The sequence below is a fragment of the Pezoporus wallicus genome, unplaced genomic scaffold (assembly GCF_028554395.1).
Source record: "Pezoporus wallicus isolate ANWC-B61680 ecotype Strahan unplaced genomic scaffold, APGP_CSIRO_Pwel_v1 scaffold_3294, whole genome shotgun sequence".
NCBI classification, from domain to species: Eukaryota; Metazoa; Chordata; class Aves; order Psittaciformes; family Psittacidae; genus Pezoporus; species Pezoporus wallicus.
In genome coordinates this window covers 10,322,460-10,374,717 of record NW_026635478.1, presented here as the reverse complement: position 1 = coordinate 10,374,717, position 52,258 = coordinate 10,322,460, and the positions used below count along the sequence as shown (strand labels likewise).

The 52,258-nt window shown below is 40.1% G+C and overlaps 1 protein-coding gene across 2 annotated transcripts; it reads right to left on the bottom strand.

Moving 5' to 3' along the window:
* Positions 1-16,632: 16,632 nt before the first annotated feature.
* On the bottom strand, positions 16,633-51,935 carry ARFGAP3 (ADP ribosylation factor GTPase activating protein 3). 2 transcript variants are annotated; one of them, XM_057427463.1, is made up of 16 exons: positions 51,800-51,935; positions 45,398-45,516; positions 44,137-44,209; positions 40,385-40,516; positions 38,344-38,427; positions 36,027-36,108; positions 35,573-35,629; positions 34,335-34,381; positions 32,018-32,163; positions 28,414-28,539; positions 27,722-27,844; positions 24,586-24,723; positions 23,331-23,454; positions 22,234-22,324; positions 18,409-18,530; positions 16,633-17,732 (listed from the first exon to the last, which is right to left on the bottom strand). In XM_057427463.1, the coding sequence occupies exons 1-16, from the start codon at positions 51,866-51,868 to the stop codon at positions 17,715-17,717; spliced, it is 1,551 nt and encodes a 516-aa protein (XP_057283446.1). In that variant the 5' UTR covers positions 51,869-51,935; the 3' UTR covers positions 16,633-17,714. The 2 variants fall into 2 exon arrangements, with proteins under 2 accessions (XP_057283446.1, XP_057283452.1); XM_057427469.1 differs by lacking the exon at positions 51,800-51,935 and adding an exon at positions 51,408-51,530.
* Positions 51,936-52,258: the final 323 nt, after the last annotated feature.

Here is a 52,258-nt window from a genome sequence, read left to right as displayed (position 1 = left end):
AGCAGGCCAAGTGTGTCTCCAATTCAGCTTTCTAGCAGCCAAGCTCACTTGAGACAGGAACTGGTAAGGGTGACCCCCATGTATCTGCAGCTGGCAGCAGGGGAGCTGCAGGAGGATCTGAAAACATTGGAATACGCAGAAATCAAGGATGTTTTTCCCTCTCTATAGGAGCCTGAGATTGCAAAAGCTTTCCCTGGCCCAAGGCCAAAGTAAAGGAATACTGAATTAATAATCACCACCGAGCTGGGTTGGAATATATTTAAAATTTTTGTGCTGATTGTATTGATTCATTTTAATTTCTATTGTATTTAAAGAACTTGAAATTCAAATAATGTTTCAAAAGCAATAATTGCTTTAAGTTGGAAGAAAAACATTTGCTAAGAAAGTGCCCAATTTGGAAATCTTTTGTCCACCTTTATTTCCCCACACCATATTTTCTTTTAATCTTGATATTCACTGAAATTTACTCCTTCCTGCCAGAAGGCCATTTGGAAAATCCCAAACTGATTCACCAATTACAGCAATGATTTCTAGACAAATTTTGTAGCTAATAGTAAGGGCCCTAATCTATAAAGCAGTGGTCGGTAAGAGTTGCCAGTTCCCAGAAATCAAGTGATTCTGATTTGGGCACTGAGATTAAGTTACAAACAGACAGTGTCTGACTCTCCCCTCTCCCTGTGCTTACATATGTTTGTTAATCAATTATCAGACTAATACTACCATCCATGAGCATAACGTGGAGTTTTCCTAACGTAAGGAGAGCAATTGCAGCATCTCCCAGCTCCAGTGAAGCACGCAATGAAATACTGTTTTTTTACACCTTAATCTACTTTGGGGTGTGCTTGTAATTAAGAGAGTGAGGATAGTCCTAAAAATAACTGACCATTGTGTTCTTACACAAATAAAGGTCATCAATAAAATCCTCTGTTACTGCTTGTTCAATGAGGTCTTTAAGGATATTCGTTGAGTTAAATATTACATTTAAAATGGGGTTTTTACTCTGGGGCTATTTGGAAGTAAAATACATTTAAGACTAGAAACGTGGGTGGACCCAGAAGGTCCATTTTCAAAATACCTGCCTGGCTTGTTACTTGATCTGGGGCTGCTCTCTCAAGGTCCTAATGCACCTTCCAGAGTGAGGATGGTGTAGTCTGAGTGGGCATTTCCATTCAAGTAGATGTACCATTCATATGAAGTAGATGTAGCATTTTGGTGTGAAACTTTAAAAGCAGCATCTGAGTGTCTGAGATATCTGAGCCACTGAAACTAACTTGTGAAACAGGCAAAAAAAAACCCTCAAGTACAAGAATAGGTATGGATACATTCACGCTCATCAGCCAGCTCACAGAGATATTGTGTAATAGAGCACACTTTCCACTTCTTTGTGTGCTGAAAAGGGTTTGACATTTGTCTGGGCTAATTTGTCTGGTTTTCCTGTTGCTGGTATCTCTCCTTGGTCCCACCTTGGTCCCTGTTGGTCTGGCTGAGCAGAGCTCCAGACTCCTAAGCATGAGGCCAGAGCCAGAGTCCAAAGGATTAGCAGGTGCTTAAGCACTGACCTAGCCGTGTGCTACGCATGGCTGTGTAAGCCAAAAAGCTCACTACACCTACACAGAAATTACTGGCTCCCAGTGAAATCTATCCAGCTCCAGCATGGGGTGTGACAGCAGGGTTAACAGAACAACCGAAATGCCAGGGAAAACCACAGTCACGGAGGATTTTTCCCTCCCCCTGAAACAAGCAATGCCAACACACTTCACTTATCAGGCCTAAGTGTTTAACTAGTGAAATAGAGTCCTTTTGTTCGTACACAGAACTGCTGCTGTTTCTTGAGGGTTTCCGGATCTCCAGCAGGTTGTGGGTAGCTGATGTTGATTACATAAGGTTTTCTGCAACTCATCCTCTCCTTCAAATTTAATGGTCTTTCAACAACCTCAGTGTCCTTCCTGGGCATTGTGTCAGGCTCAATTTCATTTGGTTTTAACTTGAAAAGTGGAATTGGTAGCGCATGCGTAATGTTTGCCATTTCCTCTTATCATTCGTCCTAGCCACCTCTGGATTGATAAGGAAGGAGGAGTGGGCATAAAAACCAGAATGGCTTTCTGCAGTAGTCATGGAGTCAGTAAACACGTCAGGACCGCGTTATTCCTCCTCTTGATCGGTGCATAACTCGTATATTCACTCGTAACATCAGGCAGGTCTGCCTTAAGCCCTTGATACAACAACAGAGAGAGAAAGAGAGATTTTACTTGCAGTGGCAGGGGCAGACTAGGAGTTAATCACCCCTTCATGATTGCAGGACTCCCAGTCCTGGGAAGACAGGTTCTTCCTGTCTTGGGAAAATGTTTTCCAGGATTAAGAGCCTGGAGCAGGTGCAGCCTTAGGGTCAGTTTAGGAGACCCTTGCATGTTGGATGTCCCCCACACCAGGAGATTGGTGCAAACAGGAGGAGCTCACACTTTCCTCAAAGCTGCCATGCTCAGTGCTCGCCCACTACAGACAGCTTGCTTGGGGAGCTGCATCAGGCAGGGGAGCCTTGATAAGCAGTCCACATTTTTGCTTTCCCTGGCTTGGGAATGAAAACACCATCCAATCTGCAGCAGATTAACAGAAATAAAATGAACCTAAAATAAAGCAAAGCTAAAACCAGCAGAGCTGAGCGCAGTGGTACTAGCAGTGTGGGGATGGTCAGCTGGAGAGGCTGCACTTGTGTGTGTCATGAGGAGGTGAGGTTCAAAGGACTCAACGAGGGGGTCATACCTCCCCAGGTTTTCCTCAAGAACATCTAAGGCAGAAAATGCCAGCGTCACCATGAGGCACAGCTCTAGAGATCCCCCTGGAGCCAACATCTGCTGAGAGCATGGTCTCTGTGCCTGCCTCTTCCCAGCCCTTTTACTCCATGAGTAAAGGCACAGGCCCTAAAAAAGGCACCTTCAGCTCTTTCCAAAGTGGAACTCATTCCATGGCAATATGCCTGGTGCTGATGGCAAGCAGCTGCAGCCCAGCCAGGTCAGTCTCTCCTGCTCCATCCTTCTTATGCGCTCCCTAAGGACTTTCAGGGCTCCTCTTCACAGAAATGTCACAGGTACCAGGCAAAGCCTCTCTGTGTATTTTATGCCCCTTCTGCTCTGTTCAACTCCAGGACCAATGCTGTGGCCAGGCAGTTCTTGCTGCCCATGGTCAGTGCTCCAGCCTGGGGAATGGTCACCCAACAACATCCCTGTTCCTGCAGCTGGAAATGGCCCTGCCAACCTCCCTGTGACTGAGGAGCCATCCAAAACCCCTAGTGCTGCTGCACACAGATAGCAGTAAGAGAGCCAGGATAAGTAATAGCACAAAGACCAGCAGCAAAGCGAGGGGTTGCCAACTGCCAGTGCATGTGGTCTGAGTGCTCTCCTCCTGCAGACCCAGCCCTTGCATTCATGTCACCTGCTCCTGGCTCCTGCACTGAACAGGGATGTGGAGACCCTAGGAAGCAGCTCCCAAGGGAGCAATCTATTAAAGCAAACATGAGCTGACCCAGGGAAGCTTCTGAGGATGCCAAACTGTGAACCATGATGGCTCAAAAGGGGCTTCCCAATGTGCACGTCAGCTGTCGCTGAGGTAGCTGCCAGCAGGTCAGGTACAGGAGCCAGTGCTGTTAGTCATGGTCACTGAGGCCAGAGCTGCCTTCTTGTGCTCTTACATGTTCCACAAATATGTAAAAATAACAGCCAAGACCCCTTCTGGGGCTCTGAGGATACCTACATCGTTGCAGATGCACAGGCGTCTTTGGATCCTAGCTAGCAACTTCCTATCAGTAGATCATTACAGTAAAAAAATACATGTTTGGATTCACAGAAAATATTTAGTTATTCTGCCAGGCCACTGTGCTGCACTTAGTGCCCCGGGTTCCTGCAGTCAGCACAAACCTGCTGCACACCTGTATGATGCACCTTGCTAATTCTGCTTATCCCCTCTGCTCGAGATCCAGAGTCTCCTCACCTTTCCAATTGGCTGTCCCTTCTCAGTGGGGTAACATCTGTCCACTGACCTGATCTGTTTGCTCCAAGCTCTTTCCAGGCAGGCAGACATACCCACCGACCCCTGCAGTGCACCTCAGCAGCACTCCTGCATGCCCAATGCCATGTCCCAGGCACACTGTGCAGGGACAGGACACCCTGTTGCACACAGCTTGGTCCATCACCCCGTGAAGCACATGGTTCCTTGTGTGGATGATCCTGCTCAGCCCTTCCCGGGGCATCCCATTTTCCAGCTCTGCCTCTCACTCTGGCCCTGCAGCCAGCCCAGTCTGCAGGGATGATGCTGAGCTCCTGGGGAAGCCAGCCAGGAGCTTCACGGCACCCTTTGGTGATCCTGCTTGTTCAGCTGCAGGAGGCAGATCGCTTCCTCTGAACAACTTCATGGCAGCTAATGACAGCATGGTCCGCTGGCGCTGCCTGGTCAGGATGCTCCTTCCAAAGGCTTTGAAAATACACAGAGCATTTTGAACCTCTATGGTAGCTTGTAAATGCATGCCTTGAATAGCTCTTTAAGAAATTTAAAAAACCCAAAACTCATAATAAGTAACAGCAGCAGCCATGTTTTAAGTTTGTTAACCCTCAAATCCCCCTACACCTTTAAGGAAAAACATTTTTCTGAAGAAAAATGAAGGAAAGGGTAAGGGGAGGGGGGAAGGCAGAAGAAAGGCCACCCACTGCCATCTGCCTAACAGGGTTTTTTTCAGCATATGGGTTTTGAGTCTTGGGTCTCAGCCAGGGGATTGTGAGTTGTGTCAAAATGTGGGGAATGGGCTCTTCCTGCTCTGTCCTGAGAGCAGGGATGGACCTGAAATGATTTTTAAGTTGCTCAGGAAAAGGTGTGCGGGGTTTGCGAATCACATTCTTTTCCCTTTTCTAATGATGCCAGGGGATCACCTCACCCATGAACATGAGATCATCTGGGAAATGTCATCCAGCACGTTATTCCCTGTGCCAGCGGGATATTTATAGATAAAGTAAATCATGTTGTCATGATAGAAACAAATAAGGAAAGGTTGTAAGGGGGTGGAATGCCTCTGCCCCTGTCTCTGTGCGTGGCTTTGCCCAACAAGGGGCTGCCAATGGCTGGTGGCCCATCCATACCGATGGGGTACCATCACCCCCCAGAAGTTGAGTGTTCCCACCACTGGTGCAGGACCAGCCAGACACATGTGCCCAGCTGCAGTGCAGAGTGCAGGGTGCAAGATTGTGCACACTGAGGCACCCCTGTTGTGGGCAAGCCGTAGTCCAAAAGACAAGGGAGACATCGGCTCCCCCAGTGCATCTGTGGGTGGCCCAGCCTCTCACTCCCACCTGCATCCAGAATGGGCTGAAATACATAACCAGCTCATGTGCAGCCCCACCACCTGTCATGAGGGTGGCTACCAGTGGCTCCTTCACACCACCACCCCCACCACTGCCACTGCGTTTCCTTACCTTCAGTGATGTGTGTGCTGATAACAGAAACCCAATGACTTCACTCGGTCTTCACCCATCCTCCAAAACCCTGCTTTGATACAGCAAGCTGAGGAGCTGAAGGTTTTAATCTCCAGAGCTCATCAGTCTTGAAGAGCAGATGGGACCACTTGAAGTAGAATCACAGAATCATAGAACAGTTTGGGTTGGAAGGGACCTTCCAAGCTCATCTAGTGCAACCCCCTGAAATAAGCAGGGACATCTTCAACTAGATCAGGTTCCCAGAACCACATCCGGCCTGGCCTTGAATGTCTCCAGGGATGGTGCATCCATCACCCCTCTGGGTAACCTGTGCCAGTGTTTCACCACCCTCATTGTAAAGAATTTCTTCCTCATGGCCAGCCTGAATCTCCCCTCTTTCAGTTTAAAACCATCACCCCTTGTCCTATTGCAACAGGCCCTGCTAAAAAGTCTCTCCCCATCTTTCTTATAGGCCCCTTCAGCAGATGTGCCCTACTGTGAACAAGCTCCCCCTCAGCCCTTTAATCAAATTTGCTGCATTTCACCTCTCTCTGCATCAGCTGGGATGCCCATCAGTGCAACCACAAAATCCTGTACAGCTCAGAAGCATGTATCTTTTGACACAAAACAAGGTAATTTCAAAGGAGTTTCTCACAGGAAGTAAACCCCTTCCCCTCAGCTGAGCAGTTTGGTGCATTATTAACCATTTGAATGTAGCCCACTTAATAAAATCCTGCCTTTGCCTTCAGGAAAGTACAATCCATAAAGTTCAGGCCAGGTCTCATTACAAGCTTCCTAAATTTATCAATGGCACTTAAATACTCACTTTAGATAGGCAGATATTTGTACATGCACATCTCCAAAATGTTTCCAGGCTCTCTATTTGTAAAACTTACCGATAGCATCACTTTGCAGCGCTATCTAGAGCAGCTCCATGATGCAATGTTATAGTCATGGAAAAGACATGACAAGAGCATATGGCTGACCTACCACAGCTCAGGTCTGCCTTCCCAAATGTCTCTGCCTGGGGATCACCAAATGTCTCTTTTATCCTGTATTTCCTTCCCACCGAAGGTTTACCTCATTATTTCCAAGAGTGTAGGAAATCGTGTGGCAACACAGCCATTATTTCAACATAAAATGTGTTTGATGAGGAAAATACGGTCTTTGAGTCATGACACTCTGCGAATTACAGAGAAACAGTGATGAACCCCATGCTGGGCAAGGAGATGTTACCCATCCATTCAGCGCACAGCGATTTCCATCTGCCTGGCTGGGGAAGCTGCTGCTTTATCAAACTGCTGAATTTTGCTCTCCATGACCGTGTATCACACACGCTGTCTATGCAAAGTGTCAGCGGTTTCAGGTATCAGAAAGAGGAAACAGAGCACTGCAGCTGCAACACAAGTCTTTACAGAAATATTTTAAAACCTCAGACCCAAATGGGGAGCACAAGCCATTTTACACAGGGCATTGCAGCACTACTGTGCTCCTCCCAACAGACCTGCAGCTAACACAGGCAGCCCACAGAGCTTCCTAAGCATGCTCCCAAAATTCAAGCCCATGCAAAACCTGCCTGGGCAGACCTTGCCTGTCACTGACCACTGATTTCTGGAGCAGAGGAGGCCCCTGACCAACCCCAGCAGCCCGAAGCATGGCACTTACTCCCCAGAGACCCAGTGGTAGGTCCCTGTGTGGTCGTGGCTGGGGATGCGCGGCCACTCTAGCCCTGCCTGGCTCCATGGACCCTTCCCCTGCAGGCACCCAGGTTCAGGCACAGCTTCCTCATCCTGCACTGCTTTGGCCATGCCACTGCCTTTTGGCTGGAGGTGCTTTCCTGTGGAGGTGTCACCCACCTCACTGCTGAGGGCAAGAGGATCCTGTCAAAAATCACACCGGGCCCACTGATGGACCTCCATGACAGGACACCCTTTGGCTGTTCAGGTGAGCTATGGTGGCCATGTCCCTGTACTAGAGGCTGGAGGGTCAGAGCTGTTCATCCTCTTACCTGGAGATGCTCACACCAGGAAGGTGACGAAGAAGCTTAAAGTTGCCCTCCATCTGCCCACTCTGACGATGGAAAGAAAGACAAAAAAGGAAGAAACCCAACCGGGCATCTGCTGTGTCAGTGGCTGGTTGCCCCCTCTCACATCTCTTTTCCATCTGAGATCCCGTGGGGCATCCAGGCTCCCTGGTTACAGCCATTGCAAAAGGGGGAGCAACTCATCACCTGGACAGTGGGAAGAGCTGTGGGGAACTGGGACATTATCCTTGCTGCTGCACGTTTTGTAGATGCTCAGGCAGAAGTAAGACCCTACTCACAAAGATTTTGAGTCATTTCCCTAGCTATGAGTGCAAGGGTTGGGGTTTTTTAATTAATTTTTAGTGAAAACTTAGATTTTGCACAGTGTGAATACTCTCATGATAACAGGAATCCCCCTAAAGATGCTTTACTGGATGCTTCTGTTGTGTAGCTTCACCGTATTCCTCTAGCCTGAATTTCTTAAGCATTAGTTTTGTTGTCAAAAAGGATGCCTTGAAACAAAAAATGTAGGAGGTGAAGTCATCTTTATAACACACTCTTTCAAGTCAGGTTTGTATTACCCTCTACTCTCCAAATGCCCTGCTGAACGTTCTGGCAACTCAGACATAATACAGACAAAAAAAGCCTTAGGGCAGCGGTGGGCAATGCATGGAAAAGCTGCCGGTGCTGCATGAATAGCCTTTCAGGTCGGGGTGCGGCAAGCTCTTTATATCCACAGTAACACCAGCTCACCTGGGCACACTGTGGACACTGTTTGGCCTGAGCTGAAAGCAAACAGAAACTGCCAGCACTGTTGACCGGTGCAAATAAAGGCTGGCTTTAATGTGCCAGGGAATAGAGGTGTGTGCACACAGGCCAGCCGCACCTCAGCACAGGGATCTGATGCCATTGTTGTGGCTCCTGCCAAGGTCACCTCTGAGGCTGCGGACCTGCGCAGGCACTCGACCTCGTGCCAGCCTGGGTTGAGATGGAGAGATGGGATTTTCTTTATTTGCTTCTGAGGGAATGGCTAAATTGGTGCATGTCTGAGGCACCCCAGTTATTTCTTTTCTCTCTCACCCATCTCTGATGCTCTTTAATTAGGTAAAAGACTTTTTGGAGCAGTGTGTAGGCTCCCATCCTGACCCAAGCAGGCAGGAGCAGAGCATAGGAGCCCAGTCTGTATGTCGTTTAGGTATGCCTCTGTGTTTCTACATGGGGATACTGGGCTTTCCCCTTGGGGTTATGGATGCTGCTTCACTCCAGACATCCCCCGTGAGGAGATCTCTCCTCTCCTACACCAGTGGAGGAGGAAGACTGGAAGCAATTTGGGAAATCGGCTGTAACTTATCCCATGCATGTAGTAAGGGAGAGGCCAGGGAAAAATAACAAATTAACCAACCAACAACAAAAGCCAACCCCACCAAACCCAGAAGCAGCTTTTTCTAGCGTAAAGTACAGATTTGATGCCCACAAAACATTTGGTGGATTCCAGACTCTTTATGCCAAAAAAACAAATGGAGAAATACTAGGAAAGAGTCAGAGAAAAGAGAATTTCTTCCTAGCAGTTTTGATCACTCTTTTTGATTTTCATTTAAGTGATATGTCTTCCAACTGAAAGGTCTCTGACTTGAAAGAAAACATTGTCTTGCAAGCTGAACATCACATTTAGTGTAATACAAAACATATTTCTCTGCTTTGTTTTTTCTTCTTTCCTGATATTTTTTAATTGCTTTGAGTAAGAATGAAACTTTTCTTCTCTGTTTTTTCCCCCAAAACTAATGATAAAATGGAATTATTCACATAGCTGTATATGCACTGCTCTGCACGACGGACCCACTCGTCTCCACAAAAGTCTATACTCACTCATATTTATTAGCATTTCTATCACAGTTTTGATGCTTTCCCAAAGTGATACCCCCTTTTGCTTGAAATTCTGTGAGGTTGCAGAAAACTCCTCCCTTTGCCCAGTATTAAAGCTACCAAACGACAGGCTGCAGCTGGAGTAAGAACACCTGCATATGTGCCCTCATTGCAGATAGGCTTCTCGTACAGCCTGGGACCTCATTCTCTGCCTGCAGCGCAGTGGGGGCTGCAGCTTTCTCCCACACACTCATGGCATCCCATTGACTCTTTGAAATCAGTGAGGTGGCTTTTCCTCTCTCATGGATGAAGACAGGCAAGTGTGTCCTGGGGATGAGTCAGAGCAGACATCATTTTTTCACTGCCTGAGGTGTCTTGGACTTCATACCACCCATCTTCCTTCAGGGGAACATAATGTGCATTAATCCAGAGAGGTGCAGAGCCAAGGCTGCAACCCAGGCCTTACAAAGCTGAGCTGCTCTGCATTCTTGCACACTTGCTGCCTCCACTGCTGCTAAAATCCACCTCCCGGGCTGCAGAAACCCACTGCAACCCGGGGAGATGTGCACAGATCCAGCCTGCTGCTGGGTCCTGCAAAAGGTGAAGCATCACAGCTTTCACTGAGAGAAAGGGGAGATGAAAGTCTTGAACTGTATTTCCATGGATGTTTAGAAAGCTTAGGAAAAAGAGAAAGAAGCCAGAGGGCGATGCTTGAGATGAGGCAAAAAGCTAAATACCTGCTACTGATTGGCTGTGTCAGCTCTCCTCTATCAGCTACATTTGATCACAGCAGTTGTCACTCAGTTATGCATTTACACAAGTAATGCCTTCCTTTACATTTCTGCCCACTCCCTAGTGTCTCCAGCCTTGGGTGCATGCACTCCCGCCTTGCTGGCCCATCACATCTCATTTCAAGCAATACATTGTATTTGCATCTGAAGCCTGCAGACTGTGTTTGTAATAGCTTCCAGAAGCCACCATTGTTTTCCATCAAAGCCAAGGGAATGAGATCCTGAGGCTGAGTGGCTTCTTCTCTGCCCAGCTTGGCCAAGAAAGCTTTCACGCTTAATGCCATGGCTCCATTCCTGCACACTGCATCGGCTGTAAAACAAAGCTTACACGGTCTCAGACAGCAGCAAGCGCCAGTGTACATAGCGTAAAAGCAATTACCAGCGGGGTAGAAGTATGGGCAGGAAGGAGCCAGGAGCAGCAGAGGGATGCTCATTTTGGGAGATGGGATGCAGCAAGCAACAGCTTGGGGAGCTGCAGCATGTCCCAGCTGCACTCAGACACACACTTAGTCTCATCATGGCCAAAACCACGTCAGTGCCAGGCACCCCATTTATTAATTCCTTCTGGAAATATTTGCTGCTCAAAGCCGTGCAATTTAATGGCTGTGCAAGAAGAAATTAAGGCGTGTGGGGAGTGGGACTTGGGGCAGATGTGCCCAAGCTCCTTCTCCTGCCACAGGCATCCAGGCAACACCAACCAGAAGCTCACCAGATGCTCCCGTGGGCCCAACATTAGGGTCTCTGCCAGCTGTGAAGGGAGCTCAAACACGGACTTGAGGTGTCAATCTCAAACCAGATCCCAGCAGCAATGCCTGGTCCATGGTGCACATCAGCATGAATGATTCCTACAGCCACAGTCTCCAAGAGCCTCAGTTCTCCATCCACCCCCAGCAGGTGGAGGAGCTCGAACTGGTCATCTGGGAGCATAAATTTGAATTAGTTGGTGCTGCCAGCAGGACTAGCACTGTAACATCAAAATAACCAGCAAAGGGCATAGGAGAGGGACGAGCTGGTGTTCTGCATCAGGTCTCACCTACATCTGTGCCACCAGCGGAGGCACCAGCCTCAGCGGGATCTCACCCTACACCAGCCATGTGGGTGACTGAACACATCATATCTTTAGAACGGAGAGGAGGGGAGGGAAGTCACTATGACTAATACATGCTGGAGGCCTCCTCCTGCCGCCATGGAAACAGCCTTGAGGGTTGTGAAAACCCGTGGATGACAATTTTCGTGAGGCTATTTTGCACTCATCTATTAGGTCTAGGGGAATGAAGAGAAATTGAGCACAGAACCGAAACTGTGTAAGTGGTATTAATGTCATTAGAAATGGGAGAAAGCAAACCACCACTCTAAGTACAAACAGTGCCTTAAAGGGTTGGGTTCATGTTGTTAAAAATAGCTACAAGGCAAATCACTTGAGGGGAAGGAAACAAAGCAGAAAAGGATGAGTGATAGAAGTGCTGAGAACAAGAGGTCAGAGGCTACAAAAGCTAGTATTGCCTAACTGGAAAAAATGATTGCTGAGAGATGGGCGTAGGCAGATAGCTCTAGACAGAAAAAAGACGTGGGGGGAGAGGAGGAGGTGGTGATGTGGGTAAACATGACAGAGAAGGTAAAATTTCCGAGGGACACAGGACATAGTTAATACTGTCCCGCCAGGAAGGACTAAGAGCTTGTAAAGTAAAGATGATGAGCAAAGAAGCTTGTAGAAGTCATTTTTTGCTGTGATGCTGTTTCTGGACTTTCTGCTTCTGGAGATGAGGGTCTAGTTTGGGGGGCTGGTGCCTGTCCCTTATTTCTGCCCGTGTGTGCACCTCCCACATTTCTGCTCAGTCACCCTTTCAGCAGCTTCTGGCAGAGACTGGTTGAAGCCCAGAGGCTCTCAAGCCCCAGTCTGTGTTTCCCAGGCAAGGACGGTAAACTACTGGTCTTTCCCCGTCTTGCCACCCTGTCCTGGTTTCTAGCCACAGTCTCTGCTCTTGCTGTGACAGAAAGCCCAGGGCAGGGATGCAGGACAGAAGCCCTCAGTGGCTTCGTGAGAGCTGCCAGGGAGGCTGCAAATGACTGCCAGAGCACAAAGTCCTTCCCTCCAAGGTCCTCCCACCACCTGGCACCAAGCCAGAAGCTCCTCTGTGGAGCTCCCATGGCAGGCACCCCTGGCATCACTCCAGCCAGACACAGGGATGATGAGGCGCATCCTTCTCGTAGGGGTTTCTTCCCTCCAGCCCTGGCAGCCTAGAACAACCCGGCCACCTCAGCAGTGCAGGCCCCTCCCGCCAGGGCCATCACTTCCCAGCACTTGCATTTAGAAAACAAGCAGCTGTCAAGAACCCAACTAAAACCAGATAGGTTCCACAAACCTCCTCCCCTCCCAGGAAAGAACACGAGGAGGATACCGGTAACGCCACATGGTGACAGAGAAGTGTCTTGGGCAGGAAAAACATTGCACAATAGGATGAGGCTTTCACCAAGCAAAAGTGGGGTGCTAGAGCCCAGGCAAGTATCATGCATGCCTTTTCAACGCCTATCAAGTATTGTCTCATCTTGGGCAGGTGAACTGCTTGGCAGTTCAGTAGAAATGCCGGTAGGATGAATGACACAAATAAGGCGCGTCTTGTACAGAGAAAAAAAAGAATTAAAAATCAAACATTTGCTTTTATGTATTTTAAATCATTTCCCCCCAGTGTAATTGATAATGTCTCACAAATCATAAAGCATTAAAAAATGCCCTACTTATTTGCATGCTGCTGATATATTTTGTTTCCTTTATTTCTTCATCAGGGCAGACTGGTTTCATTTTGTGGTTTCCATGAATTTGCATAATGTTTTTAACAAATTTTTAACCTCAAATCCTACTCCAGCAAGGTGACAAAAGACTTAACCCATTTCCCAGGTTCAGCGCAAACACCGTTGTAAGGCTTTAATTCACACCGTCGATTTCAGAAAGTAACCACTGCATAACTTTGTGATTGAAAACTTCCTTTAATTTTTTAATGTGGTTGGATACATGTAGGTAATACTGCTGGGATTTAAATAATTATTTTTGGCAACTGACTTAGAGCTTCAAATGACCACAGCAGTTTGTACCACTAAGCTACAACACAGGCAAACACAGGCAAGATTATCTAAGTTGAAAGTTTCCTGAAAGCCTTTAAATAACCTTAGCTGTAAGAACAAAACCAGCCACCACACCACCACCTCCAATCTCTGAAGGCCATGCAGAGCAGAACCACCTGGTGCATGGTGACCCTTCCCTCCCCTAAACAAGCACTCCTGCCACCCCCAACCGTATGTGACACACAACTCTGGTTCCAGTCAGGAACTGCCAAGATGGGTCTGAAGGATTTAAGGCCTTCCACTCAACGAAAAGAAAAACTTAATCGTTTCAACTTTCTTCTATCTAGAAGTACCCAAACCCTCTTTTCTTCCCCCGCATTTTCTTTTCAGATATGCCTAACTTCACAGAAAAGCAGCATTTTCAGTATAAACTCAAGGGCAAACAACTTTTATTTTTTCCCCCAAAACAGGATGTTTGGGTTCATTTTATCACTGTTATTTGCCTTAATTCTGCCCCTTTCACATCCATAATCACAGGTTTTCTTCACATTTCACGGTTGGTGGAAAACATTTACGGGTTTGGGAATATTATGGTGTCCTGTGTAAGTTCTCCATCTGGCCTTCACAAAGCAGGTAATGGTGGTGGCACTTACCTTCAGCACTGGTCTTCAGGGATGAACTGGAGCTCTCAACATGTTTCAAGTGAGATTTCTCTCAGTGCAGAGAAATCCTGTTTTCAGTTGGATTTATAGAAGTAGGACAGCATTGTGCACATTTCCTTAGATCCACTGGACAACAGGATGCTGCTGCTTCTTCAGTACCCCCAATCTAATCAGGCCTAATAAAGAATAGACCCTTCAGGCTAGGGTATCTGAAAACTTCCCTCAGACACGATGGCAGCATTTTGTCCCCATGGCCCTAAGAGCTACCAGCCAGCTCCTCACAAATACAACACAGCCCCTTCACTTCCAATTGGTCAAGCTTCTTGTAAACTGCATGTCTCCAAAGCATCCTATTAATCCTGCTGGATATCCCAGCATTGCTCACATTTGCAATTGAATTAATCAATCATGAGATTGTATTGCTTTGTGTGGGAGACCACATTGACAGACTCCCTTTGAAGGTTTTACGTAGTAGACACCAAGAGCAAATTTAAACTGAAAGCACTGAAATGAGAAGTAACATACTCTGACAGTTACAGCAGATCCTGCAAGAAGACAGCAGCAGTGCTAGTGTTTGTTTTTCAACTTGTGAGCAGCAGAACAAAGGACAAGCGCAATTTTTCTGCTTTGTACCACCTCAGTGCTTTCCAGGTCTGTGTGACACCACTTTGACTGTTACTGATCAAAGAGAACCCAGTCTTACAGGCATGGATGTGCAATGAAGTGTAGAAGTCTCTCAAAACCAAGTCAAGCACACACCATTTTATGTGGTGTTCAGCTTCACCCTTGCTTTACAATGACAGCAACACTTCTTTGAGACTCAGGAGCAGGGCAAGAGCAGTGTTAAAATACACGTAGCTACAGCAACATTTACAGACTCCTATACTAAGGAGTCGCTCAGCCCACTCTTGCACTGCAAAATCCCTCTAAAACAAAAACCTTAAATGAGCACCAAAATGGCTCTGGAATTGCTTCTCCCAGCAGTGGAACAACCTGATGTGAAGCAGGGCAGAATGACAGCACTGAACACTTCCCACTTTTCAGAAAGCAAGAGAAGCAGATAGTTACAAGATTCCGTTCAGACTTTACTCAGGAAAGGAGTATACAGGTCTCTGCATCGAATTAATGCTGTTTCTGGTATTTTAACAACTAGCTACAAGAATTTTTCTAACCCTTTCAATTTAACCTACAAAATAAACTCTCAGAAATATAAAGTATTAAATAATCCTCTTTCTCCTCCCCTGATATGCAGTGTCCTTACTGGACTTCAACAGGAGGCAAGTTTAACTTGAATGGTTCACAGTTGCTGCTGTCATTCAGTTCCAGTTTTGAAAAAGGAAGATGTATAAGGGTAGTAAGAGAGGATTAAGGGAAGAACTGCAACAAAACACAGCTGGTGACCAATGCCAAGTTTCACTTGGAAACTTGTTCCAAAACCAGATCCAACACATGGTTTTATCGCACATTCTAAAATCTGTGATGCTTGCAGCAACATCAGCCATTTGCCCCTCTTACCAGAGACTGACAGATGTGTTAGAAGGCAAACGATACACAAGACAGCAGGAAGACAAACCTAATTTTGAGACATGTTCTCCCTTTGATGCAGTATCATCCTGCAGAATCAGAGGTGCCATGGTATGCTGAATTCCCAGGAAACTAGAGGAGTTAAAGCTGTCTCTTCCAGTGTACATGGAAAACCCTCCCTACTGTAATTTGATGAAAATCAGTGAAACCTCATGGATTTATTAAAGACACAAATAGGTGTATGGGGAGAGGGCATTCAAGACCTATTCATCCAGCTATACAGCTGTTAGACAGTTGAACACATTTTATGGCATTTAAGATAACCCCAGACTTGTTTTCTCTTACAATTTCTTCTTATTTTGTACTGAAAATCTCCTTTTTTTTTTTTGGTATTTTTCCATCTGTGAGTGGTTCACTCTATTGCAATGACACATAAAAAATGCACACAACTATTTCAGTGTAGGTGATCTCCCATTCACTTAACATATGAGAAAACATGGGATGGGACAGAACTACATTTTGTTATATTTAACTGCCTTAATTTAAGCAACTGCACCCATACACAAATGTCTCAATATGCAGCCCAGTGAATGGAGGAGCAGCTCTTCTGCAAGTCACTGGATGTTGTTGGTATATCACAAATCTGAAAATCAGACCACTTGTTGCTTGCAATAAATTGACTTCTTTGTGTACACTTAACTGAAAGAGCAGTCTGAGAATCATTACCTGTAATTAGAGAAAACCGAAACAAGCCCTGACCAGTACATCTGCATTTTATATTAGCAAAATCACCTTTTTAGGGTCAGAAAGGAGAAATCAAAGCAAGACTTTTACTGTAAAGCTCTACAGTTAAGCAAAATAAATTCTTGTTTTTAAGTGTAATACAAAACAAGCAAGATCATTTTTGGATTAATAAATCTAAGTGTAACATCCTTAAGAGAAAGTTACCAGAACTGAGAGGTAGATGTAAAAGGCAGCTAGAAATTAAAGCAGAAATACAGCTATATCGTTATACTGGAAAATGTATACTGCATTTAAACACAGTATTCATAGTATTTTAATACAGTAGCTTATTTTCTACCCCAGCCTTAGTGTTTTGATTTCTGAATCATTGTAGTAATTTAATAAGAAAGCTAATTTCACTAATTGAAATTAAAGGTTAATTCTACCAGACCATTGTATAGACAGAATACAGATGGCAGTATTTAGGAAGCTGGAGGCTCATGTCTGCACATAGAAATTTAATTTTAAAATGAGTTTATAGCTATTATTTTTATTAGATAGCAACGTTTACAAATTTGAATTAAGAAATACAGTTACAGAACGGAATTATCTTGTGCTCATTCTTGGTTGTGATGGGTTTTTTCTTTAAGGTCATAATCATTTTTATACAGAATGTCATCAACAAAAAAATCTAGACTGTCTAAAACACAGCCCCACTATTTCCTCATTCAATATTTCATAATTTATCAAAAATCTATGCTTGTTCTAAACATTTTAAACAAGTATTTAATTAACTACGCTACTGGGCCCTTAATATATTTAAATTTTTTAGTTCAATTTGTACACAATACAGATTTTTAAAAAGCACTTAAGGATTCTATATTGCAATTTTCTGTAACTTTCAAAACTAGGAATAAATAGCTTGTTCCCATAACAAGATGAAATCCACTATTCAATATACCACATCCTGTCTTCTCCATATGTCTCATCTAAGCATACAATTTTCTAGCAGGAATATTGTTTTAAAACACTTAATTCCCCATCATTTTAATGCACAGCCATTTATGACTGCAAGAGCCTCTACTTTCTGATAAGCGCAGGTTTAACTTAACTCTATATTTAGCAACAGCCTCCTAAATAACACCTCAGCGTGTACTTCATTTACATTTTCTTCCCCACAGCTCATGAGAGACGGAAGACAAGCTACGTCTGGTAAGGATGAAAGTGCACTGAGGTTTCTATTAGGAACCCTCATTTCCAGTGTATGCATTCATCCTTCTTTCTCATTCCTGCCTCACAGCCGAAACCAGTAATAAAATAAAGCTTCCAACATCTAACATTGAGGTTGCTAACAAATGCAAGACTGTAAAGGAGGGGAAATCAAAAAAATACATGCAATGTAACAAGTTGCTGCAAGGTTTCTGCTCTGTAAAGATTAAACAGGAGTAAGAAGAGGCTGAGCCAGAAAGCTGCATAAGGAAAAAATATGCTGGAACAAGTAAAAATATCAACAGTCTTAAGGCAACGTTTATTCCCATCAGCAGTGTGTTCACTTGTGTATCTGAAGAGAAATCCTTCTTTAGGGTACTTAATCATGTTGATACAAAAGATGTCACGAACCATATCGATCCTAGAAAAGTAAAAAAATCAGACAGACATGAGTATGTTTTCCATTGGACTAAATCAGTTTTAATTAATATTTGTACATAAAGCCTTGTTTAATTCTTAAAGACTTAAAGAAATTTGACCAATGCTTCCAAGAACTGCAGTTTATGGTTAAACTCCAGGATAATTAGCTTGATTTTCAAACACCCAAGAGCTCCCACTGACCTCATCTAGGAAATGCAAACTGAAGCATGAAGCATGCTTTACGCTATTGAAACAAGGATGTCTTAATTTTCTGCACAAACATGGATCAAAGGTATTTATGTCAAGTTAATTGAAGAGCCAATATAAGAGTTGGGCCAGATGATTGCTATAGATTCCTTCCAACTAAACTATTCTGTTCTGAGTTATGAACTATTATTACTTTAAAAATTAAGTGACAGCAAACAACTCTGTTATGGAAATTGTGTTTCAGTTGTAAGAAAAGAAATAAAGTATATAAGGAAAAGGCAAAAAAAGTTATTCTACAGCTACAGATTTATTTTTAGAAAGATCTATTTTCTACCACGAGAGGTCTACAAAGCTCAAAGTCAAATTCATTCTTTCCTCCCCTAAGATGATGCAATGGCAGCATCCATGATACTAAAGCCTATAAAAAGACTTTAACAGACGGTTAATATATTGTAAATATTTTTACTAACCTGTATAGATGTCATGACCCCATTAGCAAGTACAGAAAGTTTTCCAGCCACTGACTTTACTCCTTGTTTAAACTGAGCTATATCAGGAGCTGAAGGCAAGACATTTGTAATATTGTAGCTTCCTAAAAGAACATGCACACAAGAAGAAAAGAGATTTTTATATTAAAAGCAGCCTTTCCTCCCCTGGAAGTACAAGATACTACTAGGAGCACTAAATACCAATGTCTGGTTGACACTGTAAAAACCACTGAGCACGCATCTCAAATTTCTTAAATATGTCTCAATTTTTTTCAGTTGTTCAAAATTTCACCCAGAGTTGCATCTTCTACACTCTATATTCCCAGCTAAGCAATAAAAGTTTGGATAATATATAATTTATTCCACACTTTCAATCCACTGGATGTTTATTTGTCTGGTATCCTAAACAGTTTTATTACATCGCAATTAAAATATGAATGTACTTCTGTCGTTATGTGCATGCACAGGTATGCTTTGCATGCTGTATAAACACACATTTTGCATTACTACATCTGAGGCTTGGAGAGCTCTATAGAAATTATAGCAGATGTAATTAAGTTTTAAAACTCCAAGGCAAAGCTGGCAATGCAGCCTTCGTTAAAGCCAATATAGTGTAGCCACTGTTAGCTCTACTATTATGAAAAGTATAGGCCTGAAGATAGTTTTGAAACATCTCTGATTTCTATTAACTGCATGATAAATATTAACATGCTAACAACTACAATCACCCACTCATTTGCAAAAAGAATTACTGGCAGGCCTTAATATTAAATAACTGATACTGTAAAAAGCACAAATGTCAGTAAACCAGCATCACAGGCCATGATCTTGGGAATAAGTGGGGCTCCTGAGAAGAAGAATCCCAAAACATACCTGTATCAAAATGGAGACTGCAATCTGTAGCCTTCATATCAACAGATAGTCATGACCAGTCAGGACACAACTAGTAACTTGCAAGCAGTTACTGAACCTTGGACAAACTCGTCCAGCCTCAGACTCCCCAACCTGTACAACTGTTAACTGCTTTTGACAGGAGCTCCATAGTGCACATTGATACGCATGGGCTGCCCATTCTTCTCACTTTTTTTGTTTTGAGCAGGGGTGGAGGAGGGAATGGGAGTGAACCTGACGCACCTCTTTTCATGGGAAACTAAAGGCACCTGCCTCATTAGCAGGCTGATAAAAACATTACAGTAGATAATGTGATTTAGCTAAGAGAATTGGCTGGCTCATCATGGTAGATGCTTCCCACTCCATTCTTTACAGCCTGCTATTGTTTCTACAATGCATGGGCACACTTGTTTATAGATTATTTTCAAAAATTCCCTGTTACTGACAGAGCCCTATTTCTGAACTGTAATTTTGACAAACTGTTCCACTTAACAAAAATGCTGAGGCATTTGATATTAGAGTCAGAGTCATGGAAATAAAATTTGCAGATATAAATAACCTGGGAAAAGCTCTAACCACTTCTCAGCCACATTAATTTTCTCATGTTTTCCTGGTTATGTAGGGTTGTCTGAAAAACTTGTAAATAAGACAGGAAAGCAACTCCTTTTCTTGTGATTTCCTTCAAAATCAGCATCTACAAGTCAGCTATCCAACATGCCATCTTTCGTAAGCAACTGGTCTGAAATAATGCAAAGTAAAAGCGTTTACTTGTACCCCTTTTTGGTAAATGGCTCCTACAGCATTCTGTACAAACGAAAGCATCCCAAAACTGTTCTACCCTAAATCTCAGCAGAGCTCATAAAAACAACTTTAGATTCAAAGGACATTTTATTCTGGCAAGGACCCCAGAATTACAGCAGTGTTTTTGTTGCCAGGCTCTGGTCTCCTTATTACCTTTATTTTACGGAACTAATTGATGGCCTTGGCATTAATTCCACACCAGACAAGCTATCAGTAAAATTTCTCCAGATGGACCACTGTCAAAAGATAGTCTTTGGGGCAGGAGGTGTAACAGGAAAGGAAGATTTTGTAGATTGAATATAGTTGAATTTACAATATACAAAATAATTTCTGGTCTATCTTTAACTCACTATTATCTTAGAGCAGTTAACAACCCACAAAATGTAGCAGAAGTTTAGTCTCTGTAACATAAAACTTTAAATTTACTGTTGGGTTGCACACCAGTCACAAACAGTAACTAACCTCAAATCACAGGCAGGTATTTTCATCTCATTATTAGGAACCTCTGCATTCCTCCACAAGCCCCAGGAACCTTTCCAAGTGGCTAGTGATGAATAATAGTGTGTGCATAATTCATGTACAGCTACTAAACATTATATAATTGCCTGTATTACCCTTCTTCAGAACAGGGTGAGAATTTTACCACCTATATATGCATGTGCACATAAAAAGACACATTCATACATATATAAACACAGAGATATGTATTTCACATCAATTTGCCCCATCTTTAACTCGTATCTACCTTTTTCTAGCTTATTCTCTTATTAGTACTGTGTAAAAGCCCCACACCTATTACACAAATTAAAGGAAAAATTAATTCCATATAAAACATTTCATATGCAAGAAAATTAAAATTAAAGATGGAGTTCTAGTCAACAATAGATAAAAAATATTACCACAATCCCATGTACCATTGAAAACACAGTTTATAATTTCAGAAATACCATTTCTTTGCTTGTATTTCCCACATCTTTTTTAAGCACAAGTATGATATAATCTTGCAAATACCCTTTCAAGCGGGTAATTTACTGCAATTTCTGCTTTATGTCTCCTCCCCTACTTAATATCTTTTATACATTTCAAATTACTAAAATCCAGCTTAAGTAACAGGAGTAATTTCTCTACTAGCCACTGTATTCAAAACTTGCTTTCAGGGTATCAAAACTGAACAATCACTTTTGGTTTTTTAACTCCCAACTTTTCCGAAGTAAAATCAGATGCTGCATACTGTTTGGCTTTCCACCCTATTTATATAATTACTCACAGATTTCAAGTTCTTCAAGAATTCTTTTTTTCCCATTTCCTCACAAGTTAAGGAATGAAACCCAACTGATCAACTCAATAAAATTCTCCAGTATGTCCTACCTTTTCTATATTGCATTATTGCACTATCCAGAAAGGGTGTTAGAAAGAAAATGTGAGTCATTTTCAAAAGCCTAAGGAGCTACTTTTCAGTCAATCTAATCTACTACTTCCTTCCTTTCTCATTTGAACTATACTCTCCAATGTAAGGCATTCCAACAAATCCTTTACACAGACAAAACAACAGAAAAATGTCCTGAATAATTTGGCAAGACCAGTTTTAGACGCAGATACCAGGATGAATGGATATGATATGCCATGCAACAGATTAACATGGGAATTTCAAGGCCATTAATATTGTATTAAAGACTTTCCTTAGGCTCAAATATTATTATGACAGCTATTTTCACATATGTAAAACATAAGTTGTTGGTCATTTATTAAAAACCTACCTAACAGTCGACGTAGGTGTTACCTCATTTGGTTTTATAACAAAATATTACAGTCTCCCTTTGATAAAAATTATTTACAACATAGAGTCTATTATTTTCAACAAGTCATGTAAAAACCAGTATAATACACTGAACTCAGTGAACTGAAAACACAGAACTTGAAATTTAAGAATTTCTTTTTTTTTAAATAATAAATACACTGGCTATGCCTGTTTGACCTATTAGCAATACTAACATGTACTGCACTTTGTACACTTCTTGCAGAATACAGTGACAGCTAGCTGATAGCGGAACTAGAAGCAGAGTACAGGAGCGTATTCACTCCATAATACAGTTTCTCACTCTGTTCAATAGGTACCTGTTGGTTGCTTTTTCTGATCGTCAAACAAGTCAGATGAACTTATAGATGAGCTTCCAGAAAGTCTTTCTAATCGAGCCCTTGCTTCATACTAGAAAAGAATTGAGAAGAAAAAGTGTTGTAACAGTACGCTGTCATCTTTTGAGGTCATGTCAGATAATTCATGAGATTACAGGTACAGCTTTAGAACATACAAATCCAGCTGAAGTTGACCATTCTGAAAGTTGCTCCCATTCTGTACTTTTCACATGACTTATACAGTGTGAGTTTGTCATAATCTCAACTCATTTCTGAGTTGATCAGAGTGACATTTACTACTGCAACACCAAGAGGCTGAAAAACTATGCAACCATTAAAAACAACAACTAAAAAATGTGAAATTGAGTGGTTAGATAGGATAAAATAAGGAAAAAGCACTGCAGCTAGCATCATGGTAACCTTTCTAATCATATCATGCTTTTAATCCAACTTTTTCTGAGTTCCCTGGAAACATAGTAATAATTGATGATGATTATTATTATAATAATTATATTTTTACATTCCTCATTACATTGCTAATTTTTCATTAAAAGTATGTTTTCAAAATGATCCCCCACCTCTAAAATGAAACATAATATTAATCTGTGTTTTATTTCTAGGCTGGATCTATTACATGTCACTTGTTGAACAATTCATCACTTAGTTGGCCTTACAATAGTAATAACGTTTCCATGCAACAAACACAGACAGGACAGCTGTTTTAACAACAGTTTGTTGGCATCAGTTTGGGTATTTAGAACAAATGAAGTAAGCCTACATCCAGCATCAGGCTGTTTCTTTCAAAAATAAAGATTGCTGACCACTTCTATCAGGGAAGAATGATGTTGGAGGTAAGGTCCTACTTGCGGCAGAAACTCCTTAAAACCAAATGGTAAACTATCAGAGTTATCAGAAACGCCTACATCTCTATCAGACAAATATTCAAGTGGACATAATTCTATAAGCTTACTAATTCTACCAATTTTAACTATTTATGGCCTTCTCTATATAAGAAGACTGTGTTTATAGGCAAAGGCTATTTTAATATTAAAAAATATTTACCACTGCTTTCTACTTACATCAGCATGATCTTGCCTTCCAAAATACATGTCTGATGAAATTGCTTTTACATTGCCAAATTTCTTTTGTGCCTCATCTGTGTTTAAAGGTGGTTCATATTCAGGCTTACGACGAGACGCAGGCCTAAAAGAAAAATAAACTGCACTTGTGAGCCTAACTTTTATTTACATCACAACAAAAAATAAAATCAGTATCAACCCAGGACAAAGAAATTCAGATAACTAAGTTGACAGAGCAGCAAATAAAATTTCAGTGACAGTTTTACAAGATGGTGAACAAACAGCATTTCAAATTCATTAATCTTGTATCTTTATTTTCAAAGTTCATTTAAAAAGCAAGCTAAATTACGTGAACAAGGACAGAACAGCTCTACAAAATGTCAGAACCCACAATGTCAGTGAAATTCAGATTTAAATGCAACAGCACAAAAATGTTTAACGTCCTTTAAACTGTCACTGCCTTCCACCTCAAACATACATATTCAACATAGTCACTTCCCTTTTTCTCCCCTCCAACTTTTCCAGAGGAAATGTAAGCAAATGAGGAAGTAACAGTATTATGCACATGAACCCCTATTTTGTGTAATATGCATCACTGGTCCACTAGAAAGGAAGAAGCAGAACATGCTTGTGTTAAAAAAGTTGTACTTAAATGCACAAACTGTACTTTACAGGTAAATGAAAAACAACAGTTTTAAGTAAGAACAGAAGGAGAAAACACCAACCAAGCACACAAAGCCCCACATTCTTACATTTTCTACTTGATTACAAAGATAAAAATGCCGTTGTCAAAGAAATACATTCATTTTTTATCATCGTAACAATTAGACGTGTTGTTTGCACATATCTTCAATAATTTCATCCTAAAAGCTGAATACCCTACAGTTTCAATCACCACGTAACTGGGTTCTCTTTGGTTCATTAGGCAATAAACAAAGAAGTGAAGCACCTATGCTCTCAGAACAGTGCAAATATTTGAGTTTCTCTCAACGTCTTTTGTCTACTACTTTTTTTGCTGAAACGCTTCGGAAATTACTTCCAGTACATACACTCTACAGCACTGAGGAAAACAGCCAAGTGCTTAAAATATAAATAGGAAATTCAGCTTACCAAAAAAAATAAATAAAAATCTCTTGACTGCTGATGAAAGTTGCGACCAAATTCTACTTCTAGATTGAAAAAAATCCCACTACTCTGACCAGGACTCAAAGCTTTGGCTTTCTGTACAAAAATCAGTTAGGTTTTCTTGGTATACCTGTCTGAAAATCCTGGACTTTTTGAAGTTAACATTACATCAACATCTCTGCTACTGTTTTCTTTCTTCCAAAAAGAATCTGAATTGTCGTCCCATGTAGAGAAAGTGCTGCTCCTCAAATCTGAAGAATCATAGTACCTAAAATAAAGGAAGTAAAAAAAAAACTATTGAAAAAGTGGCAACTTTATATTGTTGAATAAATATTGCTATAATAAGTGTACACTGGCAAGTTTTCAGCACAATGATAGTTGTCAATGAATAATCAGGACTTCATAATATTGGTTAGAAGCTTTGCAGAATAGAATTCTATTGATTTTTTTGTTTTTATGCATATATTTGACTGACTGGAAAGTTCAACCTTTCTTTTGGCTGAATATGGCCATGAATATGCAATATATCTTTGCCTGAGAGATATGGTCCCACCAAAACCAGCAAAGTTCTCATTACTTCAAAGTATTACGTCTTTGTTAGGGTCAGGCAAAGCACTGGGAAGGACATTGTCAAGATACGTGGCTGGTTTAAGAGCAACCCTCAGAAAACTTAAGGACAGACTCTGCAAGCAAGGCACCATGGCGACACTACAAAGCAGTCTGCTCATAGAGGCCTCATGCTAAGATACCAGCTACAAAAAAAGTCACTGTAACTTTCAAGGCACTTTGAACACTCCAGAGATCCAGGAACAAACAGCTAACCCATGGCACCCAGGTGTGCTCTGGTTCCACATGAGGCAAAGTTTTTTCACTAAGGGGCTGATAGCGGCTAATCTCACAGTTCCAAGCAAGTCAATCTTTAAACTGTGCAAGCAGAGAATCTGGCCTCATTTTCTAAGGCATCAACAAAGAGTTCAGAAGAGTAAAGACTGCCCTTGTCTCTGATTCTGTGTGTTATTTAAATAAATTTTTATTTACATATTTTTTGTATTTTTTAATATAAATATTAAGTACCTCTGAGTTTTGTAACATGTTTTGTTAAAACAACACTTAAAAACAATACAATACAATAATCTTCTCTTGCATATCAAAACTGCAGGGAAAACACAAACAGAAAGAAAAGAGGGGAAAAGAATCAGCATGTTTTTCAGTTCTGGGTGTATGTTATCTTGACCTGTTCCCCTTTGATTAGCTACGTTTATCTGAATATATATGGAGAATACTTGAAAAAAACAACCTATTAAAATGCCAAAGATTAAGAATTTCCCTTTGTAGTTAAATAGACTTTCTTAAAGTTTGGATTCAACCAGGTAGGGAGTAAAATGATCAACAGGAGGCTAGCAGAACGGAATGATTCAGTAGAACAAGCATGGGATATTAAAGTCTGCAGCTGTGTTTTTTGAAAAGCACTCTTGAAAAAAAAACCCACCCACAACAAGGTCCTTCGTGTTTGTGTTATGAATAGTCAGGACACTTTGTTTTTGCAGTTTATGAGAAATGTGACACCTTCAGCAGCAAGGCCTCCACCTCTGCACATGGAAAATAGCAGGGACAGATCTGGAATGAACTAAAGAAGTAAGAGTCTCTAGCCTTCCCTTCTGACAGACAAAAAGAAGCCACAGCAATCTTTCGAAGTTTTATATGGACATGTAATAACAAGGTGTTCATATATATATATATATATATATATGTATACATATGTGTATGTGTACATGTATACATATACATATATATATATGAAGCTATCCAATGTCACAATGACCATCAAAATCACAGGATGGGGCAGGGGCTACAAGAGCTGATTTGAATAACATTACTTACTTTCTTTATCCTTCCCTCTCAGATTTTCACAACTTTGCAAAATAGTATTCCCAGTATTCAGGGAGTGTGGGAGGGGTGTGAGTGGAAGGAGACAGAAAACCAGCATTGAATAGAAAATAAAATTTAACATTGTTATATTAATAGATTTTATTAATTATAGCAAAAAGAAAAAAACAAAATCCAAGGATTTTGTGAAGCTTCAATTATATTTCTAAATCTTCAGATATTTAGCTTGATTAATTTACAGATATTCGTCAGAACTCTTGAGTGCGATTATTCTGCTTTCGGGCATATATGAAGATGATGTTAAATTTACCTCTATTTCAATGCCACCCTTTGGAATTCAGGCTAATAACCACCTTACAAACCTTACCAAGACTAACAATCTGACTTTACAGTTTCTTTAAAGAGAATTAATTTGTACACCAACTTGAACTAGATTCTACTGTTGCTATAACTAGAAGATGATCTGGGAGCAGCTAGGTTACAATTTATCTTCTAATTATTGAACCAAAACACATTAAAAAACCTCTTCCATAATTTATCCTTTGCCTGCTAGTAGGCTTATGAATAATTCGAGAGCAGTAACAGTTCAAGGAACAAACAGGGAAGCTGTTTGAAATGATACGTTTTATTTTATAAGACTTGGTACCGTGTTTGCATTTCTGCCACCAGCGATTACACTACAAAGTAATGACACAAAAGCCTTTGTGGTTTTATTTGTCTGTCTACAAGTAATTAGGTACAATTTTTCATGTTTCTGTGGCACCAATCCAATAAAGGTGGTTTATAAAAGCAACACCTGTTTCTATCTGTCAGTTCAGAAACAACTGTTTCATTTCAATTAGTGCCTGTAGAACTAACGTGTTTTTCTCTCCCTCCCAACAGCGGTATTTTGTAATTTGCACTGCATTCATACTTTGATCCAAAATTCATCAATTCTTTTTTGCATTTTTTTAATTTAAATATATAAAAGTCTATCAAGTAACACTGAAAGAAAGGGGAAAAAAAAAAAAGGAATGAACACAAATCATTCTGCCAAAAATAAAAAATCACTGGATTTGGTGCACAGCAATTAAAAGCTTACATGGCAACTGTCTGTGCAAACAGAGACTAGACCCTGAACAAGACAAAACCTGTAAACACATTAATTCAGACTATCCTCAGAAAAAGTAACTCCTCTTCTTTATAAATACATGTGTCATCAAGGTAAGGTCAATTATTCTGAAACTTTTCTGATTCAGACGTCCCCTGAAAATACGTTGTGTAAACATGTCCAGTCGTCTTCTGTTTTTATCTTAAGCTCCAAATATACTGTGCATATTTGAATACATAACTTGCATATATTTCTGCCCCCCACCCCAAGTAAAAAGCTTATAAATTACCTTGAACTAGCAGAGAAATATGAGTCTTCTGCATCCTCAGTGTATTTTTTCTTCGACTTTGCAATGACAGGTGTTTCCTGCTCTATTGTTTGCATATCTGAAGTGACTGAGTGAGAAATGCCACTGGGGACAAGAAGAAAGTAAGTATATAAGGAGATAACAAAGCTCCCACCTAAAAATAAAAAAAAATTAAGCCCAAATCTAGTTTCTGAAGCTTGCTGATAAAGCCCAAGCTATACAAACATTTAAGAAGAAAGGAGGAATTTAAAGGAACAAAGAAAAAGCACTGGAAAACTCAACTGCAATTATCTGAAGTAGGGACAGGACTTCTGAACACACAGACCAAACCAACAGCTGGAAAACAGAGCAATTTCAGAGTTTTGGCTTGCAAAAGACAGAATACACTTGGGTTGGTAGTGTTCACTGAAAACTTTCTACCCTCCTCACAGTCAGCTAATGGAGGCAAAAACCTTACAGACATCCTACAGTTTAGCTTAACACCTGTCTGGCAGGTTAGAACTTAATCAGAAGCAATTCTGATCCTTCCCTTGACAAATACTAGATTCTCTGATTATGTTATTTAAGTTTTCATAACACACTTTAGTATATTTTTTTTATTTCCTAAGCAAAACAAAGGATAACTGCATAAAGCCACAGAGTATTTTAAATACAGTTTATAGAACCTCACATACCTTCTGTTGCTGCCAAATCCTATGCCAAGCCTCTCCAATTCAGTTTTCTTCTTACCAGATAGATTTAAATTTTCTTCTTTTGTTTTAATATCAAGATCTCTGTAGGCCAACCGTAAAGATGATACGCTACAACAAAACATACAGTTAAAATATAACTGGAAAATGCTACACAATGACCAACCCAATAATAACGGTAGAAAATTGGCAACATATATTGCAGCACTGTAATTTGCAGTTTACTGAAAATATTAATTGTTAATTGGATAAAATTCAAACTACAAGGATGGGAGAAAGCCAGTAGAGAAGACTGTGGAAACAGTACCCTAGTCTGTGTATGAGCAAGTAATATTTTTCAAAACAAATGTGAAACTTGGTATACTAAAGTTCAGGACAGTTTTGCATCACCTTTAAGTCAAACTGAAAGAGTCTTTTTTCCACAGTCCTGATTCTAGGTGAAACCAAATAACTGTCAAAAAAGCCAACTCTCATGTACTACAGTACAGTGGTATTTATGACAGAATACTAGTAATATTTTCCCGTAATGTCCAGCTTGGCGTTGCTATGTCTCACTCCACCCCTGCCTCATGCTGTCAGTGGTTTTAACACTTGCCATATATACACTCTTTAGACAAGTGCTCAAGGTAGACCACATTCCTTTATTGATACAGCCCTTCCTTACATGCCCAAAAGAGTATCTCAGGAGAGGGAAGGAGTCTTTGTACTCCCAAAATGGAATATATTCTGTATTATGGCAACTCTGAAGCATCCAAATGTTGTAATTTGCTGCACAGCTGGCAACACATTTTGTCACTCAAAATATCCCCAGGGCTCAGACACTGTAAGCTGTCATTCTGAGATACCACAAATTTCCTGTACCTCAAAGCAATCGCAACTATTTTCCAGTAATACTAGTGCAGCAGAGATAGGCTTTTAATCTTGACTGCTTACATTTAATTTGTTAGAAGTGACATTTAATTACAAAGAAACACTGCTTACATTTAATTTGTTAGAAGTGACAAAAATAGTAATTTTCATGAGCAATGCAGCAGTACTATAATTCGTAAGTTGTGACTGTCATAAACTACAAATGAACACTATCAGAAGAAAGGTAAATGAGATTTAGGATGCTGCCGGTAGACATCATGCTGCAACTAGGGAGTAAGCACTTAAGCCTGAAAGCCATTGTACTTTTTTATCAATTCTGTGTAGAAACAGGAATGAAACCAAGTTTTTGACTATGGAGTATTTTCTTCCAGTGCGTCTCCTAACTATTTGATTACTGAAACTTGCCGGCTCTTGCCAGCTTGATTTCTTCTGGTCCCATGCATACTGACTTAACCAAGAGTACAAGATGCCTCTACCAAAGTTCATGCCCTGCTGGTTAGTGCATCTCCTGCAAGACAGGAGCTGTGTGGCTGAATGTGTTACAATTAAAAGGACAGAGTCTGGTCGTCTTCTTTCAAAGACAAGGAATGCAGGTACCAGCCTGCTAAAAGGTAAGGGAGGGACATCACTCCTCCACTGATGAGACATTTCGAAAAGGAGGAGAGCAATCTCAATCTTGTAATGATTAGATATCCTTTGACTGGGGCTTTAAGAAGGACTTAGAGCCAGAACTAAAACAACCACTGTATCTTATGTTGAGTTGCTTATAACAATAAAAGTCAGATACCATCTGTGGAATGACTTTTGAAACCAATAAAATCAGAAAAATATATCCTTAAAGCACAGAGTATGTTCAGAAACATTTTAAATCAAATCTTACAGTTTAGGACCAACTGTTACACAGAAAATTAAAAATGTTCTTTAAAGTTCAACTTGAAACCACAACTGATAAAAATCTATTCAGCACTTTAAGTAGAAAGATCAGCAGCCCATCTTTATGAAATATTATTTATGAACACCAAAAATCTTATTTGCTATTGATTAAAACAAGTAGGTTCAATTTAAAAGTAATTCCAGTTATCTATTGTCAGTGTACAGCAGAAAAAGGTGTATCAATTATAAAATAACATTTTAAGTCTCAGAACTCTTTAACTTTCTAAATACTAGCCCATGAAAGAATTACTTCTGTTCCTGCCACACAACAAAACCACATCAAATTAATTTACTAAAACTCATTACTCAAGCTTTTAAAATTAAAACTGCCATACAAATTAGTTGGAAGCAGGTGCAATTTTAGAGGTATTCACCGTTGTTTAATTTAGGTATATACTGCCATCTACAGTTAAAAATCCAAAAAGTTAATCTCCATGGCAAAAAACTTATCTTTGCCCTGCTGGGATCGGATCCATAAACTGAAGTGTATGTGCACCCCTCATGTTTGAAGACATTTTTAGAGGGTTCTGGCCACTGCAGAAAGGTTGCAGCAACCTTATACTAAAGGTTGCCTTGAATCTATATAGATCTATGCATTTCTGACACAAAAAACAAATAGCTAATTGAGATTTTCTTCCAAACTGAGTAATATAATCAAAGATACTATCATTAAAGAATAATAATAAATAATAATGAACAGTCATTTTTCTTGTTATTTAGTAGTCCACTCCTCTGAGTCACTCTACAGGTAGATTTTGTCAGCCACTGAGAAGCATGACTTTTATGGTAAAAATACTTCAGGAAAAATGAATGATCCCCTTGCGATTAATGTTTTTGCAGCACACAAAATATCCACTTCTGTGGAGGCTAAATAAAAGTAAGCAAAACGAGCAGGGAGGACATTATAGACCAAAGAGCTTGGTATCATGAGCTCCAAGTGATTTGTCTGCAGGTCATAAAAATGATGCATCTTAGCACTCAAGAGAGGATGTTAAACTTTACAACAGTAAAAGTGTACACTAACAAAGTATTTAATAGTCTAATTTTGATGACAACTAACAAAGTGTTAAAAACAAAAACTGTGTAGCAGAGAAATGTAGTGGAAGGAACCAGAATCACCACCCTCTGACCTTTAGGGCTAAGTATTTATTAAGTGAGATGGATTAACAGATTCGAGGCCTCAGACAAAAATATTCAAAGGGTTGCGGTGAAATGAAAGCAGTTCCAGTATAAAACAGCTGAAACTCAAGCAGACAATTCTAGTCATATTTAAACTATCCCGTCTTCAGCACAGAAACTCTACCCAATAAGTACAAATAAAGCTGTGTATTTGTATGTTCCCCCTGCTCTTAGAAAGACTGCTTTAAATAGTGTTCAGTGCACTACACCAAAACAAACTGACGCGAGGTAAAGAAAGTTCAAGAGCCAAGAGTGTTCTCTATAATACTTCAACACGTTTGGGGTTTATTTCACATTTTATTCATGTGTATCAGCAGAATGTCTCCTTATTTTCCCTGTTAAATAACACTAAAGTTAAAGATAGCACTGAGCTATTTCTACAGTAAATAATTAACTATAGGAACATATGGCAAAATGGCAAGAAAAAAGGGCAATGGGAAGACTGTCATTTGGCCCACCTCATCAACATCTGGGTTTTTTTTAAAGCAAGAACTGAAGTTTTATTTGCATGAAGTAACCTCTGATAGTATTTAAAATGTTGGCAATTACTTCATTAACATGAAATTAGGCTTCATGGTTTACAATTGCATATTTAATTCATACTTACAGTGGCTCTTCCTTATCAGTTTTCTTACTGCCATGAAGATCCTCTTGTTCCTTTATTTTATCTACAGCTTGTGCTTGTTTTTCAATCTCATTAAAGCTTTGGCTGCTCACTTTTTGTGCCCCCAAACCACCTTTTTTGGCACCGAGCTTGATTTATTGAAAAACAAAAAACAAAAGCCCCAGCATTATAAGGGAGACAATGACTTCAATTGACTTAAGAGTAAGCTTTGAAAGCAACAGCAAACACTACACTCTGTTCAGGAGCATATGCAAACAACAATTAAAATCTGGAGCAGAGAAAGTATTTTTTCATGTTTTGATCCTCTCCTACATGCTGCTCCTACTAACTTACAAATTTCGTTAGCTCTGCAGTCAAGCATCACAGGGTAATGAAACTATTATAGTTTTAACTGTTCAGAAGATAGCATGTTCAAATAAATAATATATAGCACAACTTCAGTTTCTTAATAAAGAATTTTGTTGCATAGGATTAACATAATAAAACTTGCTGCAATGGAACCATTTGGTGCTTATACACTTAACTCAGAATTTACATTCAGAAGTGGCAAATATTCTTCAATTAGTTCTCCCTGTCCAGCGCTAGTGTGTTATCTCAAGATTAATTACTGATTGACTGATTTATGGTAGAACAGTACACAGGTTTTGTATATAAGTGTATGCATTATTAGCTTTTACATGTGGCAAAGCATTGTAAACTTTTTTTAAACATGTCAGTAGAGAGGTTCCAGGTTTGTACTCATTCTTTAAAATAATTCTATTCCTAGTTTGTATCACTTCAATACAGGGATACACATCACATTCTTTCATTCTGATTATCGAAGATTTAAAACCCACTTAAGACTACAAATATAAATAGATATGATGATGCTGATTCAGACAGTGGCACAGCACTCAAACTGCTGTTCTTAGGCCCCCATGTGTTTAATTCCTCATCTCCAACACTGCAGCAATATTAATTTTCACAATACATTTATCTTAACCTTTTGAACCTTTAATGTGTTCGCATAGAAAGTTCTGGCCTACATAAATACAGGTTTTTTTTACAGGCTCTGACACTACAGTTCACAAACTGTACATGCACCCATGAACACAGACATGTTCTTCTTACTGTAAAGGGAACACACCTGCACATACCACTTAGAATAAGAAATTTCTTCTGTCTATTAGGGCCCTCTAGTGCGAGCAAGAAAGAATGGGTTTCAATCTAAATTAGTATGTTCCAATAAACCTTTCAAATCTTTTTCCATAGAACAGCCCATACTTAAAAGAAGTGACTCTCTGTAACACGTTGTCATCCTAATAGCCTAACATTAGGCTATTTTCTTGGGCCTCAACAGCCATACATTAAAAACGTAGTTTTTCCTACCTGAGTTATCTTGAGCTGTCTTACTCATTTTTCAGGTTCCTTGAACACATCATTCTGAGATACTCAACTCTCCTCATGCCTTCTTTAGGGAGACGGATGCCTAAGAAAGTGCTAAGACCCCATCCAGAAATAAGTCTGTAAACTATCATCTTGAAAGTATCTTGAATTGATGCAGCTGCAAGTTGCCTATACATACAACCAAATACCATACTGCTGTGCGATACAAGATGAGGACTCCTCCAGAAATACAGATCTGAAGTCTCAATCTGTATTGACAGATTATGTCACACATGCATATTTAGCCACTCAAAGGTGTTACTGGAACTCTCTCTGTTTTCAAGATTTGCTACAAAAAGATCTCAATGCCCATTAACTTAGCTGAAAGCCTGAAAAAGCTGTGCAACCCAGTATCAGCAAATGAGAAGAAATTTACATGGCATTAGCGGAGTTGCAGGGACAGTGGCTGTGAAAAGAACTCAGGAGAAATGTGATACAGACCTTGACATTAATATATGCTTTGTCATTTTAATTTTACACAATTTTGAAAAAATATGACCTGCTGCTCAGGACCAGACAGCACAAGGAAAATGACACCCAGTTATGTACATGGAAGCCTGTACAGTTCAGTGAGCTATATGCATGTAAACAGACTTCGAATATCTGAGGTCAGAAAACAACCCACAGATCTGAAGCACTCTACTACATGGAACAATAACCTGTTAGACAAATTCAAGTAAACAATAATCTGTTTTCAAACAGACCATTGGCTGTTTTGCCATAGAAATAGTTTTCAATTCCATTTAGTTTCATCAGTTGTTACTGACACAAGTATTGTTTAGTACTAACTTACACAATTCATTTCCAAATTGCAATCTAAATATTTCCAGGAAATTAGAATAGAGTTATAAATATGTATTATTTATATACTTACCCCCTTCTTAGCTTGATTTGGCTTCTTTTTTATGAAGGTGGTGTTCTCTGCAAGGATTAAATGTACATTACTTGACATGCAATTTTATTCATTCCAGAACTGCAGAAAATGATTTCCAAAATACCAGCCTCAAAACTAAATCACCAAAACTCCGGGAATTTATTTTAATGCCTTGAAGTATTACAATTTCTAAACTACAAGACTGAGATAGTTACAGGGAACAGAGCTGTGAATATCTCCAAGAAACTGCCTCTGATTGAGGGGATGGAATCTCTTGCAAATATACAACAGGAATAAAATTACAGTCTTCAGTTGTAAATACCTGCTAGTAAACAAACAAGAATGCAGGACTTGCTATTCTGAATCTGACTAGAGGTCCACCTGATCCCTTATCACTTCCAAAATGAATTGCTTCCTGCTTAGAAAGGTATTGGCTACATTTAAGTCCACCAATGATACAGATAAAACATGAAGTGAAAAAGAAAACCAAACCCAAACCAACAAAAACTAAAATCAAGTGAATATACAAACAGCGACGAAGACCATACCTTCCTGAAGTACTAAGTTAGTCCCAGGCGTCACTTCTTTACTACCCCTGTGCTGCTGAGAATCAATACTCTTTATTCTTGAAAACCTGCCCCTGCAGGATGATCTCCAATATGACAAATCACTGATGTATTTTATTCTGTTTTCCTCAGTTTGTTTCTACTTGCTTACAGTATGTTAAGTAAATTAAGATTCTGAACATTGAAGATATTGTATTACAAATATAAGATTTTTCCAGTCTGTATTTTTCATGTTCAGCTTTCTGAAAAGGGAAAAAGCTGTATCTAGATAGAAAGACTGAGCTATCAGTACAAGATGTGTTGGCTTAGCATAAGTAGCAGGCCATTAATCACAGCACAATGCTCTACTGCATCTGTGTGCTTTAAACGCAGAACTTAAAGCAGTCTAACAGGAGGTGTAAAACATTAATGGTCACCTTTATTAGGTGTGATACCTGTAGCATTTAAACTCAACAGGTTGGCTAAGATAAGATAGATAAAACCAGAACAACACTGACTAAAATTCGTATCGTAGAAGTAGTGCACAGTTTAACAAAAAAAGTTGTGATACAAAATCTGATGTTTCAACTTGTGCACATGGATATTAAAAAAACTATGTCTCTTCCCAGTCATACATTCTCTGTACAAATGAATATATGCTGGTTGCTACCTTATTCTGCTTACACTCATTACCTAATGCAGCTTTTGGTGATGTACTGAGGCAATCAACACTTGGTCCGTGTTCTGGTCCTAAAACATAATAAATAACAGGGGTAAGAACATCAGAAGGCTCTTTAGAATACTTACAGTACCAAAATACAACTTACAGTACACAGGGTACTGTTTAATTCATACAGCATAATGTGTTATTTCTATCACAGCTTTACCAGTTACTAAAAGCAGCAGGCACCCAATGACTCACAGTCTTTTGAATCTAATATTAGTCTGGATTTCTATTAAACATTCTTAAAGGAACGCACAGTCCCACACATTTGAGCATAACCCTTCTAAGAAGTCCTTCCTCTCCAAAATTCTTGCATTATTAGTATGACTAGGTTATTCTATTATTAAAGTAGGGTAAAAACCAGCCTAAATAAAGAGAGTACCAGAAAAATGCATCTTATTGTTAATGAAGAAACAGTTGTACCTTCATAGCAGTCTGGACTATTTTCTGGAGTTTTCTGCTGTAGACAAACTGGCTCTGATAACACCCGCTCTGCATGCTTTCCCTTGAAAAAAATTACAATAATCAAAAGTGTACACAAAATAGAATACATCAAATAAATATGAGCACTGAGCTCAAAGACTGCCAAAGCACCACTGACTAGTTAATACTGGATTCTTATGATCACAGCTTCTAGGTTTAAACGTATTCTCAGAAGGGCAGTTATTAAAGTTACAAGAAATGCCTACGTTTATTAGAAGTGAGCTGGTTTCAAAACACTCCTGAGCACCTGTATTTTCCTCTTAGCAATTTCAGTATGTTTACCATCCAAAAAAATAATACGCGTTTTAATTGTGCTTTATGTTTAATTATTGTATGTTGGCTATTAACTGTCTTAATTCATAACAGTAATACAGTACAGGAAATCTAGATCACTTATTTACATATAATCACCAACCCTTCTCCCCACAGTAAGCTCTAGCACTTCCAATTTTCTAACACTTAATTTTTGATTACGAGCAGTCCTCCCAAGTCTTCCCGGTGAGTCCTCCCACTTCCTTCAGAGACATTCTCCTCAACAGGCAGGTTTGTGACCTCGTCACAATAATATCAACTTAATATTATCTTTTCCATCAATGTTGAGCCACTGTTCTCAATGCTGAGAACATGCTTATTCTTCCCTAAAAACCTTACTCTCAAAACTTCCCGACATCTCTGTCAAAATGTCCATACCCAAATAATCTCATGCCCTGAGGTAAACAAACTGCTTTTCTCTACCTCTTGCCTTTGCAGCTACCTGAAAAGTCTGCTGTAAAGATTTACTTTATTCTACCCATACATCTGTATGGAGTTCCTACTTCTTGTCCTCGACCACAAAAATACAACACTTTTCTGCTTAAACTCCTTTTCCTTTAGCTTGCCTCAATTCATGATTTTCCCACTCAACTGCAAGCATTCTTCCAAGCTGCTTTTTGCAAACAGAAATACTCAGTTTCTTTTCTACTATGAAGACAGGTGATCTTCTGGTGAAGACACTAGACTATAATTCACGATAACTGATTTTTTTTGGGGGGGGATCTTTGCAATAAGCATTTCTGAGTAAAACGGCGATACTCCCAGTGTGTAAAATATAAACATTTTTTCACGGTTTCAAAGATACTGAAATTTATTTTTAGAAGACATTCAAATATTGGCTGCAGTACGAATTCCTAAAATAAAACAAATAAATAGCAAAAAGGCTGAATTTCCCTTCAAAAAGCACCATTTTCAAAACCTCACAAATACAACAAGGTTACATTTTGAAATGTCACAACTGAATAAACAAAAGGAAAAATAATTCCTTCAAGTTACATTTTTTTTTTCTTCCTTAAGCATCCCATGTACACCAGAAAGTCACTAAAATGTCATGTCATTTTTACTATGTTCTTCACCCAAGTGCAGATACGAGCAAATTGGATAGATTTTTATTACTTGCTGATAATGCACATGCACAATGACAACGTCATGACAAGGAAATTAACTTGCATATGAACTGGAAAAAGAGTCTCCACAATGGGCTAATTTGATATACCCAAGCCCTTTGAATTCTTCTCTATCCCAGAATATTCCTTGTGATTACACTTGTGTTTCATGTGTTACAGACTGTAATTGTACTAGAAAGCAATTGTACTAGAACACTTTATAGTGTTGCAACATTTAAGAGTACTAGGTGTAGTAATAACTTAATTGCTTTAAGTTGAAGATGACAATTTTTATCTATTTTTCAAATACCAGACGCAAGAGAGTCTCTGGAACATTAACCTGTGAAACAAAACCAGCATCTATCACCTTAAGGATGTAGGATCAAAGAAATGAAAACCAACAGGAGCAACAGCCTTCAGAAAATTAACATTTTCAAACAGGATGAAAGAATTTTGAGGAATAAAAAAGAATTGTTTAGCAAATGCTTTAAGAACTGTTAAACTTTACTGATTAAAAAACAAAATTATCACATAGTATATTTAAATCAGAGCACCCCCAATCAGGGAATCATGAGTCCACATGGAATTGTATGCCTACAGAAAGTATAGTTTCATTCCACATTTAGTTACTATTTGGGTCATTCTAAATTATCACCTTAGAAAGTGGTTCACATTCAGGGAGAATTTTGAGACCCATAGAAGGAAAAGCAGATAAATGTTAACTCACTGACCTATCCTTTCTCTGTAACATTTTCCTTCAGGATTTAATCTTCATCATAAACACACAGTTAACCCAGTATTCAGAAAGCTAATACGAATGAAATACAGGTAATCTATACCTTGGGAGAAACATGGGATGCAAAAAAGTCTTCCTCTTTGTTTTGAGGTGATACAGGTGGCATTCCACATCCATCTGTCCACAGCTAGAATTGGAAGAGAGAGAACTTTACATATAAATTACATGTATGTACCTTTTTTTCCAAACACACTAATCTTAAAACTCCTTTTTTTTTCTAGTACATAATTTTTCCTTACAAATTTATTCAAGCTTCAATATATGACATTCCTTTTTTTAATTTCACACATCTTTGATATGTTCCTTCACATTACTCATTTCCTTCCTAACAAAATGCTCAATATAAGCTTTGTTGCAGTAATACTGTCAATATTTAGTATCACTAGACCTTCATAATAAGTTTTTTCATATTCTTATATAAGGTATTTTCTTTCTAATACTCTTGTTTTGTCCAAAGCACAAAAGCCCAAACCAAACCAAACCTGAAAACGTAACACTAGCAGTCACTGAAAACAGTTTTCAGAACTGTAGCAATGTGGTCTTGTACTCTGATGAATTTTCCCACCTACTCTGAGAGTCCCATCACCTCTGCTACAGTTAAAGCAGAGTTTTGCAAGATGCTAACAGCTTTGAGCAATGCCTGACCTCAGGATAGGTTGACAGGCCCACAGTGCCACAGGTATTCTTAGCATCGTGCAAGACAGGTCTATAACCTGCGATCTGCACTCCCACCTTACTCATAGGCAAATCACTTCTCATGATACATGACCAAAAATAATGACCGCTGTCAAAAAGTTTACTGAATGTGTAACAAGCTTACCTCACCATTCAAAAATCAATTCTATCCTTAAATTAGAGAAGAAATTTTCTACCATGTGAAAGAGGTGATGCTTGATACTACACCTAACCATCTGAATAATTTACTTCAGCAACTTAGCACATAATCATTTCAGCTTGCCTTACATAATTACAAAGTATATTAAAAAAACCCAAGCATAATTAATATTAAACAATTCGATGGAATCCATAATTGAAGGAAGATAAACACAGTTCTTCAAAGTGTCATTTGGGTAACTTATGATCAACTTAAATGCACACAGTGCATCATATTTACTTGAACAGGTTTTGTATCTAAAGCTGTTTAGTAAGTAAGAAGACATATTCTCTAAAGTTAGTGATGTGAACTATTGTCTGTAAATTTGTAACTTAAAATTATTATAATCCATAAAATTTCATGCTATTTGATGCAGAGATCAGAAAAACCCCCAAGCCTTCATGCTTTTCTTTTAATTCCCACTCATCTGATCAACTTCATATGAATCAGTCACGGACTTTAACAAGCTGAAATAAACAATCAAAACATGTTGTCTAGGTACGCAGAAGAGAACTGTTGTCAAACTTGTCACTTCAGCAAACCAATTCTGCATACTTAGCTAACAACGTATTCCTGTCAGCAACCTAACAAAGTTTTGATAGCATGCATGAACTCTTTCAGCATTTTTCATGGAAAACAGCAAGTTCAGGACATACATAACCTGCTACATTTTCAAATACTGTTTTCGTAGGGCAAAACCCAAACCCACACACTTACCTGTTCAAATCACATCCCACTTAAATTGCAAATATTCTGTACTTAATTCTATCAACACTTTGACATTTTTACATGCTGTACTTCTCAATAAGAAATCAGTTCCTGATAAGCAAAAATAAAAACTTTTTTGTTATGCAATTCCACTAAAATAATTTTGGAGCACACCTGCAAACAAAGAAGTTTCCATACTGAAGGATACCTGAAGTTTCTGCCTGGAACCCACATAAGTTACTGCAAATGTTAATGTTCTGAATTAGATGTAAATGATCCTGAATTCTCAAATTGAGCTCTATCTCAATATTCTTTTTCCAGACAAAAAAAGGTATGCTACAAACAGTTTACTCCCCAGCTTGCCTATTCACTGTAATGTGTATCAGTACCTCCCAAAGACAGATAGTATTTTGCATTGCTAATTGAAAACTTAAAATTACTTCAGGGGAGAGAAGATAAAGATTTTCAGAAATCTTACAGGCACAGGACACACACTACTCACATCAGTACCGTGCTTTCTTGTTGCCTGTGTTGCAAGAGATTTAATCTTCTCCTTGTAAAGCTGAGCAACACGACTGTTGTACTTTGCATTGGTATCATTTGTTGTGCATCCGTGTTGATGGAAAAAAGCAGACTGTGAAGCAGAACACAGAAAATGCCATGAGAAACAGGCTTAAAAATTAATGCCATTTCGTATAAAAATATACTGCAGTGCAGCAAAATATACTGTTTCTCTACCTAAATCCAACCTTTTCAATTATGAAGTCTATGTAGATCTCCAGAATGCAAAGAGAACTCCATTCTGGCAACCTCTTTACATATAAACAACATATAGAAAAATCAAATACATTAGTGGGATGCTTCAAAAGCATCTACAATGCAAGTTTGCCATCATATAAAAAAAAAAAAAATCCTATTTGTGAAATTAAGTGTAGAAAGGAAGAGGGAACTGATTACCAATACCTGTGCTTCAAAGGACATTCCTGATATTCTAAAAGGCATTGCCTGGCTTCATCTCTACAATGTATGTTCAATAGCATCAAAATGACTGTATAAAAACTGTCTTCCTTCAAAAGAAAAGCGTGCAAATGCACATTTTATGTACCCATATGTATTTATATGTTTGTGTATTTATATGAAAATATACCTATATAAATGAAAAAATCTATTTCAATTTATGCTCTTAAACTAAAAGCAAATCGATACATTTACATCAGAGTTTCACAAACTCTTTGAAAGATTAAAAAAACCCACAAACAAATAACAATTTTCTCAATATCTAGAATCATATATTCCTGCAGAGAAGAACAGAACAGACTGTTTTATGTTACCATAAAACCTAATAAACAAGTTTCTGATAGGATCGGCAAGTCTAGATAACCTAGGGTTATGGCCTCATATGCTGGAACTGCAAAGCATAAACCTAGTAGTATACAAGTACCTGACTTTGTATAAAAATTAAGCAACAGCCGTGAAGGAGAGAGAAAAATGCCAGTCAACTTCTGTGATTCCAACAGAAACAGCTGTAAACATCACATATGCCAAAAAGATGGTGCATTTTTGATTTAAATACAGAGAATCATAGAATAGGGAGGGTTGGAAAGGAAAATATCATCTAGTTCAAACCCCCCTGCCACGGGCAGGGACACCTCACACTAAACCATGTCACGCAAGGCTCTGTCCAACCCGGCCTTGAACACCACCAGGGATGGAGCATTCACAACTTCCTTGGGCAACCCATTCCAGTGCCTCACCAACCTAACAGGAAAGAACTTCTTCCTTATATCTGACCTGAACTTCACATGTTTAAGTTTTAACCCATTACCCCTTGTCCTATCACTACAGTCCCTAATGAAAAGTCCCTCCCCAGCATCCTTACAGGCCCCCTTCAGATACTGGAAGGCTGCTATGAGGTCTCCACGCAGCCTTCTCTTCTCCAGGCTGAACAGCCCCAACTTTCTCAGCCCGTCTTCATATGGGAGGTGTTCCAGCCCCTTTATCATCTTTGTGGCCCTCCTCTGGACTTGTTCCAACACTTCCATGTCCTTTTTATGTTGAGGACACCAGAACTGCACACAGTACTCCAAGTGAGGTCTCACGAGAGCAGAGTAGAGGGGCAGGATCACCTCCTTTGACCTGCTGGTCACGCTCCTTTTGATACAGCCCAGGATACGGTTGGCTTTCTGGGCTGCAAGTGCACACTTAAGCCGGCTCATGCTTAGTTTCTCATCTACCAACACCCCCACGTCCTTCTCCACAGGGCTGCTCTGAATCTCTTCTCCGCCCAACCTGTACCTGTGCCTGGGATTGCTCCAACCCAGGTGCAGGACCTTGCACTTGGCTTGGTTAAACATGCACCTATGAACTTTGTATTTAGAGCTTTTTTTTTTTGGTAAGCCCCAATTCCAATCATTGTAGAGATTTATTCTGAAAACAAAAGCAACTACGAACACTTCAGATTTACCAGCAAATTGATACATAGCTATGAAGCACAGCACTGCTGCTCTCCAGTATAAGGCATCTTGAGGCAATTACAGAATACAAATTATTAGTGTTAATCTGACAGTGCTTCTAAATATCAGTTAGTAAAAATAGAATTTTCCATTTAGTTTGGGACAAAAAGGGATTTTTTTTGTGCAATTAGAAGAAAAATGTTAATTTTACTTTTTTAAAATGTCCAAACATTTTACTAAACTGGTCTTTAAAGTCTCAGGTATTAATCTTCCTAGGTATCCAAAACGGGCCATTGTGAATTTGAGGTATGTGAGGGGTGGCTGTAGGTATATTACACCCCTTGTTAAAATATATCATAAGAAACACTGACATCCAAGCAGAAAGACAAAACCTCATAAAATTAAAGGTTTACTATTGTTGTTCTGGTAATAAGCTTTCTAAGATTAACAGAAGTACTTTTCAAACTTTGCCATCTTCTTTCCAACTACCTTAAACTCTTTGTATTGCTAAGTTTATATAGTTTAACCAAAGCTTTTAAGCCTTAGCCTAAAATAGAAAATATTTTTCATGCAAAATCTCCCTCTTCTGATTTGTTGAAAGTGTGGGATTTATGTACTAAGTGGCATAACAGAAACTCAATGAGTAAATTCATATAACAGCAGTATTAATATAGAAAGATGTAACTTAAGAGTAGGCAGAAGAGGGAGAAGACACGATGCAACCGTTCAGATCTGTAAACCAGAGACAGAAACCTGAATGCCTAATACAAAGAAAAAGGTTTCACTGGAAAACGCAAATGTGGGAGGTAATTATGATCCTAAATTCATCTTTTTCTTTTTTTTTATGGAAATAGGAAAAAAAATAGCAGAGTATTAAACTGTTAGAAAGGAAAACAGATTGTTAAGAAAATTGTTAAGAAAAAAGCCTATGGAAAGCAAGTTTAGATGAAGTTTCTTCAAGAAACATCATGGACAAAGCATAAATAAAGAAAGATAAGGGGAAACTTTCAGGGAATTAGAAGAAAAGTAGAAATTTCTTAGGAAAGTTGCATGTTTCCGCAATGGGTGGGTCAATTTAGGGAAGTAATCTCAGTTATTGGTGGTTAATCTTTGAAAAAATACGGGAAAACAGGCAATATTCCAGAAGAGTTGACAAAGGAAGACATCCTCCTATGAAAATGAGATTGAGAACAATGTACCTGTCAACATAACTTCAATTTACAAACATATAACAAACTTAACTGTAAGTACATAAAAAATCAAACTGAAATAACAGCCAATATGAAATGGGCCACACCAAAACACTGCTATTTCCTCTATAACATACATGTATATGTCAGTATAGCATATCTTATCTTGGCTTCAGTTGTACCTCCAGAGTAAGTCAGATCTTAACTTCAGTGTGACTTTTCAGAATTACATGATTTTTGGCATGATATTTTCATAAACCATGTAAGGAAACAAAGCCACAGAAAGATGACCATAAGGTAGGTTTACAAGCTGTTGGTAATCCATCTTTCAGCAGCTGCCAATGTTTCCCTGCTAAAGTACAGTGATTTTTATTAATGATTTGTAAGAAAAAATAAAACATTTGCAGATTATACCAAGAAGGAAAAGTTGCAAGTATGGAGGATGAAATCAGCAATCAAAAGAATTTTTAAAATAAAAAAAATAATAAAAAAAAAGAAGAGGAGAAATGGACTGGGAAAATAAAAATACCCCCAAGATACGAGCCAGAAGAGACATAGCTTCCAAGCCTAACAAGCTCCAATGTGCAAAGCAAATTCTCAGGAATACATACAGCATTTGCATTTCCTCCAACTTGCATGCATCTCAGCTGAAACCAAGACCAATTGGAATCCAGTTCTGTAGATCTAAAAGGAAGGAAACGTTTTTAATGTTATCTCCCAAGCCATTTAAAATCTCTCTACCTTTTTCATTTGTAAAGTGTTTCTCTCCCCCCTTTTTTTAAAAAAAAGTGAAAACATGCATCTATTAAAAAAATAAATCTGTGACAATACACAATGTGCAAGAGAAGTTAATAAAGCCATGTAGAACTGACACAGTTTTACCAACTCTAAAAGTCTGAGGAAAAAAAAGTACCCTCTGTCAGGCCTTCCCCTTTAGAAAGCACCAGTAAGATACATTTTCAGGGTAACATTTGAACTCTGTCAAAAGCAAATCACAATTACATGTAATGGACAAAGTAACAATTTGAATGTCATATCACAACAAAAATGAGTGACTATGAGGAGAATTAACACTGTGATCGTTAGGAATGGACTCCTGAGAGGCCTTTTGTAACACTTGTATACAGCGAAAAGGCAGCAGAAGGAAAATTTTAGTTGATGGAAAACAGCTACTTTTACCTGCAATCCACTCCTGGATGCATTGCTCTCATGCACTTCAAGCAGAACATTCATTACATTTCAAATATGTAATTATTTATGAGGCCAAAAAGGCCCACAGGCCATCAGTTAGGATACTCGCTGAAATGTGACAAGCTCAGGGTGCAGATTTACTGTACCAACTGATTAAGTGAGGTAAACAGCTGCTAAAAGGGTTAGCCCTTTACACTACCCCAGTACTAGCACTCAGGTGACACCACCATGAACTGTTTCAGGAAGTAAAGTTGGCAAAGTGCTACTCAGCTCTCTGACCTGGCTTGCTGGGGGTCAGATTATTTTTATGATCAATACACTGTAACACAGCTGATGACGATAAATTAGTATCTGCCTCGGTCTTGATTTGAAGGAATGATAAAATACTTCAGCATGCTCTCATTGCTCTTCATTTTTGTTATCTTCACTGTAGAAACAGACCTGCCAACAAATGCGCACTACTAACACAAGCAGGTAATGGGAATGGGTGCATGGTAAAACTTCTGTGAACCCTACCTATTTATCTAATTCCCAAGCAGATGTCAGATATATCAAAGCCAATACAAACACTAAAAAGGTCTGAATCGGTAGCTCAAAGAATGGGTTTTCCCCTCTGAGCAGGTATCTGAACAAACAGAAACATTAAAAGATGTTTACTATAAAAATATATAAGCTACTTACCGAATGAAACTCAAATGAACACCAAGTGATCGATGGGTCCCTGAACAATCAATACAGAGAAAAACTCCATATGTTATGCTTGCCCAGCTAGGGTTCTTTGCTCCGCAGTCAAAACATACCTTAAAGAAATAAAGATCAGTAACAGGACTTGAGCATAACCATGTGTTACAGTTGTATTACAGGTCATGCTAACATCATTTCAGTGATCAAACTTAATTAACTCATTTTACAGCATTTGTTGACATGATGACTTTATATTATCCTAATTTCGCAATATAAAGAGGAGTTACACAATCTGCCCACACCTGTGTGTCAGGGCCCTAACTAGACAGGACTACATGCCCTCCCGTTTTTCAACTACAAGTAGCTTAGACGGGGACCACAGGTTGAGAAACCGGGCCGGAGAACCCACGTCAGACTAGTTCACATACCTGTTTAATGCAGTATTTCCAGCACTACTGAAATACAAAAGTGTTTAAGAAATACTTCCCCAAGGGCAGGCTCTCTTCATGACATAGGACTGGGCCTCCTCTTCCCTCAGAACATACATGCAACTGCAGCTATCAGCAGAACTAATGACATGATAATCTACTTTCATATATAGAATCCTTGATCCTTAGAGCAAGAGACTGAAACCCAGCTCTGTGAAGAAAGCATCCACTCTGTGCACTGTGTAGCTGAGCTCCCTCTGCCAGATATGACGATTTGCATGATGTATTGCTGTATCAACCTTTTGACTGTCCATCATTAACTGGTTAAAAAGCAAACATGTCCACAACTTCTGTATAGACAAACCCATGACTTTCTTATTCTCTGCCACCACAAAAGGCTCCTAACACTTAGAAATACAAAACGTGTGTGTCTACATCTCATATGCCTTGCAGGTCTGCAGACCACAACTTTCAAGTCCTGTTCCAGCTGCTCTGCATTTTGTGCTTCTTTGACCAAGGAAAACAAGAACAAAAAATTTATCTCATGCAAACTGTTCTTTCAAATACAAGGAAGAACACAAATTTAAACAGAAACAGCTATTCCTAGTTAATGCTATGTGCACACCTCTATTCCTGTATGAATCATCTGGTCAATGCTTTTTTGATGGTATTTATAAATGCTGCAGAGAAATACTTCTAAGAGTAAAAGCATCCATCTATAGTTACAGTCACTGGGCTCTACTAAGAAATAGCTCCACAGAGAGACAAGCTTTTACACACAAACTGATGAAGTTCCCCTCTTCAACTTTATCCTTTAACGTCCTCTATAAATGTAACATATCCCCAGATAGCAAGGGAAGTTCTAGCTACACACAGAAAGAAAACATAAAGTTTATTCCAAGCCAGCTGCTGGGGACATATGGAGTGCCCTACACATGCAGCCACAGTGCTTTTAGCACCTCTGTCAGGTTGAAAAATTTGCAAATATTAAAACACTAAGAAGTCTCCATGTTAGAAAATCCATCCATACAACTAGAGACTTTTGTCTCTCTTTTTTTGTACATATCCAGTCAAAAAAGCCCTGAGACTGCACTCAGGTCAGCTCACACATCATCCACCCAAATTAATTTCAAGTCCATGCCCAGGAGCAGTTTCAGGCTAAACTGCTTGTTTTAGTGTGGATCTATTTAGCTTGTACAGTCCAAATTTATCAGGCACAAGCAAAGTTCACCAGCAGATCTCAGCATTAGATCTTCTAACACAGAGACACCATGAGTCTGGGCTTCAGTTATAACTAATAACCAGTTATACAAACAGAAAGCAAGGAGTCAGAGTTTCTGACTCTGTGAGTCCCCTCTTCCTCTCTCAACAGAGATGTAACATTCATTAAGTCATTTATGTATCCCACTACTGTATGTGGAAATGGAGTCATTCACTGACTTACAGCAGAAAGAAGAAATAACATAAAAGCTACACAGAACAACTGATGAAAGGAGGAGTTAGAGGGATCCCCGAAACAAGCACAGGTGGAAGAATGATATAAGGGAGTTATGGAGAAAAGAAGAATGAGTAACACTTCATGCATGCCAAATTCTCAGAAAACACACAGCCTTTGCAGTCAGAACTCACTGTCTTTTTCCCAATTCTCTCCATTCTTTGAAGTAGTTCCCTTAAAACAAAAAACAAGCTTCAATCTTCCTTTTAAATTGACTTCTCTTACAAGGCCAAAAGGAGGATGGGGACAATGAAACAGAAGATTCTGCTTGAAACTGAAGCTAACCAAACAGCCCTGGTCTCGCTTCTAGTGCAGGAGAGCAAAGCAGACTTAGAGTCTTAAGTCTTGTTGAAATTCCCTGACATACAAATGGGAAATGAGAATCTTGAGTATCAGTGGGTGGTTAAAAAACACACAGGTTTAAAAAGTTCAGTTACAAACATCCCTAAGGATTCTGCTTCCCTCCCTGGTACAATTATAAGCACTTCCTAGTTTCAACATCTTAAAAGTCCATTGCATCACCTTGGAAGCTAGCTGCCACAAAGCAGGACAGCTCAAGATCTTCACTCATGCAGGATTCTCTATCAGCTATTTACCAGATACTTGTGAAAATTTTTCATATTAATAAAACCTGCAGCTTTTAGGACTGTGATGCAAGCAGGAACATCTAATTGTCTTGTGGAAAGTAATGTAAGAACTGCCATTTCCAACACATTATGCAACAGAAACAGAAGCAGGTTTCATTAACATTTAGACTCATTTTGCTTAATTTTCTCAATTTTTAAAGTGATTGCTACCACATCAATTTTAACAAGAATTAAGAAAAAAAAAAAATCAAAACCCATTTCAGAGCCACTCTATGAAATTGTTTCCATTTTAAAAACAGATAAAGTGTATTTTCTGTACTGATTTAGGTGCAACTAAAATATGAAAATAATTATATAGAAAATCTATTTGAAGGATACACTTAAGTAATCTAGTACGTTTAAAATACACTTGCAATCTTTTTGCTTATTTTGTGTTAAAGCATTCAGGGCAGTAAAGGTGTAACAGTCACTTTGGAAAAACAAAAACAAAAAACCAAACCAGCAAAAGCCCTAATTGAGATATTTGCACAAGAGCAAACACAAAGGTTTTGGTATAGCCCTCAGCAAGTAATCATTAAATCCTACAACATCCACCTTGCACAAGATGCCTATGTTAATAAATAAATATATAATATGTATTGCTATTGGACATGGAAATGTAATAAACTTTAGCCTATAGAAATGTTAGTTTTGGCACTCTAAAGACGTGAGCAGGTTCAGCAAGCAAACCCACTTATCCCTGAGGTCATGGTTAGACATTTTCAATGTCTACACAGACACTTCTAACCTCCCATGTAGCGGGGCTGCTGCCACAGGGTAACTCTGCATTTGCTTGTGCTTGTCAGTCCAAGCATGCCAGGCCACAACACTAAACTCACGAGTCAGTTTCACACTTGGTCAAAGGTGATCTAAATCCAAGCAGCTACTCCCATAGTAATCAGCCACCGTACCCAGATATGCTTTCCTTCTCTTGCATCAGCAGTAAAGAGTCACACTTGTTGATCATACTGTACTGCACTGCTTTGACTTCGAGCAAAGGTAGGTCCAACTCACAGCACAGCCACATGACCAATAATGCCAATGTACGAGAGGGAACAGAAGTGTTTGCCCTTAGAAGACAGGACTGCCCATTTAGAAAGTGTTGTGGTCTTAAAATGACTGATGTGACGCATGATATACTACACTTCATGCTGATGCAAAAAACCTTTCACCCTACAACAGACACGCAAACCACACCACAATACATACGGTAATAACAAAACTGACAGCTGATAAACCACCACCACAACAGCCATACCTAGTCTTCAGCCAGTTCAGATCCTTGATCTAGGTGTCCAAGCAAGGACATGAATACTATCATCAACAAAAGAAAGAGCTAGAGAGAATGAAAGACTAGATTAAAAGTGACTATAGAGCCTCAGTATGCAAGTCTTCAAAACCAGGTGGGCTTTACAAGCACTCCAGTTAACAATACCTGGTAGCTTAAGGACTATGAACACTTGCATATGTACAAAATACACCCTATTTAATAATTTTAACATGTTTGTTAATTGCTATCAGGCAGCTCTGTATTAAGTAATACCCAAAGACACACCAAGAACTGAAAAAGAAGCTATTTCTCATGTTATACAAAGTAAAGGAAACTAACATGAAATTACAGATACATTAATTTCAAGACAATTATTCAAATATCAGTTTAAACACACTATAACCCACAAATTAAACTGTACATTTATTTAAATGAGAATTACCTTCCTAAACTCATGTGCACTAAGAACCACTGCAGAGCACTAGCACAGTGTAAATGTGGATGCCTGCTCATAGCAGGCAGCCAGAAAGCCCAGATGCCGCACAGAACAGACACCACCTCTTCCCAAACTGTATACATAAATACCACAGCTAAGCAAATTATTAAGCTTTCAATACAGAACCTTTCCAGTATTTGCATTTCCCCATGTCTATCTTTTCCAGCAGAAAAGCCCTATAAATAAAGGGGCAGACTGTGTAAGAACACAAGAGAAAGGAAACAAAACAAGATGTGCTCAAACACAAGAGGATAAACTGATGTCAGCAACTTTTACTTAAGACTGGTCAGATACATGGGCATGGGGGAGTTGTAAGATCCAAGCTGTTTGTCTCCCACTCTGTCTTTACAGGTCAGTGAGACTGGGCTTTACTGCAGTGTAATGAGGTTTCTGCGCCTGAGCTCCTTCTTTCAAACTGACCCAGTGTGAATGGCAGCACACACTGTGCTAACACTGCTTTGTCAACATCAGCACTAACATTTCCACGTAGCACTAGGCTCGACTGCAAGGCAAGACAGATACGCCTGAGCAACCACAGGTACCACATCCACCTTATTAAGTCTAGTATGGTAACAATGAGTTCAATACAGGGGAACAGTTCAAGGCACTCCATCCTTAGGCTTTCCCCTCTCACCAGCTGTGGGCAATACTTTCTGATGCTCTTGTGATCTCAATTCAGAAGAAGTATCAGAATAGTATTACAGAACTACTTACCCTCTTAAATGCAGTGCCAGTTAATTTCAGAAGCTTGTAAAAGATATTCTATTTGAATCTCTGTTAGGACTAGGACCTTTCTTTGATGAACTTTCTACTCCATTGCAAAGGCAGGTTTTAGAAATACTTGTGTCAGAAACCAACTGGTGAGCGTTCTTCTCTGAGCTTTGCTTTCTGAGAAACCAGATGTGTGTCCATGGCCTGTACAGTCTTAATAATTGGTGTTCAAAGAGTGGATGTCAGTTTTGAACCAAAGGCAGACCTCCAGATTTATATTCCCAGAAAACAAAACCACAGTGTTCCTTCATAATGCTAATCCAAAGTTTCTTAGTGTATTTTTCAGGTATGTTCACAGTGTATGCCCTAAAGCCAACACAGTGGAGCAGATGTCACCAAAAAAAGCAGCACAGGAGCACATAACTCCTGCAGGTAGTCCCACTTTCCAACACTTCTGCTGGGTCACCTTGCAGCCTAAGGCACCTGTCTCACTTCACAGCTAGCCACTGCACATCTTCATGGGTAATGGATACTAAAAACCAAACAGGGCTTTACAACTCTAACAAATTAAACCTGGCTCTGGATGAGGCCAATGTAGCAAGAAAACATGGAACCTTTATCACCACAGAAATGGCAGTGCCACAGCAGGCTTTATTTACTTCACAGAATCATGAAACGGTTTGGGTCAGAAGGGACCTTAGAGATCATCCAGTTCCATGAATCTTCTCAGAATAGGAAACAATAATAGAGATCATCCAGTTCCCAGACCATCCCCAACCCCGGCCATAGGCAGGGACACCTTCCACTAGACCAGGTTGCTTCAAGCCCCGTCCAACTTGGCCTTGAGCACTGCCAGGGATGAGACAGCCACAGCTTCTCTGGGCAACCTGTGCCAGGGCCTCACCATCCTCACAGGGAAGAACTTTTTTGATTAAAAAAAGGGGGGGGGGGGAGAGAGGGTGGGTAGAAACCGATGCTCACCACTCTAAGTTGTCACTATTTTGGAACTTCCTCTTTATTTTCAGCTGAGCTGACTCTCCCTCCAGCAATCCCTAGACACCTGGCAGCCGGAGGAGCTGCACTTCCCTAGTTAAGAGCTGAGCCCAGGACGCCCAGCAGGCACCCGCCTGACAGCACCGCTGCCAGGCCGACGGCGAAAAGGCTTCCCCCACCTCCAGGCCGGCCGACCCCGGTGCCGCTGCCTTGCCCGGCCCTTCTCTCCTCTCATCGGGTCCCTCGCCGGTGAGCAGCAGGGCCGGGTCGCCGGGGTCCGGGCGGGGCGTGACGGGCCGTCGGCAGTGCGACGTGTCACAACGGCGGAGGGCGGCCGCTGCGGACTCCCCACCTCCTCCCCCCTCTCCGGGCGCCCCTACCTTGTTGGTGGGGACGGAGCGGAGCCGCTTGAAGATGGCGGCAATGTCCTGCTTGCTGGGTTCGCACATGGCTGCAGGTGGTGGCGAGGCGGGAGGGCTGCGAACCGGAGCCGCTGCCGCTCGCTCGCACTGCCGGGACGCTCCTCTCCTCTCCGCTCCGCCTCGCTCCGCCCGGGAGGCGGCCACGCCACGCCACGCGCGCGCCCCTTCAGCCCGGCGGGGCGCGGCCTGCGGTCGCCGGCGTGGCGCGAGGGGGCGACGCTTCGCCGTCTCCCGGTTGCCCTGGAGACGAGCGGCCCTCCTGCGTCAGCTCCAACGGCTGGCGGCGGGCGGGAGAGCCGTGTGAGGCGGGTCCGGGAGCGGGCGGGAGCACCACCGCGCCCCCCGCGCTGTCCGGTGGGGAGGGAGCTGCGGGTCCGGGGAGAAAACCCGCGGGAGAGCACCACAGGGACAGCACCT

Excerpts from the sequence above, each read along its gene's own strand:
- ARFGAP3 (XM_057427463.1), bottom strand. The coding sequence starts at position 51,868 with ATGTGCGAACCCAGCAAGCAGGACATTGCCGCCATCTTCAAGCGGCTC. Across the intron at positions 23,455-24,585 it reads AGTCCAGGATTTTCAGACAG|GCCTGCGTCTCGTCGTAAGC; the intron begins GTATACCAAGAA and ends TTTTTCTTTTAG. Across the intron at positions 18,531-22,233 it reads TCAGAAAAAGCAACCAACAG|GAAGCTACAATATTACAAAT; the intron begins GTACCTATTGAA and ends ATGTTCTTTTAG.